The 71,652-nt window shown below is 38.7% G+C and overlaps 3 protein-coding genes across 6 annotated transcripts; all 3 read left to right on the top strand.

The window, feature by feature from the left end:
* Window positions 1–12,890: 12,890 nt before the first annotated feature.
* On the top strand, window positions 12,891–41,436 carry RGS17 (regulator of G protein signaling 17). Of its 2 annotated transcripts, XM_062488869.1 has the most exons (5): window positions 12,891–12,947; window positions 15,555–15,700; window positions 35,990–36,079; window positions 37,869–38,103; window positions 41,248–41,436. In XM_062488869.1, the coding sequence occupies exons 1-5, from the start codon at window positions 12,930–12,932 to the stop codon at window positions 41,434–41,436; spliced, it is 678 nt and encodes a 225-aa protein (XP_062344853.1). In that variant the 5' UTR covers window positions 12,891–12,929. The 2 variants fall into 2 exon arrangements, with proteins under 2 accessions (XP_062344853.1, XP_062344852.1); XM_062488868.1 differs by lacking the exon at window positions 12,891–12,947 and having other exon boundaries at window positions 15,582–15,700; window positions 36,002–36,079.
* A 6,237-nt stretch (window positions 41,437–47,673) lies between these two features.
* MTRF1L (mitochondrial translation release factor 1 like) lies at window positions 47,674–58,971 on the top strand. Of its 3 annotated transcripts, none has more exons than XM_062490040.1 (7): window positions 47,674–48,318; window positions 49,660–49,739; window positions 50,970–51,153; window positions 54,628–54,791; window positions 55,723–55,840; window positions 57,592–57,728; window positions 58,333–58,639. In XM_062490040.1, the coding sequence occupies exons 1-7, from the start codon at window positions 48,057–48,059 to the stop codon at window positions 58,546–58,548; spliced, it is 1,161 nt and encodes a 386-aa protein (XP_062346024.1). In that variant the 5' UTR covers window positions 47,674–48,056; the 3' UTR covers window positions 58,549–58,639. The 3 variants fall into 3 exon arrangements, with proteins under 3 accessions (XP_062346024.1, XP_062346025.1, XP_062346026.1); XM_062490041.1 differs by lacking the exon at window positions 47,674–48,318 and adding an exon at window positions 48,415–48,634 and having other exon boundaries at window positions 58,333–58,971; XM_062490042.1 differs by lacking the exon at window positions 47,674–48,318 and adding an exon at window positions 48,726–48,746 and having other exon boundaries at window positions 58,333–58,971.
* On the top strand, window positions 58,792–66,871 carry FBXO5 (F-box protein 5). Its single transcript, XM_062490039.1, has 5 exons — window positions 58,792–58,832; window positions 62,778–63,512; window positions 63,796–63,886; window positions 65,060–65,221; window positions 66,213–66,871. The coding sequence occupies exons 2-5, from the start codon at window positions 62,791–62,793 to the stop codon at window positions 66,462–66,464; spliced, it is 1,227 nt and encodes a 408-aa protein (XP_062346023.1). The 5' UTR covers window positions 58,792–58,832; window positions 62,778–62,790; the 3' UTR covers window positions 66,465–66,871.
* The last annotated feature ends 4,781 nt before the right edge of the window (window positions 66,872–71,652 follow it).

Genomic DNA, 71,652 nt, shown 5'->3' with positions numbered 1-71,652 from the left:
GAGCTGGAAGTCTGAAAATGGGAAAGGCTAATAGGGAAGTTTTAGATATTCTTTCTTTTGACAGGAGTCAAGTGCTATTTGAAAAGGAAGGTAGGGAGAAGCATTTTGTTTCCAGAAGTAGATCGTACCAAAAAATCTGTTGGGTTTTGTTATTTTTAACAACTCAAATAGAGGTGGCTAATACCAATGGTGGTATGCTCAAACTAGGAGCAACGCACAAAAACGAGCCCCAGAAACAACAAATTTTATAACAAAATATTACGTGCAAATACAAATAGAGTTAAAGACTGATGTAGATTTCAAATATATTTTGGGGAAGGTGAATTTAGATACAAAACCCCCCTAGGACTGCAATTTGAGACAAATCCCTTGGCTTACGGCAAGGTCTGTAACTAATTCTTATCAATATGTTTAACAGGCAGAGGAAGGACCATTGCCTGAAATTTTGAATGCTAAATAGGACTTTTATTTCTGCATGCCATTCTACTTTAGGTCTATTTCCAAATGCATTTTATTTATGTCCTCATTTTCCACAATGTCAAAGTCTACCATGAGCAGCACCCCACAAACAACATAAGTATGCCTCGCCAGTGTAGAAAAACCAGTGGAACTGTGTTGGATTTTGCCCTTAGGATGACTCTGCAAATTTTAGGCAATACAATGAGCAGAAGGCTTTGTTACAATCCAAGACAGCCCTGAAATAAAAGATGAATGGATTATTAAATGCAGATATATGGAGTGTCCAGTTATCCAATGTTGTATGCTGATGCACAGTTAGTGCTGACAGTATTTTAGAAAGAAAAGCAGTAGATACTAACAAGTAACCAGAAACAGAGCTGTCCAGGTGACTTTTCCCCCACAAGAGGACAGCTAGATAACAAACAGAAGACGTAACTAAAACCTGTAGTGCAGCTGGAGGAGATATTCCTGTTAGGGCTTATATCTGTTATATCTTTTCTTTTTGTCTGTGAATTGTTCTCCCTTCACAAGAGGCTTCAGGTGGCCTCCAGTGGAATGGAAGTCCAGAGACCTGTGCCCCCAGATGCTCTATGGGTGTCACGTGTGCCTGCCATATCAGCCCCATTTGTTCCACATCTCTGAGCTCCTCTCTACAGCACAGGGCAATTCTTCTCCATCAGTAGTCTCCAAGCATAACTGAGTAGTTCTACTGGGATTTTTTTGTTCTCCTTGCTGGTAATGTGGAATGAAGCCACTCCAAGAGATGTGTATTAGAACTAGCAAGGACTGTCAGAATGGCATTAGGTATTCTGACCTGTGTCAAGTGTGCTGGAAAGAAATGCTGTTTTGCTGTTTCAGTTGTGCATTCACTGAATGTACTAAAACTTTGCAAGAGGCATGAGTCAAATATAAAACATAACAGGGAAGAACAATTTCGTTTGAGAGCTCTTGAAACAAAGCAGTAGTCTCTTTATTGAGATATATTGTCCTTAATGCCCCTCTCTGATGCCTCTGTTCTTACTGGTCATTGCACTTAGTTGCACACCATTCAGATATCAACAAGGAAAGACATCAAGTAGAACTCTGAGGCTGCACAGTTGTGTTAAATATTCCTCTTTTGTCTCAAAGGATAAGGATTTATTTAGCTGTGGCAAATGTAATGTTCTTTGCTTTGTGAAAAACTATAGTGTCAGACGATTCTCTGCTCCACATCATGAAACAACCTTATGTCTAATACTTAAACCACAGATAGCTCTGCAGTAAATAAAATTAATTTCATTCAGCTTTCTGTGATTTATGTATTTTTCTAGGTTTTTTCTGAAATCTTTTATACCTAAGGTGTTTAGAATATCTTCAGAGATGTCACCTTCTTCAGAGTGAGAGCCTAATCTTCACTTCGCTTCAAATTAGAGAATTTTTTAAGATTCAGTACAGAAAGTACTACAATAATATGGATGTTTTTGTAAGTCCTATCATACAGAACATGTTATAATTTTCATAAGAGGGAAGATATCTCTTGGTCCATAAGCTCTGCTTACTACAGTGCCCTAATTTCCAATTTGCTCACTCAACTAAAGCTTCATTATTCTTTTATTGTAAAGGGGTTTAGAAGAAAAGATACTAGAAATTACTATGGTGGATATTTTAAAGCAACTGATTCCATATCACATATAAATATAGAATGTACTCTACCTTTTGACTCAAAAGAATCAGCTGAGGCAAGTTAAAACAGAACATAAGAATTTTGACCGGAAATGAGTGCTAGATAAGGCCCTTCAGATGGAAAATTTTGAATTTGAAAATTTTGAATTTTTATGTCTTATGTGACTAAAAAAAAAAAAAAAAAAAAGTCTAAAGATACATTTTTTTTCTAATTTTTGCCATTTTTAAGAAGACGTTTAGGTATTTTCTAATATTAAGCTTCCTCCTTAGCCTGCTGCAAAGCTTGGTAGCTTCAACCATATTTTCTAGTTTCTTTTTGTTTCTCCTCACCAAAGCATACGATGAAACTGCACAATTGACGGGACTGAATCTAGGCTAAATACTCCTGACGTGGGGAAGTAAAACCACAGCTCTGCTAAACATAATGTAGCTGGGCTAGAAAGCGAGCACTGTTCTCCTTCCACACCCTTTTCCAGCAACAGCCTTTCTTCTTTGCCTAAATGACGGAAGGTATCTCCTGGATTCAGATGTGGCTGGAAAAAGCAGAAATATATTATTTGGTGGTAGGCTATCCAGAGCTTAAAGCTCTTCACCATTCATCTAGTTTCTGACTTTTCATGTTGGTTTCCCAACAGATGATCCTTTGCTGTGTCTGCCTTTCTCTCTCCACTAATTTCTTATATGTCATTCAATTTCAACCAAATGACAGTCACGCTTTCAAAGACAATCTCAAAGGCAGAAAATTAAGCCAAGTGCCTGGAAAAAAAAAATTAACAACCAAGTAAAGGAAAGAGGTCCAGCTAAAGCTTTTGTGGAGAGAATCACAGCTGAGTATCTGGGAGAGGGCAAATTGTGGGGAAGGTGGAGTTGCAGATAGCTGGACGGGCCAGATCTGCTATGTCCACAGTTCCTTTTAATCCTCCTAATGCTGTTCTTAAACATACAGTCAACAGGCTTCCCAGAGCTCCTCTTGCAGTGTTGTTTTTTTTTTTTTTAATTAAAACATTACCTTATCCTCTTATCATTGTAGACATGATTTTTTTATAAAATTCAGCAAAATCCCCCTACCTAAGTATAGTTCACTGGCTAAAGGATATATTTCTCTTTCTACAAAGCTCTGTATTTTATGGGGTTTTTTTGTTCCTTAAGTTATGAAATATTGGGCAAAAGGATGCCTCTGAACTTCCCTCATGGAATCTGTCATCTGTGTAGCAGTAAACAAGGACATCAGGCTGTAATTCCAGTGAGCAGAGCTTTTATGGGAGGAGGGATGCTAGACCAGACATTCACGTTAAGCTCCACTCAGTCACATGACAGCAGTATTTTAAGAGGTCTCCTCTGCTGATCTTCAAAAATGTCTTATTTTAAGTTAAGTCAATTCACCTTATCTCACTGCATACTCTGGGGGAAGAGCTACTTTAACACCTTGCTGTGCAGCAACATAGGTAGTGATTGCAGTCTGTGCTAATTCTCAGCATAAGAGCACAGAGCCTGTAAATGTACAGATATGACTATAGAAATTAAAATTTCATACAAAATTTACATGTTTCCAGATATTTCAAAGGTTTTAAGTTTTCACAGCATGCTTTCAGTCCCTTGTGGTTTAACAGATTTTTTTTTCTACATTGGTATAATAAAAAGATTATGAAAAATCACAAACTTCATACTATGGGAGAGTAGTTTTAAGTTCCATCATTTAAATTTTATAAAAACAAAGTGTTAAAAGTAGACCTTTTATGTAAGACTCTTTTGTAATTCACTTGTAAGTGGTATTCAAAAGGTTTTCTGTGTTTGGATGTATTTTGCTCTTTTCTGGTCACCAAAGAATTTGCAATTCTTTTTCTCTTCTTAAGCTTTGAAAAAATGTAGTAGCACCACAGCCTTCCCTAGGCAAATATTGCTTCAAGTAAACATCATAGAAAGAAAAGAGGGAACAAATTAAATTCTGGAATATCACTTACTATTGTTGTTTGTCCTTCAAAATAAAATATCCTTTCTGAGAAGGGAAAATGATGGATTCATTCTATCAAATTTTTTATTTAGCATTTGTAGAAATTATAGATAAAATAAATCATATGCTTTGTAGGGTAAAAAATGAGGAAAAAAAATGAATAAAAACTCCTATATTGTTTTTGAACATTAAGTTTTCCATACAGCACTAACAGTCAGATTCTGCAGAAAGACATATTTTTTCTTTAGTGTTGGTAAATATGAAAATACATGCACAGCTCGCTATAAAAAAATTTGTTTAATAGGATGGTTGGTATTTTGTATTTTCAAACTGACACATTAAAAATGACCATAGGAAGAGAAAAGAGAGAAGTAATAATTGGTTTTGTTTTCTTTCTCTGAACCTCCATACATCCCCTCCAACACACAACATGCTAAATAGTTTTTCACATTGGTTTCAGAACATCTTAAGCTCTCTGCCTCAGTGTGGTACTTTGGAAATTTCCGTGAACTGAGAGGTACCACTGTAAGGTATTTTGCATATAATTTGGACTTTATGTCTTTTTACTTCACACTTGTGCCATACCTCTGTTTAGAGGAGGGAGACTGGGCTACAAGTGTTCATCGGTGAGTAGCTCTGAAAAAACCCAGGCAAGCTAACAAACAAGACACCAGTGAGGATTCAGACAGCTGAGGCAGATGCTCAAGTGATGAGGTACACAAAGGAAGCTGCAGCTTTCTGCACGGGAATCCTTACAGCAAGAGGAGGGATAAAATGAGGACAAGAGAAAGGAAACTTTCTTTCTTTCACTGAAAGACAGTAAGTTCTCGGATGCTCTTATAACGGCAAGGGGGTTTAACCTGGAAGTCTGATTTTGTTTTTTTTCTCCACAAATCTGTTTTTATTTCCTGTGCTGCCTAGTGAGTTTAGTGATTCTTGCTGCAGCAGCCATTAGATACACATCTGCCTGCTATATTGCTCTGCAGGTTATCTGTTTCACAGCAGAGATGGCAGACCCTTTAGCCAGGTAAAGAATGTGACCTCAGAAGAGGGGAGGAGGCCATGGAAAAGGAACTGAGCTAGGACACTGGTACAAATCAGGAGGAGGTAGATGGTCCCATGAAAGTCTGTCACTCTGCCATCAAGTGAGTGCATCCTGTACCACTGCCCTGGGTTGTTGCAGGTGAGTACAAATCAAAACTTGAGGAGCACAGTGTCAGAATTTTTAAAACCCTGTGGTGTTTTTTTTTTCTGCTGTCAGAGAACCTTAGATGTGAACAGCTTCAGTGCCTAGACCACTGACTTCCACCACAGAGAGATGTGTTGGACTTGGGGCATGGCTTGTCTTTTCCATGAGATCTAGACTTTTTATATATTTGACCACATAAATGTTGCTGAAATGTTCATTTTGTTAACATATAAATATAGTTCAAGACACACAGTAGGTGAAAGCTATGTGCCTGTTCTTCTAGGTAATAAAAAAGCCTCCCATTAGAAGTTTGGCTTTTCAAGCCATATAGATTGTGTTGTCTCAGATCCACTCTAATTTATTGCTCCAAAATGGTCCTTACCCAAGATTTATTCGGGTAAATTAATGTTTTTTGTCTTCCATCCCTATTTTTTCACTGTCTTCCTGTTTTCCCACTTTAGTCAACTGCCCTTTTTATTTCATGCCAGTTTTTCCTGGTAACTTGCAGAATAGCCGAAAGAGATAGAAGAGCCCTTGGTAACTCCTCCCAGTGACTGTCCTGTGCTGGTGGCTGTGATCAGTCTCCCAGCTCTCTCTGCACTGGTGAAGCCCCAGCCATGTCTCAAAACCAGCTGTAAGGGACGCAGAGCCTGGGGAAGGGAGAGAATCAATTACAGTGTGTAGCAAAGCCTTGAGGAAGTATGTGTCCACAGAGCTCACTCCAGCATATCCATACATCCACGAACCCTTCTGCTAGTAAAGACAAAGGGCCATATTCTTTTTATAAGTGGGAAACCCTCACATGTGATAGACCATGAAGGAAGGGCATGATGCTTACTATCAACAGATGGAAAAATGAGTGTTGCTATATGAAATATGCAGGTAAACAAAACAGCATTAAGCACAGAAGAAGCAAGTACAGTGAATGATTTGGACAGCAGAAATACAGAATTTCAAGGAAAGCAAAAAAACAAAAAAATCCCCAAAAAACCAAAACCAAAAAAAAAAAAAAAAAAACCAGAAAAAAAAACCCTTCTCCAAGCATGGTGATAGGTGGTTCTAATAGTGTGTGCCAGCATGGTGGAAAAGAACACATCCCTTGCACAGAGCAGAGGTGGTTTCTCAGTTCCTCAGACCAGCAAGCATCCGCACTGTCTATAAAAGCACAAGTACCAGAAGTTTGCTATGAGTTTAACAGAAGTAGCACAGCTTGTGGGAGAGAAGTGGAGATTCATTACAGGTGGGTATGCACCAGCCTGGCCATTCTCTGCCAAGGGCAAATATTTCATTAGTTCTATGGTCATGAAGTTCATAGAACCTGTAATGTGAGCAGAACATGGCACCTAGACAAGCCCTGCCCCTGCCTTTCATTCTGCCTTTCATTCAGCAGCCTGTCTGAATATAGTGCTGGCACCTTCTCCCACTGTTCCAAGCCATCAGAAAGACTTAAAGGCTGTTTCTACTTCATGTCACCTTCTGCTCCTCTCTCTCTATTATACTATATTAGCCAAATACCTTCTCTACACCATACTAATCTCTTATTTCTTTTTATACTTTTTATTGCATTTTATTTTTTTCCTTTTGAGGGTAGCTGAAGAAAGGAGGGCTGGATCACACAGAGATCATGTCAGAAGGTATCTCAGAAGTCAGTCAGTGTAACTAAAATCAGCAGGACTACCAAATATTGAGTTATTTCAAAAAGCCTATAGTCAGGAAGCCTTTATGAAGCTCCTTCTCTTCAAATTTGAGACTTTTAATTTTGAAAAAGAAATTGAAAAAGGGCCTTTGAAGTAGAGGATGCAAGTCTTCACCTTACAGTGAAAATTTCAAAGACTAAAACTATGTCTAGTGTGGTTTCAGAAAAGCTCTTCTCACATTTAAACAATTTTCCTAATATTTTCCTTTGTCTTTCAGCCCTTAGTGGCATGTACACCATAAATAAAATTTATGTACACTTATTTGATTAAAAGTTGCCACTTCTACAGATGAAAATTTTCCAGAATGGTCTTATCTGCAGAAAAAGTAGTTCACCAACAATAAAGCTTGTTTGACATTTGGATTGCACTTGCAAATCTGTTTAGCCTACGCTGGCTACAAATTCTTGTGTTGTGAATATGACTTTTTTCTTATATTGCTGCTGAAATTTGTACAGAATCTTTGTAGCTCACACAACCCCCAAATGACAGCTGGCTTTTTATACAGAGAAAAGGCTTTGAGTACAGGAAAACTTATTTAGAAATTACAATGCTAATGCATAAAATAAAGCTCTTTGGGTTCTCAAGTGTCTTCTTAGTGTCCTCTTTATGAGGAATGTCAGAGACTTAAACAAAACACTTCTTTTCAGCAATATGTCAAGGTCTGTATTTCCCCACTGTAAGGAAATTATCTTCTCAATCTAAAGAGTACTGGCTTCATGTGTGTAAGTCAGTGGAAGTCATGCTAGCTATAATGAATAGGTATATAGATGTCATGTAAACAGGATTCTTAGATGTTTTTCAAACACATATGAATAAAACCAATATACTTTAAAATAAATAAAAGGTTTCCTGATGAGTTTTACATTTTCCTTTTTACAAAATGTTCCTGAAGACTGTAAAGTGCTCTTAATCATAATTTTAATGCAGCTTCTTAAAAACCACATGCAGCCATCTCAAACTTTTAAATAATGCATTAATGTCAGGTTTAATATTGTGTTAGTGAACAGTAATGTCTGACTCAGAAGCACAAATGCATATCTACTTGATGATGCAAAAATTTAAGCAAGGCTTCTTCAGGATACCAACTTCACCATAACATAATAAAAAGAAATCCCAGACATCCTTTATGAGTATAGAAGGTGTCTGGTAAAGTCATAAAAAGAATATTACTGCACAAAATACAAGGATTTCAGAGTGTTCAGCCAAATTGCACAGTTTCAATTTAAATGAATATTTGCATCGGAGTGTTCTACCCTAAATAAAACATTTAATGTCTGAACCCTTTCTGCCAGTTTTTCACTAGATTTTATTTTCTTTTTTTATCCTATCAGTATAGTGGATGGTATGTTCACTTTATGACCTTCTCTGGGCTTGCTGTGAAAGACTTTAGAAAGAGTCCTACATCTCTAGGCCAAAAGACCTGACAGGAAAAAGATGTCTGTATGGCAGTAGTGGATCACTTGAATTTCTTTTTGCTTAGTTTCAGTAACAAATAGAAGAGCAAGATATTTTGCTGTAGATACGCAAGTCCTCAATTCTCCAGAAGCAAAAGTCAGTAGGTGCAACAACCTGTTCTCTGAGCCAACAGATATTCAAAACCTATGATGTCAAAAGCTCATGATAACTCAATTGCACTTCTTTTGAAAGATTTCTTCTTCTCCATTACTTTGTATGAATTTATTTGTGAAGTAATGAATGACTTTCGGGATTTAGTAACAAAAAGAGAATGTACCCATGTTGAGGTCTCTATTGTGCAGAGTGAGTAGCATGAATGCCATTGCTGTAAGTGGTCAGCAGCACTCAAGAGAGTGCCTACAGTTCTGCTGTATTGACTTTTCTGCTCACTAAGCATTGCAAGGGATGTATGGAAACCTTTGTAGCTCAGAGATATCTGGTAAAATCTTGTGGTCTGTCTTCATTTAGCTTATGGTACCTTTAAAACACTCCCCCTGATGAATGAAGACAGCACAAATAAAAAATTGATGTGGTGGGTTAGGGCTGTCTTTGCATTGCAAGTGCAGCACATGCATCAGTGGTACTATTTAACTGGCAGCTGTATCCAGACTGTGGTGCATGGTTCTGTTACTCTAGAATGTCTGATCTTAAAAAACCCTGTGGATTTTAAACAGATAGCATATCATGCTGATTTTAAAACAAATAGCACATCACAGATCATTAGATCTGCTGCACATTGCAGCATTCTCTGAGGGTTTTTGCTTAGTGTTTCAAGATAAAAAGTTGTCTATACATTAAAAATTGACTGTCTACTGAAAACTGATTTTTGAAAAAAAAGAAAAAAGAAACCAACAGTATTTCAGGGTTATCTTCATCACTCTCCTGCTGACTATTTTAGGAAACTACAACCCAAGCAACCAACCAAAATCTTGTAAAAGCCATCCAGTTATCCACAAACAACTCATTAAAGAAATCAAGGAAGTGTTAATGTAGCTCTGTTCTAATAAACTTTGAGATTTTCCAAATATATGGAATGTATTCTAAAATGGTAGTTTGAAGTCTTAAATCCACAGGATACAAAGCTTTCCTCAGTGTACATTTTGGTTCTTACAATGAAGCCTGGATGGGTCTTAAATGGATATTGCCTACCTTAACACTTAGGTTTTAAAGGCTTTCAAAACCCCTAAACTTAAAAACAATTCTTGCTAAGAATCAAGTGAATGCTGGTAAAGACAGTGAAAACAAGTATAAAGAGATTGATAGAGTCACATCTGGGTCTGAAATAAACTGTTATAAGGTATGAATTTATATAAACTACATGGTTGAAGTTTCGGCCCTTTATTTTTGAAGTCAAAAGAAGTAAAACAATGTGGGAGAACTGATGTGATAGATCACAAAAAAAGATATTTTAAGGGCCAAGCTTCTTGCCTGCAGAGTAAATCACCCTATATATCCTCAAGTCATTGACTGCACCTTTCTTTTGCAAGGTGATCTTACTTGCCTATTGCAAAGTTTGAAAAAGGACAGATTGTTCTAGCTGATTCTGCATCAATTCTGTCCTGAAATCTCAGCTATTATGTGTCCTGCCTGCAACAAAAGACAAAATGCCACTTCCTTGCTGTATAAAATTGTGTGTGTTTATCCTCACCCTTAGATGATCTCTCTCTTTCTAAACAGACATTAGATAATGGTTCCAGAAGATAGGATAGAAACTCTTCTCAATGCCCTGTGGAGTTTCAAGATTTTTCTCTGGTTTCGTAGTGAATGAGCTTCTCCAGGGAATGTCTTCTCAATGCTTAGAGTGGGACAGAAATAATTACAGGGAGATCATGTGCAAGGGGAGGCTCCAAAACAAGCAAAGAGGGCCAGATGGGACAGTGCCAAAGGTTTGGAAAATTGCAGTACTGTAATGACAGCTTTTTTAGGCCAGAGGAAGAAAAAAGAAAAAAAAAATCTCTTCATCAGAAGAGAGACATCAAATTAAATAATTTAAATTATGCAGCCTGTGTTTTTTGCCATGTCCAATACCTTGGAAATCTCTGGGGAAAATGCTTTAAAACCTATCTAAAACTTAGCACATATCCTACAGGAGGTGGAGAGTCAGGGAACTGCAACAATTCAGAAACTGCCTTATTTTCATTTTCTAGAGGTACTCTGTGGAATTTGAAAGGACTGTAGTCTGTATTCAATAGGCCTTCCTAGGTATAAATGTAATAAACCAAATAATTCTTCCGTCAGTTATTTCTTTTGAACAATCTTCCCAAGACAGTGCTCTGCGCACAAGGGGATTTCTGTAATAATTACTCCTGGGAACCCAGTGGAATTGCCTACCTTAATAGGTAATAGGTAATTACACTATCTAAACACAGAAATAGATCTTTGTGCCATTGGTTCCAGAACTAATAGAAAACCTTACTCCAAATTTCTAAGGGTGTTTTAGTATTCATAAACTTCCAGCACTACAAGATTGAAAATACACACAGGGTTGCATAGACCTTTTTGCTCTGCATCTTATAAGAGCCACCTGTCTCATAACTGGTATAATAAACAGTTGCTGTACCCTTGGGTTTCTTTCCTCAGCTACAGAGTAAGGCCAACAGATGTTCTGCAAAATGAAATCTTCCATGATTATGGGATCGCTCAAAGGCCATAATACCAACATGTCCCCAAGAGAATGAGTCAGTCAAGCAAGCTCAAATACTTTTTCCTATCAGTACAAATGGAAATCTTAATAATTTTACAGTTAGTGAACCATGCCACCAAATGGAGGCAAAGAACCAGATGCAAAACTAGCTGAAGAAATTGATACCTGTGACGTAATGGTCTGAGAGATCATATGTAGCATACCAAGGAGAAAAACCGTTCAGTTGGACAAAAGGCCCACCTTCACCACCTGGTACTTTTTCCAGTCTGGAGCGTCTCAGAAAGAATGAAAATGGTGAAAAAGCTAAAAGGCAAACTGAGATCTTGGAGACAGTGTGTACTATTTGTACTATTATTCTAGAAGTTGTACTCAGAATCAGTTCACAGCATTCTAGTCCTTCACAATTATGTACTAACTTTCACACGCCAGAAAAATTGTTCATCTCATCAGAGTGATTTGCTGAATCAAAGATTCTAAATTTCTTTTTCATGCCTTGGACCAAGGCACCAAATATAAACCTTCTGTCTACTAAGTCTCTACATATAGCCAAGAATTAAGATATTCCTGCTTCTGCATCCTAAATAATCTAATGGAATCAATTACTGTTTTGCGTAGATGACATCTGGTATTTGCAAATAAAACATGAAACATGAAATCAAACCAAAGCAAGCATGAAACTAAAGCTTCCAACCATCCAACTATATCCTCATTAAATGCAATAGTTTTGCATCACAGGGTGGGTTTTTCATATTTCTTAAAGACTTCAGCCTAAAGTTCTTTGAGAGAAAGTAAGACAAACAGAATAACAGGGCTGATGACTTTTACTTCAGCCACTGCTTAAGCTGGTGAACACTTCATGTATTCAATGAGAATACTGTCCCATTGCTTGAAATTTTGGCCTCATGCTTTTATTGAGCAGAACCCCAGTCATGCCAAGCAAAATCACTTTCTTTGTACCATGAGACACAGCAAGGTTCAGCGTGAGCACCAATGTCAGCTGTGGGAAGGAGAGAATCTGAAATGGATTTATTTCAACTTTTTCCCACTGTGCCAGAAAGATCTTACCCCATTATATTTGGAAGCCAAGGATAATCCTACTATATAATATCTGTTTTTACAACCATTTCAAAATATATTCCATTGCAGCACTTTGCTGGCATTGCAATTAATTCTTTATTGTGCTAGAGCCAGAATCCCCTTGGATGTACAGACAGGATTTGGGGATGTTGCTCACTCTTTCTTCCTTTCTTTCTTCCTTCCTTAGGAAAAAAATTCCTTACTGTGAGAGTCGTGAGGCACTGGAAAAGGTTGCCAAGAGAAATTGTGGATGCCCAATCCCTGGCAGTGTTCAAAGCCAGGTTGGACGGGGCATTGGACAGCCTGGTCTAGTAGAAGGTGACCCTGCTCCTGGCAGAGAGATTGTAATGAGACGACCTTTCAGGTCCCTTCCAACCCAGGCCATTCTATGATTCTGATTCTATGATTATTTTCTTTCTTTAATCAATTTGGTTTGGTTTTTTGGTGGTTTGTTTTGTTTTGTTTTGTTTTGTTTTTCTTTTCTTTTTGCTTTTTTTTTAAATATACAGCCTAAATAGATAAATATAACTTTACCTGCAATCAAGGACTGTCCTCTCCCTTCACCAAATAGTGAATAATACATGGCCAGAAAGGAGATGGGTTATGTGCCTCCCCATACTCCAAAGCTGTTAGAACATAGCAAAGCAAGCAGCTCTGCTCTGAAGACTGGCTAGGCTGGCTCAGAGCAACCTCCTTGGAGGAAGCCATTTCTCCTGAAATGCTCTACAATGGAGAGCCGTATTTCCTCACAATTCTGTGTCCTGCCAGACTTGCAAACTTCTGAAACAGTTGGACATGGTAGTTCATACCAAAAGATGAATGCTGGAAACTTTTCAGTGATTGAGGTTGCTGGGCAGGATTAAAGGTGTGAACCATCCCTGTGAAACCCCACTTCTGACTGTCCCTTTCTGCCATATTCTGTGTGTTGGGAACTGCAGTTTCAGATTTTACCTTTCTGCAGCTGCCTAATTCCCACCTATTTCACCATCACTTGCTGAAAGTGTGAGCAGGAATGGAAGAAAGTGGTCCCCACATTCTCCTTGCCTGCTTGATGTTCAGTTTTCTCCCCTGCTGTGTCCAAGTGCTCACATCTCATTCTCTTCCCAAGGTAAATTAGCAAGTCTCTTGAAGCAAGTTAAACCTATTTTTTTTCTTTTTCCTCTAGATTAAATTTCAATCATGCCTACTCTTTTATCAAATTCACCAGCTACCTGTAAAAAAGCTGCTGCCAACACAGAGAAGGGGGACAGCTCAGGCGAGGAAATAAATGACTGTGAGTTGTGCAGGAGAAAAGGGAGAAGGATTCTTATTTTAGTGGCTGCAGCATCTTGTGGTATGGTAAAGCTTTTGTGAAACTACAGCAAAGTCACTGACTGTCACATCATGTCTGAATGGAAAAGCTTTATCCTGTCCCCTTTATTTATAATGCTACATATTCTATCCATAGTAAAATTTTTATATATAGCTAAAACAGTTTAAAAAATGCTTGATTTCAGGTACACAGGTGGAAGAAATGGGATTACAGCTTTTGGTTTTGTTTTCTTTGGGGGGACTTTTTTGTGTGTTTTTTTGTTGTTGTTGTTTGTTTGGTTTTGTTTTGTTTTGTTGAACCAATATTTCTGGAATCACTATCTTACTTAAAAGAAACAAACGTTCCATTTGAAAATATCTGGCTTTAATTCCTTTAACCATAGTCATTGCATTTGCTGAAAAAGAACCCAATTCACAAGATGACACATCTATCTATGAAATAATTTAACTGCATCATGCACAGTCAGCAGAAGTTTTGCACTGTAATTTGGAGAAAAAAAGACTTCATACTGCCACTCTCTGAGCTACATATTATGCTTCAACAGTTTTCCTTCCTTCCTTCCTATCTATTGAAAAAATATGGGCAGTTATCCGATTACACCAGAACATCCCTTGTTAACACCAGAGGTTTGCATTTGACATGAAAAGGTGTGGGTTTTGTTTGCATGTCATTTTAATTTTCAAGAGCAGCTATAAACCATAAGTAATATCAATAGCATAAGCAGGTGCAGCTGCCACTGATAGTTAAATGGTTATTCCTTGTTTGACTTGACCAAACACTTCAGAAATTACTTGATTCTACTCAGTGACAGTATACATGGAAAACATAGCTATGAAAGAAGCCAAAATAACCACCAACCTTTAGAGCATGAGTTTGAGTTCTGAAGCTTAGTATGCTTGCTGTGTGTGGTTGTGTGTAAGCTGCCTGGAAGGACACTATTGCAGAATAAAAACCTCAGGAGTTTTAGCAACCATGTAAATGGCAGTTCTCACAGCGGCTGCTTGAGTGCATGTCTTATCTTTGTCTGTGCATGGTGTACCCAGGTGGCAAATCAATCAGATTTTGCCTTTCCCCAGCACTCTTGGTTGTAGCAGGATGCCCTGGGAGTGTGGAGCACAGTGCATGCTGCTCACACCAGGCCATCTCCATCCACTTCTGTTTTAAACCAAGCTCCTCCCCCCAGTAATCTGTTAGTACTTTTTCAAAGGAAAAAGTACTAAATTTTACTCTAATTTATATGTTTGCACTATTCATTACTCTGGGAAACCTACAGTTATTGTTTTACAAAGATGTGAGCTATTAGAAGGACCCTGACATCTAAACCTTTCTAATTTATGTAACTTAGCAGTAAATGTTTAACTTCTTTTGAATACTAGATAATGTATGGTATACTACTTCCAGCTGCGTATTTTAAGTCACTGGGAGGAAAAAATCAACAAGAAAAACTGGCAATGAGTAAAGATCTGTGACCAGAAAATAGTCTCAAAGGTGGAAAAGTATTTTATAAATACATATTTGTTATTCATTTTATTTACTAAGAATAACTCTTAAGTGGCAAACCTCTCAGTTATGATGTATAAAAATCTTGGCCTTTACCAGACAGCTGCCTTTGATATAATATCACTTACATCAATTTCATTGGTCCAGAATAGACTAAGGAAGTTGGAAAGTAAAAAAAAAATCTGTTTCCAACTCATGTTTAAGGTGAATAACCATCCTGCTGTATTTTTGGCTGTATATTTAGTACAACAGAAACAGCTGTGATAGTCCTGTGGTAAGGAACAAGGCAGTCTCTCCCAAGTGCTACAAAAGCTGTATGGCTTGCTGTTAAAAGCGCTGATAATAAACAGCTCTTTGAGCCCAGCCAAAGCAGTAAGAATGGGCATGATTCAGCGGCACAGGAGCGTAAGCATGTCACTGAGATTTGGTCTTCTGGAAACTGCTTTTAACACAATGGAACTGTTTCTCGGCTGGCTCAGTTGATTGCCACGTGCTTGTGTTGCCATGAGCTGTGAGAACCAGTTTCATCAGACATTGCTGTAGAAATGTGAATGTAATTTATGATGGTCTGTAATAATTCTGTGCCTCTCTTATGTCTGTGTTCTTATAGCCACTTGGGCACTGAAGTAGCTGAAATGAGAAAGAGGCAGCAGTCACAAAATGAAGGAACATCAGCTGTGTCTCAAGCACCTGGAAACCAAAGGCCCAACAATACATGTTGCTTTTGTTGGTGCTGTTGCTGCAGCTGTTCATGGTATGTCCTGTAGTATATTTGCTTTCATATCAATCACAGGTAAATTATGAGAATGGAAAGCACTGGGAGCATGTTAACTTCTGGGAGAAGAGACACAATTTAACTTTTCACTTAAAAAATTGATTTAAATATTCCATGATTTAGTTGGACATGTTGTGATGAAGAAGAGGAAAGAATAGTAAATTCAAGCTATATTTATCGTACTTAAGCCTTAACTAAATGAGGAAGTTTCAGCTGTAAAACTTGTATTTGTGTGAGACTCAGTAATGAATATTTTATAGCTTGCATTCAAAATATTTATTTTCTGCTTGTAATTTTGATAGTGTAATTCTCTACATTAAGGAGAATAAAAGGGAGATGGTCATAAATGTGAATATGTGATGTCCTGTTATGTTACTAATATAAATTCTGTAAATCTGAAAAGGTGAGCTTTAAATTACACTTTATCTTTTAAATGGAGTGGCATAATTTTTGGGACTGCTTATCCCTTCCTCAACAAAGAGTTCACTTGTAAAGCCAATGATTTAAAGTCAGTTTCAGAAATAGCTTCAAATTCTCAGTGTCTTGAGATGCAGCAGATCTTTATTTATTTTTTTTTTTTTCAAGAACACAGTATTGAAATAAAAGGTAAATAACATGCAGTACAGTTCAGAGCCTGTGCCTCATATTAACCAGACAGTTCAGCTTTTTTGGAGTGACCATTCCTCGGTGTATCTGCATTATTTTCACTTCCATCATCCATCTGTCCCCAGTGTAAAAAATCTGAGGCTATTTGCTTCAGTATATTTAAAAATACATACCAGCATCTATGCACTAGGTACCAAATGGGACAGGTTTTTTTTCCAAGATACTCCCACATCTTGGAGGCAGTAGCAGGGTGAACCTGCCTTGGCTGTTACTTCCAGTTTCACCTGAAGGCAGAGTATATTTGGAGCAAGGCTGAGCCAGAGCTCATGTATTACTAAGTTTCTCTGCAATATGTTCAATCCATATTGAGAAATAGGTGGAAGTGTATTCAACAGAATGTAAAGAGAGAGTGTTTTGTCACCTTTGTCTCTACTCTGGGACAAGGGCACAGTATCAGCTATAGTGTTGCAGGCCAGAGATTCATTTACCTCAGTATCCTATTTCAGGAAGTGACTTTTATCGGATACTGCAAGATAAGGATAAAACAAGTAGATATGCACCCCCTCAAACTACCCACAGTAAAACACCTCAAACTACTGTCAGTCTAAAACTTAGGGATTTTCTGGCCCAGAGTTCCTTTCTGTGTGGTTTGTAGACCTTGATGGAATTTTCTTTCCTTAATTTGTCAAACATTTTCTGAAGTGACTTCCTGAACTCATCTAAACTTTTGCCATCCAAGGTTTCCTCTAGCAATAAATTCTTCAATGTGTCTGTGCACACCATGAAGTATTACTCCCTGTTATTTGTGTTAACCTACTAGAAAATAATTTCATTTAATACTGCCTTGTTCTTATGTGAAGAATACTGACTAATCGTTCCCAGGACGGTCAGATTTACAGAGGTCTCACATATCTCCCTTCAGCTGGTTTTTTTCCCACAGTCTTCTCTGTTTTAATCTCTGTGATACAGAAATTGACCCAGACCATGATTTATCCTTACCTGTCCTATTTACCCACCTACCTTGGTGTCTCTATGTACCTTTCCTATTTTACTATTTCCTCTCTGAGATGTGTGACTAGATCTGCTTTTGTGGTTGAGACATGGGTGCACCATATTTTGTGTTTGCTCAAGTTTTGTTACTAATTCCTAGCACTCTGCTTATTTTTGAACAACCCCAGAGATGCTGTTTTCATGGAATTATCCACCCTGATTATAACATCTTTTTCCTGAATGAAAATAAAGGCCATCACTGTGCATGTACAGCTAGGGTTGGCTTTTGCCTTGCATACTAGAATAAGAATAGCAATAATATTCAGTAAAATATTAGTTTAATTTCTAAAACTTAATGACAACTGATTTCATTTTTTAAGCATGCTGCAACTCAGGAAATACTAAATTTGACAATGATACTCTATTTTGAAGCTCTTGTGACCCTTGGAGTGCCTCCAGTCCTTAGAAGGCAATACCATTATATATGTAAACAGCTTATGCATATTAAACCTAAATTAGAGTAATTATTTAGAACATAGGATATACCTTCATCTGCTCTAGTAGTTGTTTTTACTGTCTTTCAAGGTTTTTCAGGGTTTGAGTTTGGGATCTTTTGCAAAGTAGATTAGATGGAGCATGGAGAAATCCTGTTAGCTAGTTTTCAAGACTCAGTCAAATAAGTGATCAAAGCAATGCTTACATCACTCATGTTTGCTAAATCAAAAAGACAGAAAAGTTGATATAATAAGTATTTTCCATCTTTAACTTCTATGATTCTGTAGTGGAAACTCCATTAGAGGAAAGATGGGACAAAACTTTGAAAAATGCAGTATGAAATGTTTCAGAATCTCAGTTGAAGTAACTGATTGTGATGCCAAGTTTGTTTCATAAATCAGAACTGTCCAGGAATAGTTACTGATTGCTGTTCTTGCCTCAGTTGTCTACACTAAAAAATTTCAAAAATAATAATTTTTTTTCAAGTAACTAATTTTATTATTCTGTCATATATAGGGGATTCTCGGTAATTAATTCTCTAGGGTAGTCCTCTGTAATAGAAAATCCTAATCAACAATTTTTAACAGGTTCTCTGGACCAAATGCAATTACATGCTTTCCCTAGTTCCACAGGTCTTTGTATTTGAGTAACATGAATTTCTCAAGAGATACCTGTCTGGAAATGTTGCTGGATTCATTAATGGGGAAGGCAATGTTCTATCAAGATTAGAATTTTCTTCAGTTTTTCCACCTGTGTGTGACTGATGATAGCTCTTACATTACTAACTGCTTATTGCCTCGACTTCTTCACCATTCACAGAAATAGGAGGTGTATGTGCAGATTTTAGTAAAAAAAAATCCCTTTTTACTGTTCAAAGAGTTAGTTCAATAGTTCCTATATCAAAATAAATCAGTAGAATCCTGAAAGTATCATTTGTGAATCATGTGGTACTTGTTTTCTTCTGTTCTACCCCATGTTAAAATCAGAATAGGTTTTAAGTCTTCTGTTCGCATAACATCATAGGCAAATATTCACACTTTTATTTGTGGATATAGTATCTTGCCCAATAGAAACTTGTTAAGACCAAAAAACTAGAGAAATTATTTGGTACATCTTATTAATAACCTTTCACTTTATTGTTTTTGTCTAATATATCTTTCTTAAAGATAACAACTATTTGGAGGACTTCTCTATTGTTATGGGATATCCCTTGTAGGTAGCTCAACCCCAGGCAGATGCTTACTTACTCCTCACCAGCAGAATGGAGAAGAGAATCAGAGAAATGAAAGCAACAAAGCTCTCCCATTGAGATAAAGAGTTTAATTGATAAGGAAAAGCTGTGTGCACAAGTAAAGCGAAACAAAAAATTCATTCACATCTTCCCATCAATTCAGCCATGTTCTGGAAAGCCATGGTTCATCACATTTTACAGTGACTTGGGAAAACAGATGCTACAACTCTCAACCTCCATCCTTCCTTTTGCTTCTGCAGCTTTTATTGCTGATCACAATGTCATATGGTATGGAATATCCCTTTGGTCAGTTGTAGTCAGGTGTCCCAGCTGTGTCCCCTCACAGCTCCTTATGCACCCCTAGCCAGGCCACTGACAAGGCAGTGTGAGAAACAGAGAACTCCTTGATGCTGTGCAGTGATTGTTCAGCAGCAGCTCTAACATTCATGTGTTATCATCACCGTTTTGGTCAAAAATCCGAAATATAGCACCATAAAGATTCCTGTGAAGAAAATTAATTCCATCCAAGTCAGAATTAGTACATCTATTGTCATTGATAATCGTCAGGATACTAAATTGCTCAGTTTACAGGGACAAAGCAAGACTTGTTAATATAAGTTTTACTCAGATTGAAAAAGAATGGAGATTAAGAGGACTGTTAAGATGGCTGTTTTATTTTAATAGATATGATCATGATGTTGCCCAACTAGTTTAAGCTCTGAACTTGTTTCTGAGTACAAGTAGTGAAGGAAATACTAGTCCTCCTCAGTGGAAAAAAAAATAAAGTGCTTCTGAAGTTCCCAACAGGAAACACTTGTCCCCTTACAGCAGAAGCAGATGGTACATCGCTGTGAAGACCTTCTATAGGGCTTCCTCTCTTCACTGACCAGATATAGACCTTAGGCACTGCTTTCTGGAAGGCTGCCTAATTAAAGTAGCTAACAAAAAAGTACCAGTCATGTGCCTGTGGTCCTGAACTGAATCACCCCATGTCTTAATCTTCTGCAAAGCTCCATTTCAATAGAGGAGAGAAGAATGTGCTTCCTTACAAGGTATAATTTCAATGACTTGAATAGCCTGAGAACTGCAAAATTTGCAGTAAGTCTTCTAACATGACAGTCCATAATTTACTCAATTACACTTTCTCCACGGAGTTGCCCATTTAGTACTTAGAGCCCATTTAGTGCTTAGAACTTTATGGTTTTGGGCTCAGTTTGGCAAGGTTAGAGGAGTAAGCCTGCTATTTCACCTCCCCAACCTTATTTAGCAATCCATTACTCTAGCTTCCTGAGCAGACATGCAACTTGTTGTTTTCTTGCAAACACTTGTAAATTACATTCTTCAAAAAAACGCCTCTATTTTACTGAAATAGAAGGTAATATTTTAAAAAATATTTAGTGGGAAAAGATGTTCCAATCTGAGCCTTTTTATACTTTGAAATATCACAGAACACCTTTACATTTTTACCACTTGCTATTGAAGACGTCAAAGATGAAAACATTCCATATCTTTCCTGGAGAATAATTTATTCTGAGGGAGAAAAATCTTAGGAACTTGTGCTTTGTGCAACTATGGGACAGTATCATCTGATTATCAGAGTGCAATGGGCAGCACTGGTGTTTTCTTAGGAAAATAGTACCAGTTCTTTGATGGGTAGTATTTAAAGTTGGATAAAATCCATTATCTGGCTTGTCACACAAGCTACTGAACATGATATTGATGAAAATCAGTCTTAAATCACCTTGTCTTTAAATTCAAATAACCTCAGTGCTGAGCCCACGAGAGAAAGCTGGCAGACATTCCTGTTGTCGATGGAATGCACCATGGGATGAGTGTGGACTGAGGATTTAAATATCTAGTCCTCAGAAATGTGCCTCTCACGGTTCCCTGAGATACTTAAAATAAAAACATTAAATTCTCAGCATTTGGAAAAATAATCAGAATACGCACTAAAAATAAATAGCTTGTCAAGTTGTTTTTTTTCATACTTCTCTAAGTTAACAGTGCTTATTAAATACTACCCAAGTTAAGCATTTCTTTTCCCTTTAAAGCAAAATAAAAGGATAATCTCTAAACTGAAAAAAAAAAATCAGAGCAGGGAATAAGCACATCTTCCTAATAAGTATGAAATTTAATAAGCTCTTTCTCCTTTACAATTAAGACAGGGGAAGTGATTTTGATGAAAATTTATGGAAGTTTAGGTCCTCAGGGCAGGCTGAAGACAGGTGGCTCTGTGCACGCTTATTTACGCAAATCTCCTACAGCAACACAACCTGACTTGCCAACCTCTAGGCTTGCACCCTTCCGTGACACTGCGCCAGATTGTCAGTGTTAGCCTAATAATTTCTGCTCGCTCCTTGAGCCAGACCACAATTTACCTCAATATGGGATTCAATACACAACTTATCCCAAAAGTCCAGAGCTGGTAAGTAAAGGCAGCTTTGACCACTTCTTGCAAGTCCCTGCGAAGCAGATGTGAAATGCTGCCTTTTCAAAAGAGTGGGGCACATTTCTTTGCCACAAGGTATAAAGGTAGGTGGGCTCACAGGTATGTTAACTGCTCATAACTACTAGTCTATAATTTTTCCTGCATCTACTTCTAGAGTGTAAGATGTGAATGCAGGAAAAAAAGGTGTTACTGGCAAACCAGAAGGACTTCAGAAATAACATTTACAGAAAACAAAACTTTAATGTAAAAACAACTAAAGGAAGCTTATAGTTAACTTACTGAATCTCATGAGAACCTGCTTCAGTCACTATGGAGCCCTCTTCTGAATTAATTAAATATATCTCACCTCCCTTCATCATAAAAGCAGCGAAGAAATCTCTTAATCCAAGCACCTTTTGTCTTTTTCCTTTTTCCTTCTCAGCCTCTTGCCACCTACCTACAAATTCCTGTGGGAGTGCAAGCTCTTGCACAGCCTTGGAGTAGGGGCAAGGAAAATAAGCCACCAGCTCCCACAGCAGAAAGGGGTTTCCACAGGAAATTTGCCATGAAGTAGATTTGATTCATGCCGTTGCTTTCTGGGACATGTAAAGTAAATTAAAATCATGTCCTTCTCTGGGAGAAAGCTGTAAGCTACTGCATTTATTTTGGCAAGTGGTGCCAAGGGGTAATCACTAAGATGCTGCGAGTCTACCATGAAATCATGGTGGAAGCACAAAGAACACAGATGTTCAGCATATATAAATTATTCTAAATTAATTTCCAACCAAGAACCCTGTCTTGAAAAAACGTTTAACACTGTAAACTAAGTCCATGCAAACTGATAAATGTTTCTTTTTTCAAAGGTATAGGGAAAACTTGTTTCTCCTCATAATAAAATAATGAAAATAGAAGGCTAATGTGAAGAGTGGAGCAACAGCTTCTTCTGCAGCTGGTCTGTTAACTTTCATCACAAACCAGTGGTAGAATTCTCATTAACATCAAAACCAGCCCTGGGCTCTCTGTGCCAAGCTTTCCTAGTAACAAGATTTTATTCCTAATAATTTAAACTTTGAAAGTTCATTCCATTTTGAGGAACAGATGGAGGCTTATGTGTTTACTGATATTTTTCCCCATCTGTGATAACACAAGCAGGTTAGAGGATGAGTAGATTGTAAACATAATAAATTAGCAAATTTTAAATGAATGTTTCTGAAGATTCACAAATGAAATGCAGATTCCTTGGTATGTAGTACTACTAAAATACAAACCCCGATCAGTCTAACTGAAGAAAATAGTCCTATTTCAAGCAAACATTTCTGTAAAGAAAATTATAGTGAAAAAAAATCAGACCTGCAGTTCTTCTAAATTGAAAAATAAATACATGCTCAGAGGGGATTTGGGATTACACAAGGCTCATTCTAATTCAGTGGTGCAAAATATACCAACAGTAGCTCCTTAGCAGGAGAGAACAGAGTAAATCTAGGTAACTTCAGAAAATTATCTTGATTCTGTCCTGGCACAGCACACAAGAGTTGATTCAGGGACAGCTGCTCTTGAGGAGACTGGAGGGAGAGAAAGCAGTGGCAGAATCACTTCCACTGGTGAAAAGCAGCTTGATGCCTCCTCTGAGGCTGTTTAAGAGATGGATTGCTTCAGAGTGTCAGCACCTTGGCTCCCCCTCACCCCTCATACGCGTTTCCTACCTGCCTGTGCCAAAATGCTGTTCAGCTTGATGTCTGTGGAACACTGGCTGGAGGAAGATTCGTAATGTCATGACAGATTTTCTGTCACCAGAGCACAGCTTGACTGTTGCTGTGGAGAAAAGAAAAAATAATAAGGAGTGCTGAGAATGCCTGAGTCCAGCTTATGCTGTGATTTACAGATATTAGGAGTTTGGAGCCTTTGAAATCTCCCCTGAAAGGGTTTGGGCTGCTTTTGGTTTTCTTATGACAAATTTGCAATTAGGTATTTGCACAAAGGTGCATTAACTCAGAAGTCCATGGAAAACCCCATAAACAGAGAAACACGTGAAAGGTCACAATGGGTCAGAGATTAAAATAACACCTGAAGTAAGGAAGCATAATAGATGGTGACATTTTAAAGGTGCCAAAGTTCCCTTGAAAACCTTCTGTACTTTATTCATTGTGGAATAATAAAAACTTTGATATTCAACATGCAAAACCAATAACAAAACACCCTTATCCAAATTAAACATACTGACAGTGTCTATACCATTAAATAAACTAAGCAGGTCTGGGGTCTAATGGGCTACAGTCAGCCTGCAAATTGGTAGCAAGTGTTAACTTCCTGGCAGAGATTTGGCCGTGCCAAAGTCCAGTCTCAGCCAATGGCCTGTGGCTGGTGCAGAAACCACATTTTAGGTATGGTCTTTAGTGGACTGGGGCTGTGTTGCCAGTCAATCTCAGGACTCTCCCAGACCATTTTATCTTCAAGAATAAATGCAGCCTGTAGCCCCAAACCAAAAGGGAAAAAAAATTGGGCCACTAAAATCTGTCAGCAGCAGAATTTCTATCTTACATAGATTTATTTTTAAGTGCATAATTCCAAATCAGTTTAAAATGCCAGTTAAAACGGGAATAAATGTCTAGTGCTCTAAAAAAGAAAAAATGAGAATATTTCATGGAAATTAGTCCAGACCCCTAATAGGAAGCACTTATTAGATGGAGATTCTCTCACTACAAAAGTGGATCAGACATTCATTATGTGAGTTAGAAAGGCAAAGGAGATATGCATCTTGTCTAGTCACCCTTAATAATTCCATAATACATATATTTGTCTAGATGGCAGCATTGGTTCTTCTGAAACACCTGGTTGAGGGACAAATACTGGCAGATGCTGAGCACACATTGTGAAGGAATGGGTAATTTCAGTTCCTGATGACATTCATGCTGAAAGTGCTTCCCAGCTGAGGGCCTTGTCCAATAAAATTTGGAAACCAGCACCAACAAAACAGATGTCTGTAATGTACACAGGCTGGCATGGAGGGTCTCAATCCTGTTTGTTATGTAGAAGAATGTAAAGTGGGAGATCCCCCATTTTCCTTGACTGTGAAGTAGATAAGCATAAACTAGCTTAGTCCAGGCTAATTTCACAAAATACAGTGTTCATAAACATCATAGTAGGAAATATCCTTTGAAATTTCCTAAAGCTCTCTTTAACCGGATTACTTTGCAACACCTTATGAAAAGAAAAATGTGAATTTAGTTTGAATGTTTCCAGGCATCCCTTCCCATTTGGAAACTACATGTAAATCTATGGAATCTATCTACATTACCTAAGAAGTGATCTTATTCAAGCTTAATTCTTTGCTGTTGATCCTACTTTAATATCTGAAAACCAAGAATAATAAAGAAAAAGTCACTACAGAAACTGAGACTAGGCTTATTTATCAGAATTAGCTGAGACCATTAGGCTTGCTTGCTAGTGATTTTGAGGGCTTTTATTCATCTAGCTACCCTTTAAAGAGATATGATTTCCATTTTTTTTTTGAACAGTACAGAACTGTCACTTTTAATTGTCTCAAATATATGAAGGAATTGCTTGCAAAATAGCTGTAGCCAGGAGTAAGGACACTGAAGATTGTCTAGTAATTAAATATGTCCATCATACAAGATGGAATATGAATGGTAATAACATTCTGAAGGAAGGAATGAAGCTGACAGACAAGTGATCTGTTGAGTGATCTAACAAGAGAAATACATCCTTGAGTTAAATATTGCCTAAAGCAGCAACTCTAATTGCTGCCTAAAGCAGCAATCTCGAAAACAGTGAAAGAAATCATTCGTAAGCAAAGTTTGGCAAGCCTTGGGTTTCTTATCTGTACAGAAATTACATTCCAGATATGAGAACAAAAATCTCAAAAAAACATCCTGGAAAGGACTAACAGTTTACAAAAGTTGTAATTACTTCTGTTGTGGCCATCATTATGTAAAAGTAATATAATTTCTTGAAGGTAAAATCCAGCAGAAAGTATATTTTCTTATAGATTTTCAGAAGAACAAAATAATGTAAGTAAAAAACAGTAGGAAAGTCAGACTGCTGTAAATCACTAGTTCATTCCTCTCTTGCACAGTTACAAATTTTGCTCTATGCAAGTCTAAGTTTGAGGAAGATATTGTCCTTTATTTCAGAAGTTCAAGTACAGTGCACACTGGTAGTTTCCATCTGCCTTTGAGCTCCTGCTGAGCTGCAATACCTGCAGGTAGGAAGATAAATAAGTCACACAAGAGCAGAGGAAAAAAACAACACGTTCAGCAAGGCTGTCCATTAAAAGGGCCAGTCTTCTTTCATGTAACATTTAACCTGCATTGACCTTGAGAACAGTTCCCTCCTTCAATCTGAAGTCATCCTGAAATGTAAATACAATTGCATTTTTTAAGTAGCCCCCCAAAATATTCCTCAATTGCAGTCTCTTTTTAAATATGTTGTTTGTGGCATTACTGGCCACGCCTGGAGCACTGTATGCAGTTCTGGGCTCTTCATTGCAAGAGCCCTGGGTATACTGGAGATTGAAGCAATGGGCCTCTAAAATGCTTAGAGGACTTCAGCTACTCTTCTGTGAGGAAAGGCTGAGAGACCTGACATGGTTCCACTTGGAGAAGAGAAGGCTCAGAAGGATCTTATCAATATGTATAAATACCTGAAGTGAGTGAATAAAGGTGAAGCCAGGGTGTTTTCAGCGGTGCCCAGTGACAGGACACCAGAGGCAAGAAAAACAAGCTGTAACACAGGAGGTCTCCTTTCAATATCAAGAAACACAGAATTCAGTTTTAAGACTGAAACTCAGATCTTAAATGTTTACAGAACATCACTGGGTCTTTTTGTGAGTATTTTAGGAGAACAATCCTTTTATCCTTTACCCCTTAAGGGTTTTCCAACAGGTTAGTTTTTCCATTACCAGTGCACTTCTGAACATTTTCTAAAAGACAAAAGAATCAACATAAAAATTACATCAAATATCATATTGCAAATACCAGTCTATGATAAAGGATGTATTAATAAGTGGATTTTTAATTCTACAAGGCTTTGCTTTCAAATTTTTCATGGGATCCAAAAGGACCTAATACAAAAGGAAAATTTATTTTGGACAAATTTGACAATTTGTCTGCCAAACATACTTTCAACTTTGATGGAAAATACATAAGGACAGTATAACTCCTGTCTTTATAAAGAGACTGTTAATCTGACTGTCCCTTATGAAGAGAAAAGGTTATCAGATTTTATTCCATTTTAAAATATTAAATACACAGGAAAGGGAAGAGAGTGAAACACTGCAAATTTACTTAAAGCTTTTAAGTACTTGCTTTACTGAGCACATCCCTCTATCACTTACTTTAGTTTACCACTCATATTTCATTAAGGATGATCTACCTTCACAGTGCCATGTGGGATGCAATTTAATAACCTTATATAATGATCTTACATAAACTCCAAAATCTTGGCCAAGATTTTCCATTAACAAAGGGATGATTATACTCTTAAGCAGTAGATCATTTGGGTTCAATTCTGCTTCTACTCAAGATGAGGAATAGTACAACATAATACTATCAGGACAGAGCTAAATGTCTTAACTGAGTAGACCTTAAGAGCCTGAGGTGCTCCATATATCTAAAACTGTGATTTCCACCAATCTCCTTTTTGTTTTATGGTTTATAGTGGAATCTATATTGACTTTTGACCAATTAGGCTGAATGCTGCACAGCATTAAGAAAGCACAGCAATTAAAAACCAGTAAGAAATCAAACCCACTCTCTCCCACATTCAAAGTATGGCAGAAAGATACAATCTCAAATGAACTGAGAAGTTTCTTAATTTTCATGGGAAAGTTGAAAGCTCCGAACATAGATGATCTGATTTTATTTTATCATAAACCTTTGAACAGAAGAATTCACAGAACTTAGTTCAGGTCTGCACAATGAAGAAAGGTAGGACTCTATTCATCTGTAGCTATTTTAAAGTGTATTTCCTTCTTAACTCTTAAATATCTTACAGGGCTAAAAGCTACTCCTTCACACAGAAAAGCTGAAATAGCACTGCAAGAGCAGCACTAAAGAAAAAACACAGGAGAATAGGCAGTGATTCTTTCAGTCACACTGGATTGCTACAATGCTACAGCATCAGTGTCAGAAATAAGACAGTGGATGGGCCAAGATGTCCATCTGTAGGCACAAGGGGTTTTGACTACATCTCTATTCCTGCATCCACACACTCCACAGCCATATCATCAACGCTACTCTTCTAGAAATCTCAATAATGTTTTAGGGAAGCAAGGATACTTCAAATACAAAAGACAAATGCAGTTTTTGCTGTGCTTTGGGATTTTAATGCTGTAAGGCATTGTTCTTCACACTTCTCTCCATAGCTCTTAGTATAAACACAATTCTGAGTGAAAAATGGAGATGCTGTTTGCAGGGCTCTGAGACATGAAGCTTTAATAAATACTCCATGTATCATGAAGAGATATAGCTGCTGGATTTCCTGATGAGCTGTTTTCTTAATGGAAAATCCTTCTCTTGTAATCAAAAAACCTACTGGAAAAGAAATCTGCTATGACAGAATGTAATTTTTTCAAGACCTTCTTAAAACTAAGCACAATATTTCATATAAATCTATTCTTTTATTACATTAACTAGAATTACTCACAAAAAGCTAGGAAGAATAATGGTAACTAACAATTAATAAAATCAAGACAACTGATTATTTCATTTTAAATTGTAATGATAATTATTTTTAGAACTATCAAAAGCAGTTATGAATCGTCTTTAACTTTTCCACAAACACTATTTTGGTAGAATCCCAATTCAGAAATAAATTAATTTTAACTGTCAAATCTGTGCAAAACACAAACTCTGTTCCATTCAGCTGCATTCTCCATAAAACCCTGGTGGAATGGCCTGTGACACAGCTTCTGCATCCATCTTGGGTATGCAAAATCAGACCAGAAAATTTACACCTTATGCTCCTGCTTGGCCCACAGGATTTATGGTATGCAGAAATGTGCACGTGGGAGCCAGAAGTCTGCCTGTATTTAATTTTACTGGATCCTGAGCAGAGGATCCTAAGCTTTTTCATTGAAAGCACATTCACGGCACATAGAAGTGCCCAACCATCTGTTGCAGACTGTTTCTCAGCTCTGTGCTCTTCAAACAAAGATGAATAAAGCGGAAAAATATGAACTACAACACCACACATACTGCAACATAAACTGAATCAAGGGGGGAAGTACAACAAAGAAAAATTGGAGAGGAAAAAGTTGCAGGCTTTCTAGCCATTGGAAGAGACAAAGCGTTGGAAGACACAAACGACTTATTTCATCTTATCTTACTTTTTTGACCCGTGAAAAAAAAAGCCAGGCCAGGTAATACTGCAGCTCTTGTAGTTAAAGGCTAAAACAATGAGACCACACTGTAAGCTGAGCAAAGAGCTGGGAGGTTTGTGACTCCACATTCTATCCCTCACCTGATGCTTTGAAGTACTGGAGGAGTCTTAGCTGTAATACAAAATCTCTAGGATAGTTAACTTGCAAATTCTTGAATTATTAATAAATAAAAAAACTGTTTGGTGTTTTTAGTTACATGAGGTAAGACTCACAGAATCAGATGTCAAGTTTATAAATTCAACTTGCAAACACATATTTTTTTCCAATCTGAAACAGTTGAGTCCAAGTTGGAGTCTATACTTGTTTGTTTTTTTTCTTTTAAAAACAATTTGGATCATACATGCCTCTTGCACCATCTTATCACCTAAGGCAAATGTAACTCTGGCACTTAGAAAACTCAGCACCACAGGTACCTGGACTTTTTGAAAGGAGTTTATAGTTTCAGTGGAAACTGCCAAGTGGGCTGATTACAGCCTTATGGTAATTGTTGGCTCTCCCCCAACAGACTGCTTTCCTATGTCAGTCTGCTAAACACAATCTCCTCATTTAGTTTTAAACACAAGATAATTGATTTTTGCTCAGAGTAGGATGTAGCTATTTTTCATTACATTTCTAACTTGTTTTCAATATAAAATTTTACAGCCTACATTTCTTCATTGAATTCAGTGAAGAGCTGTAAATCATTATCTTGTTAAAGAACTAGGGTTTACATTAATGACAAAAAAATCTCACATTTTTTGATCTGTTTCTTATTTGTAAAAAAAAATTATGTTCTACTGACTGAGTTAAGACCATATTCTGATCAGTTTAAGCAAATGATTCCATAGGCTTTTGACCACCATTTCCCTTCAAAGTGTCTCACAGACTACTAAGGCAGACAAGTTTACTACATATCACGTACATTTGCCTTGCAGACCTCCAGGCATCCATGCAAGCCTCCACTCTATAATTCATTTATTGCCACAGATTTGGCTGATGTTTTGAATACACTGGTGTTATCAGAAGAGTTGTAGAGCTTTAGTCTGTCTTGCTATCCTTACAAGGACATAAACTCAGGGTCAGATAAGAAATGGATCCCATTTCTCTCTAATACAGCCAGGGACTTGGAGGATGTACTGCAAGTTTATCCGAGCCTATGAAAATGCCTAGTACAAGGCATTCATAAAAATAATGATTGTAGGTCTAGTTTTTCTCAGAATAATCATTCTGGATATTATTCCCTAACTGTAGCCAAAAAGTGAATTATTTTCTTAACTTTAGTAAAAGCAAGTTTTTACCCTTTACTCAACTTACAAAAAACAGAGCTATCCTTGGATATTGTTCATGTAACACTTCATTCTCAATAATACCTATTTTTGTGACATTAAAAGGGAGATAGAGATCCCTTCAGTGATTTGGGATTAACATAGCTGTATTGTTCTTTATGAGTGGATCACAATAATATTGCAGTTATTTTTCATTGTTAGTGCTTTGCACAATGTAGCAAAATCATAATTCTCCTCTATGCATAAACAAGCACAGTTCTGACTAATATTCAGTGACATCAAACTTAAATATTCCAGCTGTCAGAAAAAAACAACAAAATTATTTTGAGTCATAACTTAAATCAGGTTCCATAAAAGAAATTAAAGAATCCCACTATAGTTGTGTTTTCCATTATCATAGAGCATATGGGATATTGGGACCATATTTATCTCTGACATCTAACAGAGCATGCTTCAGCATTTAGGAGTGAGCTTCTGAATAGAATTGTGCGAACAATTGATTTTTCAGTCTGTTGAACCACAGTATTGAAGACAGTTTGATCAGACTGAACTACAATCAGAAATGAAAAAGATACTAGCATGCAGGTTTTTTGCATCTGAAATAAAACCAGAAAAAAATGTTTTTGTTCATATAGAATATTTTAAGCCAAACACTTGTAATAAAAGCAAAGGAATCAGAGAGCATGGAGGTCAGCAGGGGCACACCCATTTTGAACTGAAGAGTGAAGGTATTTACCCCTCTGGCAAAAGACTGAGACAAAGATGAGCACCAACACTGAGTTTCCAAAACCACCTTCCCCTCATTTCAGGAAAATGCACTAAACATATGTTCATGTTTTCATGTGCAGTAATTTGTTTGTTAAAAGACTTTTCCTCTTCCAATCAGAAGAGAAAAGATATTTGCTATCTGAATGTATTTGGTAAATTTGCTAAATTGTTTTCCAAGACTTTTGGGGAATTTTACATCATCTACCACCGTAATTTTAAATCATAATTAAATCTTGATGTCATGAGGTCTTTTGTGGGGAGAGAGCTGTGGTGTCCTTTTAAAGAAAACTAAAAATACTAGGTCTCTTGATCTGAGGATAATAAAAATTTCTGGAAGTAGGATAGGGTGAAGTGCAATGCCAGTGAGATATGTTCTTTCAAAGGGTCAATCAGTGAAGGAAATCTGTCAGAACATCTGTTATCCAGAGAATTTTTTCTGAATATTGATTTTCATGTGAAAACAAAATTCTGCCTTCAGGTTATGTATGAACAATTGACTTAATGTGACCTTTGGCCTAGAATAAGAAAGATTTTTCTGTTACATTTGTGGCTTGAGTGCTCATGGCCCAACTGAGTGACATAAACAGGTCCAGCCTAAAGTGCAGTCACTGCCCAGCAGACTACAAATTTCAGCCAAAAAAGTAGAAATTGAGCACAGATCTCCCAAATGGCCAACCCAATTCCCTATGAAACTAGTTCACAGTGCCCCAGTTTGATTTCTACTCCTTATCAGCATGGCAGTGCAAAAAAATACCATTAAGGTTTAAGGTTTTAATAGCCACATTATCTTCAGTGCCAGACATAATCGCAAAATACTGTGATGATATACTGCATATAAGGCACATAACAGAGAAAATACCTGAATGAATAGTACCTGGTGTCAACCATGCATGGGCAGAATATTAATCTTGGCACCTCTCACAATGGCATGGTTTTCTTGCCTTAATGAAAACAGCAATTTCACTGATTCATCAGGTTTAGGTTACTGGTACTTGAGAACATGATTCTTGGGTACCAATTAAATACCATTTGTTTACTGGATATACAGAGAATGAGAGATCAGGTCCAAACTCTAAATTACCTTCAGTTCCTTAATGGCAGTAGAGCATAAGTGCAGCAGTATGGATGCAACTTACAAGAAGGCTAAAACCATCAGCTGGAAACACCTGGACGAAGAGTCTGCGAGATATTTTCTCTTAAATTACTTCAACTCTTGATGATTCTGTACACAGTTAGCTGGGCTTTTTTATCTTCTCCTCCAACAGGGTGCTTCAATACTGATTTAGCTACGTAATTACTCAACAGAACAATTACTTAATTGCTTAACTTGAATATTAACAGTAAAATAATAGCAGCTAAATAAAGATCAGTTTTCTAAATCCCAGGAGTACCAAAAACACATCAGCTAGAAACCTGGACACACTTAGCCTTATTGGTGGTCATTTGTTCAATATGTATGCTTCTTCAAGTAGTCCCTGATCATAAACTTTTTTACTTAGAAAGTGTGTGAAGTTGCAAAAGAGAAATACCTTCACTCCAAGTAGAAATTACTCATAATAATACTGTTGCAGTAGTTTGAGAAGGAGTTGTAGCAGTTGTAGCAGTCAGGAACACAAGATATATTTGAAATATATATTGAGCTCAACCACTGAAGCATTTTTTAATGTACTCTCCAGAGCAATAAAATCAGCATAGAAGTGGGCAGAACAAACCTTCCATAGGAACAGAGAACAAACTTATGCTAGTGCTTTCCATTTAAACTCTGCCTCTAAACATCCCAAACTCTCCCTTTTTATGTCATCAGTAGTTTTGTTATGCTTTTATCATGGGTAATTTTCATCTCTAAATTTTAAAGACATCTGCTGGGTGTATTCCAACTAATAAATAATAATAGCACCAAAGATGTTTGCATCAGATGTCTCTCTAGTGCATCACGCTTTCATTTAACTGCTTTTTGATAAGGTATATCCCCTTAACTAATAATGTTGTTAATCTTTAGATTGTTACTTTTAGTCTGTTTAGTATTACACTATACATCACAATCCTTCTGACACAATCAGCTAGCTTCAATAATGGATTAATGTATCAAGGACATCAGCTCCAGGTATGCGGAACACCTTTGCTGGCTGCAGACTGCTTGAATTCCACAGAGCAACGGTCACTGGAAAAGTTGTTTCCAGCTGAATGTAATAACATAAGAAAGAGAAGTGCAGTGTTGTAATTTCAAGTTAAAAGGTAGCAATCTGTTATTGTAATCAGTTACTTTAAGGCTGCTTTCAAGCTAGTTTTGCAGTCAAAAATGCTTAAATATTTAATTATTTTTCTAAGAGATCATGAACCTGTTACTTGAGTGAAATGTACTTCAGTATAAAAAGATTGTTTCATTTCCAGGAAAAAATTTCAAAAGTAACTTATCTGATGGAACTCTAGCCTTGACAGATGTAGATAAATAAAAGTTGAAATGTAGTGCTAGCTTTGTCACAGGAAACATAATGCAGAATTTAGGCCAAGATGCATTACAAAAGTATCAGAGTTTAAATGCAACACCCAAACATTTTCCAACTCAGGGTGACAGTTCCATCGTTGGAGTTTGCTCTGTTTTGCAGCCTTGACTAACTTCAGCCATTAAACTCCAGTTACGAATGGTGAGATCAAGGAATCATGGCCAACTGTGTACCTTGCATTGTCACTATGGCATAGATATCAGAAAACTGTATATTATGTTCCAGGCCCACAATCTGAACTTTTTATTGTTTGTTTTGTGCTTTGGGTTGTTTTTTTTTTTTAAGAAAATAAAAGTACATACTGTCTAATTGTTATTCCTTTGATAAAAAAATTGCGATAAAGTCAACAAGGCCTTATTGCTCCTATTCCTATTTCTCTTATTCACCACTCACTACTTCACTATCCATTTTTTCCCCTTCATCAACCCATGATGGTTTTCCCAAGCCTAGGAGAGATTTTGCATGAGCAAAGCAAACAATATTTGATCCCAGACAACAAATTAAATTAACAGTGCATACTGAGTGCTCTCAGATGAGTCACTTTCTACTTCCAGCAAGACTCTGCATCCAAACCTTGAAAGTCTAGTGCCTGACAAGTAAATTATCTTGGTACAGCTTAGTTGCTGCTCATGTGATGGAGGAAGGAAAACAGGCAGCTTCCTTATCTTTAAGGCAGACTCAAATGAACATCCTGTTGTATTTGCAACCTACACAAGCTATTTCCTCTTTCCATGGCGTTAATCCATGGAACCAAAGGACTCTCTGCTCTCTGCACCCAGCAGAGAAGACAAATGCTGCTCGACCTATTGACTTCAAAGGAGGGAAGGAGGGAGGGAGGGAGAGAGAGCTATGTGCCTTCCTTGCTTCTCCCTCACTCCAACTTTGTGCTCTGGCCAGATGCAAGGTGACCCTAAGCAGTTACATGTGTAGACTTAAAGATTACAAGACAGAAAGAAAGTGGATGGTCCTTTTTTTTTCCTCCTCCTGTATATGGAACTCCTTTCTGTCTTTCCTGGGTGCTCCCTCTGTAGACCGACGAACAACAGGTCAGAGGAGACGGAAAGGCTTTTTACCTGCCAACCCCAGAGTTCAGGATGTGTTGTTTCTCCTGCAGCAGTTGATGACACCCTAACAACCTTAGCAGCACTGGAGCTGCATTCCTACGCTGTAACAGGGGAAGCAGGACCAAGGGCCTGAACTAAGGTCTTGGCAGGTAAGTGAAGGAGCAACCACTATCAAAAAGCCTCGTTTGCAAGTGTATGTCTTTGTAATGTTTAAGTCTTAATATGTGCTCTGCTTTCTCTGGGAGCTTAAACTTCCAGTTTTGAGAAGATATTTGAGAATACCTACTAGCTCTGCCAAGTGCTTGAAAAAATGTTGAAGAAACTCATAAATGCAGAGAACCTCTAAAGAAAAATTATTTGTGATGAAGATGTCTCAGAGCTGAGATTTCTTTTTAGAGCTGAGCAGGAGTTATTTAGATTAGTGGGGGAGGGAGATGCTTTATGCTATAAACATATTTTTGTAGCAACACTTAGACTGAGAGCATCACTGTATTGTGAATACTTAATATTCAAAATATGAGCTCTTGAGATTGGAAGGGGGATTTTTCACTTGATTGCTTGTTTTCTCTCAACCAGACACATAGGCAACAGCCGATGAAAAGAAATTTCCATCTCCTTATTACATTCCACTTCTTGAGCTTAATTATCAGAACCAGGTTTTCCATATGAATATCTATGTCACTCAAAACATACTTTATTTCAGTAGTTATCAAGAATTGTGGGTTTGCTGACAATACCATGTCCCAGAACATTCACAGAGAACACACACAGCGGAAGTCTTTACCACTACAGCAAATCTGATTAAAAAGATACTTGCAGAAAAAGGAAAAAGTTATTCTAATTAGCAGTTCAAAGAAGAAGAAAAAAAACAAAACAACATTAAAAACATCCTTGCATAAAGGAAGTCTTTCTTTTCCTTGCTTGTAGTATTACGAGGGTAATGGATACCTTACTAGTCAGATGCTTGTGTGTTTTACTTTTTTGGAATGGAAAACAAATTTAGGTCAGAAGAGGAAATCATAAGGAGCTGCCACATGCTAAGTTCTGTATCTGAGCCATTTACTGGACAGTATCTTGGAGAGAGAAAAGGGAACATTAATGAAGACTGAAAAACTATCCAGAACTAGTGGGGTATCAATGCCCCATCAATATCCAGTTCAGATATTCATACTGTTTTTCATACTGTTATGTATATACATTTCATACTGTTGTTTAGTATTCTCAGTTAACTAAATGAAATCACTCCAAAAATAACCTCTAAGTATTTGCCCATCTTTCAGTGGATGAACTGTGAGCTTCCTGTAAAAAAAACCTGTATGTGCTAATAGTAACTGTAAATTTATATTCACCATAGTTCAGGGAAAAAGTCATTATAAAAAATTTTCTCCAAAATTTCAGACACAAGAGTGAAAAATTATACCCTATATAAGTCTATATATTTTTAAAGTTTGAATTAGTATAGTCATTGTTCTAAATTAACTTTCTCTAGACAAAATAAAGTGTTGTACTACATTGCAGCCTCACTGTTAGGAATGAAGATAGAGGAGACAATGCAGGAAGGCCAACACATACGACCAAACTGGAGAGTATCCAGGTCATAGAAGAATGGTAAGTTGGTTATCTAATATTGAGACTTGCCTTGGGTTTAATTCTTTGGGAATGTCCTTTTAATTGCTTTTCGTCCAAAAAATTCTATACAAAAGGAAGCAAAATCTGTGCTGACAATGAAATTACACCAGTGACATTCACAAGTCAGGCTTATTTACAGTTTCTTATCTATGGGGAAGAACCATGGGGAGAAATGGATGATGCATGGACAGTTTCATATGTGAGTCTCTATAAGAAGCCTCTGCAACCTCTGAGAGCATGTTTTTCTGTCTATGCAGACAAGAAAAAAATTTATACTCACAAGTGTACTTCATGTCCAAATTTTTAACATAGCTGCCTTTCATAAAACAGCTTAAACTATGTTTCTGCTGGAATTAACAAAAAACCACATACCTCACAAACTAGGTTAAACACACTGAAAGTCTGAGCTTCTACTTCTGTCTAAAGCTTTGGCCCATGTTTATTGTGTGGGGAAAATTGTAATCTGTCAGGGGCCCTGAGTTCTCTAAACCCATAAGAAGGAAATTAAAACTTTAAAGGATATATATGATAGTAAAAACAACCCAAACAACTCATAATGGTCTTTTTTGAGAAGACAATATCACTAATTTCTACAGAGTATGATTGTTAAGAGACCTTCCCAACAGACAGTAAGGGAGGCCATGATGTTTATCAGCCCCATCCACCTCAGCAGGTTTTTTGCACTCTACTCAAGTGGAGAGTCCAAAGTCCTGAGGGAGTGCTCACCTTAAAATCTGTGTTTAAACTTTTTTATTCAGTTTACAATTACTTCACAGTTAAACAATTTGTGATCTATCACAAATAGCTTCCCATCATCCAGTCTGCCTTGCATACAGAGTAGAATTGATAAACTGACTTCAACAGAAATTATATAGACAAATGTCACTTATTGTGCATCATGGTAACACAGAAGCTAATGACAACAGCTAGTAAAGCTCTTGTGTTGGATCAGGAAGGAGAGGGCAAGTGCTCAAAATTAAGTTTGAAACTATATTTAATTGTTGTTAAGTAGCCTGAGAATTGCTTTCTTAAGGTATTCATTGGTACTTTAATGGATTAGTGATGCCAGTAAGTCTTCTGACCACTTACCAGTGCATCTACTGGTAAAAGCCACAAATGGTTTCCTTCAGGAAGTGGAAATAAGGACTTTTCCCCACTTCTTCTCTTCCCAGTTTTTCCAGCAAAATCCATCACATCTCAGGCCAAAAGATCATCATTCAGGTCAATAGCATGAAACAGAGGGAAGCTTAGCAACCCTTAGGTACAAGCACAGAGAAATACGCTAATTTAAAATCTCTCTGAATTACTACTTTGTTTGGCCTCATTAGTATGCTTTTGGCTGCCAAGAGCTTTTTGTTTTTCTTGTTCTTACTAAACCAAATCATGTACAGTCACCATCAGAGGGAGGCAGGGACATAAGGTGTCATCTAATCTCCTCAGGAAAGGGAGTCTATTTCCAGCTTCCTGGAATCTCCTTTAACTGCAGAGGCAGAAATTCAGTGCTTTTGAGCCACTTGGCTAAGAATACCAGCAGAAAACTCATAAAAAGTGAAGTGCATGTCTCATAACATTAGACATTTAGTGGGCTATTGGGATAATGAATGCACAAGTGAAGAGCAAACAAAATCCCCTGTTACTGCTGAACCTTTGTTGCTTCCAGTTTTTACTTTGGACTAAAGTGCATTTGAAAGGAGAATTTTTTTGATGAATGTATGAAAACACTGTTACAAAAATAGAAGCATATTTGTAATGATATTTACTTTTGCAGCCAAAACCCTACTGCAGATGAAATTTTGTCTTGGGCTCAGAATTTTGACAAGATGATGAAAACACCAGCTGGGAGGAACCTTTTCAGAGAGTTTCTCAGAACAGAGTATAGTGAGGAGAACCTGCTTTTCTGGCTCGCATGTGAAGATCTAAAGAAGGAACAGAACAAGAAAGTTATTGAAGAAAAAGCAAGACTTATATATGAAGATTACATTTCAATACTATCACCAAAAGAGGTAAAGCTGTAAATGTTACATTTGCATTTTCTGTTATCCCAGAGAAGAAATGTTATACACTGGACTGCCAGGTGAGGGTCTGAAAGTCTGCCAGATGTCTTAGTATGAACATTAAATCAGGAAAGGAAGGGACAGAAACAGCAGGCTCTGGTCCATTTAGCATTACCAGCCACACCACATCCAAGTAAGGCTCAAGAAACTCAGTAAGAGAAGGCTGAGAAATAGGTTCGCTTCTTTAGTAATGCTACATGTCTGACAGAGAGAGGAAGTATGTAATGCAAATGGATTTCGGGAGAAAAAGCACCAAAATTAAGGGATTTAAATCAGAATCTTTATAGATTTATCTGCTGCTATAATTGTCTGGGAGAAAATCTGAATTTCTGTTGGTTATTTCCATGTAAGAGTCCAATGAAGCTGATGTGTTTTATCTAATGAAATGCATAATATCTAGGGAATTACATAGGATTTTATTCAATCCTTTAACTGAAATAGACGAATTTTGTAATTATCTTCACCTATAGTAAAGAAAAAGCATCCCTAGCAAACCATGTTTTGTAATACAAAGAGATATATAAATATATAATCACTAAAAGAGTTTTTCTTAGGCCACATCATGTACCTTTATCTTCTTTGCCTTGTCTTTGTGCATTGCATTTGAATTTCTACTCAATGGTGTTATGCTAATTTATGCTCACTGTGGACCTTGCTTCCTACATTTTACTTCTTCACTGCATACAGTAATAATTTGCAACTTCATTCATATGAATGAAGTCAAAAGTGATTTATAGCTCCATTATCTTCTCTTGTGCCATAGTATCTGCTTTTGCTTTGGAGTGAAATACAATTGCCAGTACAGGAGGCTAATTATAAGTTTTTCTTTTAATACTGTATACTTACAAGATAGGTATGTGATGAAAGTTCAATTGTCTTTTTACGATAAGACCAATCAGCATTCAGAATTCAAACACCAACTAAGCATTGTTTGACTTAGAGTTTAACAAAGCTACTCATGAACTTGGTGTACTGGATGCATACAGATCTCATCAATCCAGTTGCTCCTGCCCATACTGGAAATCTTAGGAGGCAAACAAGAACTGTTTGCAATGCATTAGAACAGCATGGGAATGGAGAAATTCTTGTTCATCCAGGCATCTCTTTCCAGATGTTACCTTTTGGCATAAGACTGAAATATTTAGTATGACTTGTTCAGTAGTTATTGGGGCAGAAGGTCTTAGTGTTCTAAACAGATACTTCGGATTCATCTGTTTAGCAAGAAAATACCTTTAGATATGCCATCTGGATTTAGTGAGTCATTGAAAAAATACAAAGCAAATTAACAGTTCCATAATTAATTTTGATTTCTGCATTCTCTAAATGCAATTAACTTTTATTATGCTCAGTGGCTCAAAACCCCACTATCCTGCCAAATTTGAGGGTCTTCTGATCCCAGCTATTATGTTTGATATTGAAGAACCAATTAGCTGCACAAACCAGTTTTGTTGATATAAATGTGTGTGCCTGCATGTCAGGGGGACAATTGCTTAAATCTTACTTAGAGTGTCCTTTCTGTGCTGTAGAAATGTAATGCTCTGGGCTTGAAGTCTATTCAAACACATTTGAAGACACATGGCTTCAACACTGCCACTCAAAACTAGCATAGCACTGTAATCCTGCCCGCACTCACTGGCTGAGCAGCACCATTGGTCTCTTATATTTGTGCCTTGTGACTGATAACCAAGTGACAGCAAATATTGGAGGAGAAAGAGCTTGTCCGCTCTGTCAGTAGCATACTCCAATATGCCAACAAACCAACAGTGCCAGATTCTACAGATGGTACTGAAGATAGAATGAAAATGTATATTTACTTCTCAGTACTGTACCACACCACACCACACCATACCTCACCACGCCACACCACACCATACCTCACCACGCCACACACCACACACCACACCACACCACACACCACACACCACACCACACCACCCCACACCACACCACACCAGCATAATTTGAAGACTTTGCTTTACCATGTATGAAATCACAGGCTCACACATCCAAACATATTCTGAGTTTTCATCATGGTTAACATCCTTCATGTAGCAAGGTATCTTAATACATGGAGCTTTCCAGGGTTGAAGACAATCCTTCAGACTGTATTCCATCTTTGTATGGTTGCAGAACAGTAGGGTCAGGTTGCAACTTGGTAAATCATCTTAACTGATCTCTTCCTTAATCTACGCAGGATTTTAGCCCTTTTCTTCTTAGCTGAGTAAATCCTTGCTGGTGTCAGTGGGCTTTGCCACTGCTGCCATTTCATTTAATACAGAACGCATTAACTTACTAGGTTTTAGAGCATTTTGTGGGTAAATTGTATATTCAGTCAAATTTCTAAAGGATATTCTAAAATCATCTGGGTATTCATCCAAGCATAATACGTCCTTTTCTGCCTAGGCACAGGAGTTCATCACAAATGGTAAGTAAATGACAACCTAAAACTGAAACTTGCTAACAACTTCAGTGTGGATATATGATCTCCTGAAAGTATGAATTACCAGATATTAAAGAGTCCTGACAAGAAGAACATGAAATAGTTAATATTAATGGGGAGATTAAAACAATAAAAATTATAAAAATCCCAGGGTAATTTGTAAAGAACAAGTGTAGTGCCTAAAAAATACCAGAAAATAAAAAACTCTAGAGCAGCCAGATAAGAATGAAGAATAGAAATCTTCCAAAAGTTTAACCACAAATGCGCAGAAAAAAAACCAAAAAAAAAATTACCCTGCAGCTCTCTGAATGAAGGCAATTCAATATTCATTTCAGAGAAATACTTTTAAATACATACAAATTATTTTTTAAGGTAAAACAGTATATTTTGGAAAACTTCAATTGCACTGCATCTAATCTGCTATACAGCTGCATTTCACTGTACAGATCTTAAGATGGATGCAAAGACCAAGTCAAAACTGAAATGGTCTCAGTGCATTACACAGTACTCGTGTGATGGTTCTGAAAGAAACACAGAGGATTACTTGAATAACTGATAAACTCAGCATGTTTAATGGAGCCCTGAGAAATAAAGATACATATTACATCTTTTCAAATGTCATTGTTTTATTATTCTGTGCTCATCTTCTTCAGGTTAGTCTTGATTCCCGGGTGAGAGAAGTGATCAACAGAAACTTATTGGATCCCAGCCCTCACATGTATGAAGATGCCCAGCTCCAGATATACACTTTAATGCACAGAGACTCTTTTCCAAGGTTCTTGAACTCTCAGATTTATAAGTCTCTTGTTGAAAGTATTACAGGCTCTACTTCTGAAACTTAATTATAATTTAAAAAAAAAACTTGATTTTTTTTTTTTGGGGGGGGTTGTGGGTGGGATGGAAGAAAAGTAGTTTAATAACATCTGGAGCTGGGTTCCTGGAGAACTGCAGTTTAGCACTACTCAGGCTACTGTGAAGAAAAAAAAATACATATTATGGTCTCTGTCTACATTTTTACCAAGGTCCTCCTTGCTCAAGATGGTGTGGGAGGGGATCAATGGATTTGCCAAAATACATTTTTTTCACACTCCTTTCACCCTACTGCAGTCAAGATTGCAATGATGTATTTGTAGTTTTATGAACAGTCTCCTTGTGTATCCTCACACTGCATGTGCAAGGTAAAACTGCTTCACTTACCACTTAGTTGTTGCAATATTTAATCCAATAACAAATTATAGCTGTATTTAAAAACCTTTTTTTGTGCAATACAGTCCTATGGTACATAGAAACAATTGCAGCAAACCAGAAAGAGGCTTGTATTTTTTAACATCACTAACTAAAAAGCCAATTTTTAAGGTGTAGCATTACTCTATACGCTCTACTGAGTACAATACACTGACTTTTTGAAGCCAATATTTCTGTACAGAGAAAAAGAGCTATTTATCACTGTTTATTTAAAATAAATGAAGCAGAGGATTCCTCTGGTTGTTCACTGCCAAAACTGTGGCATTTTCATTACAGAGTTTGCAATGTCAAAGAAAAAGAAAAATAAAAGAAGGGAAAAAAAGCACAAATCAATTAAAGGGATCCGTTTCTGGGTGACACAATCTATGCGCTGATATTGTTTAATTGTTAAAAGAACAAAGATTTTCAATGTACATTTCAGATGTCAGATACTGTAATTGATTTATTAAAGACTGGCTATCCAGTTCTAACACTGTTGTATAATGTTATGTACTTCAGAAAAAAAAAAGAAACAAGAAACAACACAAAAAGCTTGATAATTTAGTTTTTTGAATAAAGAAATTTAATAAAAGATTGCCTACATGTAGCATTTTAGAGCATTTTAGAACATTTTGATGAACTGCATCTGTTCTGTAAGATATTTTTTTTGAAAGCTAAATCTGGTAAAAAATGTTTTTAAATGAAGTAATGTTTTACAAGGTGGCGGGTTAAAGAAGATTTAGCTTCTAGCCTCATTGATTTTGAACAACTCCTTGAAAACAAGGGGTTTGGAGAGTAATATTAAACCAAACTTCAAGGGCTTCTAAACCCACAGATCTTACCCAAGCAAAATGCCTACAGAAACACAATGGGTATTTTCCCTGGGTAAAGATTCCTGTACTGAGCCCTTAATCTGAGCTAAGGCAGCACAGTACTCCCATCACTAGGCTGCCATGGTGTTTTTAATAGGTATTTGCTTGGCCTTTTTATCAAAGAATGTCCAATTTCAGGACACATTTTGATGTTTAAAGAGACAGTGACTTGGAACTTAAAAAAAAAAAACCACCATCTTCATACCTACCATATACAAGTAAAATGAGTGTTAGCATCCCTCATAAACTGTTAAAGATATACCAAGAAATTGCTCTGAATACTTGTTAAATATATATATATGTGTGTGTGTGTATATATATATATATATATATATATATATATATATATATTTAATACTGACCACCATACTAAGACTTGAGGCAAGGTTCTTCTCACTTACATAGGACTAAACGTGGCACAAGCCCATCGCTTTCAATTGGCCTGCAAGGTCTGGCAGTTGTGTCCTGGAGTGGAATCTGGCCTGAACACAGTTGGCTCCAACCCCTCAGTTACTTCCTGCGGGCAGCCTCCAGTGCTGGCTTTGGCAGGAGCTGCTGCTGCCGAGGCACGTCTGCTGTGACACCCTAACTGGGAGGGTACAGGTCTTAGTTTATCTTCTGGGGCTTATTTTTTTCCCTTTGTTTTACTACCTCTCATTTTCTTAATTTATTGAACATGCTTCAAATAGCAGGTTTGGGGAATTTTTTAGTCATTCTTTTTACTTGAAACCTGTGTGCTTTTTTTGGATATATATATATATATATGAACAATTTAACAAACTGTTTCTTAAACTCATTTGGTTTTGTAATTTATATAGAATTCAGGAAATGATTAAAAGGGCTATTCTCTATTCCCTATGCAAATATTTTAACTGTTGTAGTGTTTGACAAAATGGGATCTAAAACAAAAAATCTGCAAAGTGGAAAAACAAATCTGTTTACAGTGGCATTGCTGACTATCCTACCATATTCAGCACTTTTAAATATTGTTATTTATGAAAATGTAGTTTAAAATGCAAGACAAAAATATTTATAAATGCTTCTTTTAATAAATACCTGTTTTGTCTGAAAGTGCTACCGTGTTATGACAACTTTATTCATGTTGGTTAGCTACTTACCATTATGAATAAAATATTCAATTATTATACTGATAGAATACGAGCTATGATGTTTACAAATCCTGAGGGGGGGGAAATTCAGTGAGAAAGGACTGCCTCCTTCTACTGTGAAATGCTGTTAGGAAAAAAAAATTCTCACTTTTTTCTTAATTGGAATTTAACTATGGTCCTACATATGTCTAGTATCATTTGACTAGTTAAATTTACTTGGTACTAAACATATACAGCATCATATATGTATATATTTATATAGTGTAATTTCAAGTTGTTGGTGTTTGAGGCACAACACATTTAGTACACACATCTAAGCAATGTGTAAGAGACAAAACTGCATGCATAAGTCTTGACAAATGTAGACTTGAATTCATAATGTTACTATTTGATGGTGACCTACTAGTCATAAGCTATCTTTATAAGATATTTCACACAGGTAGAAGTTCTTGTCAACACAGACAAGTCATCCTTTCAAGACAGTTTTAAAGCTAGATGTGCAGGCCCTAAAATATTACCTTGATTTCTAGCATAAGATTCCAAAATCTGTACTTGGAAACTGTGACATCATTTTGAAAAATATTACACCAATCATCAGTGTAATACCGCAATGAAATCACGTTCAAAATTTATTGTCTAAAATCCTCTATTGGGAGGGACTGAAAAATTGAACATAACACGTAAAGTTTCATTCTTGGAGCAAATGCTCATATTAAAATATTTAATATACATTTCATTTACTGGTTTGGGTTTCCCAAATTTTTTTATTACAAATATGGATGTGGTCCAAATGGACAATAAGTAACATGATCTCATTGCCTATCATTCAGCTCTTTGAACACAAATTGTAATAAAGTCAAGCTATTAAACTGATTTATTGTGCATGCAGTGTACAATACACTTTGAAAAACTGCCTAAATGCACTTATTCTATAGCTTGGAATAAAATAAGTATGTATTTAACTTGTACTTCAGTTTTTCATGACAATGTATATAGCAAGTGCACTACAGAAAGTGAGTTATGTTTTTGCCACTTCTGCCTGGTGTTTTAAATTCCTTTCAAATAGAGCCTAATGCCAAAGAGACAAAAATAAGCAGAGCATTTCTGCACCCTCCTGTCTTTCAGGTTGCAAAGAAACTGAATCTATATAGTGTTCCACATGTTCAACTCAGCTGTTTATAGCCAGCTTTCATATAACTGAGCTTAAAGTAGTTGGCGATACCCAGGATGAAGCAGAACACACAGATGGTGTCACGAGCATTCAGATTAACCTAAAGGCACACGTGGTATGAAGGAGACTAGAGCTTTGATGGAGAAAAGACAGGTCGGTGACACAGGTGGCTGGGCTGCAGGTTAAACAGCTACATCACGGCACTGTGGAAGTGTGATCATAGCACGTCCAGGTCCACAGCCAGTCCATAACTCACTTGAGTACTTGTAGAGTCCATACAGTGCATTTGCAGGCCAACAGAAAGTGGACACAAACCAGACTTCAGCTAGAAATAGCAATTTTTAAAATTAAAAGCATGCTGAAGTGCTGCTAGGCTGTGGTCTAAACTGAGCAAATAAAGGAGACCTATACTCCAGCTTCAACATCCAGGGTTTAAGATGTCATCTCATGCCAAACTTGATTCCCTAGGCAGCAAACTCAATTACAAGGAGCATATGTCTGTGGAGCCAGTATCTAAAATCAGGCGGGGGGCTTTTTCCGTAAGAGCAGCTTGCTGGACTGACCATGCTGTGAGCCCACTCAGGAACCCACAACTTCCATATGCAGGAAGTGGTTGCAAAAGCCATTTAGCAGAAGTATTCCGCAAGACCAATTCAAAAGCAATCAAAGCCGATACAAGAGAGTCTCTAACTTCAGCAATTCTCTGCACCACAAGGAATAAAGTCTATATTCCCACAATGTCTGTGAGCCTGCTCCTGGCATTGTTGACCCAGCCAGCAGAGCCTGAGCCCTTATCAAATTCAACAAAGCAAAAAATTAAAGTTGCACATAGACATAGAGCTGCAATGTCTCCTTCAAACTGATCTGAATCATGCCTAACTACCAACTTCCAAATAGGGTTTTTCTCATCCTATAATGCTGGGTTTTTTTAAGAGATCCAAGAGTAGCACTGTAGCACATCCTGGGACTTGGATTCAGTGTCAAAAGTCCCATCCTGTTCACCAATACACTGAGTGAGTACATTTGCAGTGACAAAAGCATCAGCCCTGTTCAAACATGTACTGAATACTTTTGCCAGCAGTACCACTGATGTTGGTGGGATGAAAGAACAATGGAGTAATAGTGCTAAAATCAGTTGGATGAAGACTAGACAGAAACAGTGTCTGCATATTATTTTAACTTTATACCAAGAGCCTGATTTTGCCCCTTCCTTCATACATGAATTCATCCTGTGGAAATCCACTCTTCTCATTTAAAACAGGGCTATGATTTAGGTAATTCAAAGGCTGACCATTGACTCAGATTATTACCCCCCCCCCCCCCAAAAAAAACCCAAAAAACAAAGCTTTATCTTAATTTACCCCTTACTCTAAGTTTCCTAAGTTTTCCATAGGTCTCTTCACAAGCTGGGATCACACAGCAGTTAGACTCTCATCCCTTGTTATGGAACATCAAAACATTTTGTCTCTTAAAGCATAAACTGGGTCAATCTTCCTTTATGCTTCTGGAAGAAGATTTCAGTGAGCTCCATGGGCAGGCAGTAGTGGCTGCAAAGGAAGCTTTTGGTCGGTGAGATTTTCTAAGTGATGGCCTGGGGTTTTTATCAGTGCCAGACAACTCACACAGGCTGTACATTCTCCACAAAGATCTTCCAGTGTGACTTTTACTTATAAATTATTGCTACACTGTATTTTGCCAATACACCTTATCCAAAACTGTGCACTTAAAATCATAGCAAAACATTTTTATCTAACCATTAATTTTAATGTTTAATATTTAAAATAGAAAATTCATACTGGCCTTTAGATTTCCATCATGGAACAAAAACTTCCAAGTTTTCTTTTCCAACTACCAAAATTACTTAGGTTTTCAATAATTACTCTTGCTTTTGATATTACATTCGTGAAAATAACAATTTACCATTAGAAAGTAACTGTTATTCCAACAGTGTAAATTTGGTTGTAAGATATGATTGCCTAGTTCTGGTAAGACATGAACGAGGACAGAAGGAAGGCAAGGACACAACTCTGACTCCTCCAATAATTATAATATTAAAAACTGCCTAATACAATTTTATGGATATTTGCACATTTTTTGTAATAAAATATTTTCTTGAAACTGTTTTGAGTTTAGCCAAGAATCTCGTTAATGATATTGTCTAAAACAATGCAATATGCACTTGGTCTGCGTTTGAGGAGGGATTTCCCCAGATCATCCCACAACACACAATTCCTAAATGGCTACATCCTCACTGCCTTCCCACTTGAAACTTACATGTAAAACACTGTTCTCAGATCTGTATTTTGTGAATGGGTTGTCTTTTAGTCTCACCACTAATCTCTGATGTGAAGGCACTTTGAATTGCCCTTTTTTGCTCGTCTGACAACTCATTTATTTTCCTCTAAACGCTTAATTTTGTACCTGCTTTCAGTGTGGTACCATCCTTCCACAATATTTGCATGTTCCTTCCCAGCGTACTATAATTCCCAAGATTTCTTCCGGAGAAAGAAGGTCTGTAAGAGTAACCTGGATGTCCAAAACCCCAGCTCACATTTCCCACCAGCCTCACTTTTACCTCTGCACACTTTAAACCACCCCGGCAGAAACCTCAGTACCCCCGGGGCTCTTGCTCAGAAGTCCTGCTATAAGCTCCGAGGTACGGAGGATTCCCTGGGGTTTGAGGCTTTCTTTATTTCTATTTTTTTTCTTCTTCTTCCTTTTTTTTTGTTTTTTTTTTTTTCTTTTTGTTCAGAATGACTTTAAACCGCCCTCCTTTCGGGGCCTGCAGAGGGCGCTCAGAGCGCCCGGCCGGGTCCATGAGGAGGAGCCCCGCCCCGTCAGCGCTGGCCAATCAGAAGCCGCCCGCTCCACAGCCCGAGAGAGCTGCACGAGGAAAGCCGAATCTCTTCGGCCATTTCCGCCACCGGAGCCCCGATGATTTCCGACTGCGCCCAAAGCCAGAGCGGAGCCTCTTCGGCAACTTCCGGAAACCCGGAAGGGAGGCTGCCAAGCGCGTTCGGGCGTCTCCGGCACGGCAGTGACGTCCGGGAGACCGGAGGGCGGCCGCGCTCCTGCCCCAGCCAGATATGCGGCTGCTCTCCCGAGCCCTCCGCGCGGCGCAAGGCTACCGAGCCACCGCACTGGCCCCTCGGAGCCTCCGGGCAGCGCCGGTGGCATGGCTGAGCGGGCGGCCCGGCCTGAAGGAGCTGTTCGCCGAGCCCTCCCTGCGCCGCCTGCTGGAGGCGCGCGAGCGGGGCGAGGGCGGGGCGGCGCCGCAGCTGGCGGCGCGCGTGCGGCGGCTGCGCGACAAGGAGCGGGAGCTGCGCGACACGCGGGAGCTGGCCCAAGGTGCGGGACGGGGCGCGCGGCCAAGGTGTGCCGCGTACGTGACGTCACCGGGGAGAGGCCGCGAGGGGGCGGGTCATTTGCATACGCTGACGCGATTGGGCGAACGGCCCCGGGGGGCGGGGCGGGGCCGGCGCGTGGCGCCGCGCACCTGCCGGGGTGGCGTCTGCGCGTGCGGGGGGCGCGCCCCGGTGGCGGGAGAGCGGCGCGCGTGTCACCGGGCGGGGGCTGGCGGGGACACACGTGTCACCTGCGGGAGCCCGGGCCGGCCTCCTCGGGCCTTCCACAGGCGAAGAAACAGCCCGAGCAGAGGTCGAGGGTACGAGTGAGTGGGGGAAGTGCTTCCGCCGGAGTGGGAAGTGCTGATACTCGAACCTATTTCGTATAAAACAAAGATAACTAGTCGGGGACAGAAAATTGTTTAAGGTTTGGTGGGTTTTTTTATTTTTTTTTTAATCCATCTTTCTCTTGTTGCCAAGACAGCCCAGTCCGCCTGCGTGTCTCCGTTTTGGCAGTCATAGAAGTCAGCACCTGAATCTGTTGTCTCCACACTGTGATTTGATCTTGTTGTGTGCCAGTAGCTGCACACTTTTAGTGCTGCCAAATAATGGATTTTTTTTTTTTCACCCGGAATCAGACTTTGTTTTGATAGCAGTTAAAAAACTAAAATGTAGCAAAGGGGTACTTCAGAATCAGTAAACATTCATTAGATGATTAAGTAATCACTAGAACTGTAGTATTCAGATTTTTCAATACAGTGATAGGGGTGTAAGTCCTTTTAACAAGGCATGCCAATTTTGGAGCTGCTGTGCTCTTTAAATCCTTTATGTTCTTGACATACTGAAATACAGAAGATAGTGTTTTAGAGCCACAGAATGGCTGGCATGGGAAAGACCTTTGGATATCAGCCAGTCTACCCTCCTGCGCAAGCAGGGTCACTCAGAAGTTGCTCAGTGTTTTGCCCAGTTGAGTTTTGACTATCTCCAAGGATGGAAATTCACAACTACCGGCACAGTAATCATTGCTTTTTATGGTTGGCGTGGATTTTAATTTTTGATGTTTTAGCAGTAATTCTTTTATTTCAGATTTTTCTCATATCTTGTACCTGCACAGGATTAGAAAACACTGAATATGTACTTAGAATCATCTTTACAGACCATATTAGTAATTTGATTTTCTGACAGGTTTAGTGTTTTGGGGGAGGGAGGGGTTCTGTGGTAATTTTGTTGTTGTTTGGGGTTTTTTTTGGGTAGAGTAAGTTCTTCATGTGGTTATTTCTTCAGAAGATTTTCACAGAATGGCACTGATATGAGTCTGAGGATTAACAATACTTGAATATTTCAGATGAGAATGAAGATTTCCGGAAGCTTGCAGAAACAGAAATTGCTTCCTGTGAAGAAGAGATAGCTGAACTGAAACAACAGGTCAGATCCCATAATAAAGCACCTGTTTCCTTGCCATGCTTAAATTAACAAAGCTAAATTGTCTTCTTGGGGGTGTTGGAACTAGGTGATATTTAAGGCCCCTTCCCACCCAAGCTATTATGTGATTCTCCTCAAGATGTACATGATAAGTTCTTGTTTTCCTCCCCTCAGTGCTAGTTATAGTCCTCAAAAACTATAGTTAGTAGTAATAATAATATAGTCTGTTAGCTAAGGAAAATTAAAAAAATCAGGTGCTGTAAAGACGTTCTGTATGCAAGTGCCTGTTTGTACCTGAAAATGTTTCAATCAAAGTGTATTTTTAAGTAGGTGCTATAGTTTGTGTTGTCTGGGTGTACCTTTATGGATGTGTAACTCTTTAGCCATTGGAAACATTAAACCTAGATAGTAACACTCACCTGTGGTTTTGAAAAAAAAATTAATACTATGTAACTACTCTAGGCTGCTAGTTTATGTAAATTCTACAGAGTATCTGTTATTTAAAAAAAAAAAAAAAGTCCGTAAGCAGACTTTTAATTTAAGATTACTTTAGAAGCCGCTGTGGTCACATTCTTTATGCCTCCAACAACAATACAACAGTCACTTTATAAATATTTTTTGTAAATATTATTCTGCCAAAAGAAGTCATCATCTATGGTGAGAAACATCACCTAATGCTAGTAAATGAAGAGGGTTTTAAAGCATTTGCAAATCATCCAGAATTTTGATCCAGCATGCAAAATTGTGATAGTTGTGTTTTGGTTTTGCTATATCTTTCTTCTGCAAATCAGGCTTGGTTTTTTACAATAAACAAATAATACATTTGTGCTGTTGTTGAAGGACTCTGCTCCTGAACATCCATACATTCCTAGCTCTGCAGTTGAGATGGAATTAAAGGGGAATCTGGTTAGAAGGGAGATACTCCGTTGTCTTGCAAGAACAGGCGTATATTTTGTGGTTTATCCTCACAGTGCTCCTGATAGATTAAAAACTTCTGTGAAGTTCTGTGGCTCTCAAGAGAGGCCTGTATAGCTCCTGTGACTGTGAACAGACTGAGGGAGCCTTCCTGCAATGCAGCATCACCCTTACACACCTTTGCAGGGCTGCAGCCTGTCCTCGAGGCAGGAGGACACAGTCTGGATTAGTTACAGACTTGTTTGGCATTTTACACTGTCTCAGGTATGGATAGCAATGTCAGAGAGGAGTCTTAGCTGGGTGCTTTTGTATTCACAGATAGTGTTGCTTTTGATTCCTTCAGAAGAAACAGATGAGAGTGATCTTGTCATGGAAGTAACTGCTGGAGTTGGAGGGCAGGAAGCCATGCTGTTCACCTCGGAGATATTTGATATGTATCAACGATATGCTGCTTATAAAAAGTGGAAATTTGAAGTATTAGAATACTTTCCCAGTGAACTAGGTCAGTAATTAAAATACTTCTTAACTCAAGTTGAAACACTCATTCATATGACATTTTAATTTCCTGAGTAAAGGGAGCTTATTTGCACTATCTTAATTTTAGAAGTGAAAAATTGTTTGAATGTCTGAGTATGGTTCTCCTCAGCTACTGTATTTGGCCGTGAAACTCCATTTCAGAAAAACTATTAAAATACTAAAGTGCTATGAAGAGAATTTGTAATTTTAGTAATTTCATTTCTGCATTTTAAAATAATAATTTTTAAGACAAGTGCTTAGCAGAAGGAAGTTTAGAAAGTGATACAGATAATGTTGGTTTAGCTTTAAAATTAAAATAGTGTAAAATTTATTTGGCTACACAGTTCTACTTAGTTATCTAATGTTTTATTTATTGTTTGTAGATTAGGTTGGTGGAAGATTGAAAAATCTGGTTTTTATTACGGATCTGTTGGAGTATAGGAATCAGTTTTATTAAAACAATTCATGGAGTTTAAAACATCTTAAATGTATTTGTAATAGTATCTCATCTATAATATAAGGGAATAGGATATTTGGATATAGTTAATCTGTAACAGCTGTAAAAATCTTTATTAGAATTTGATTTTTAAAAGTATTATATTTATAAACTGTTCTAATAACTTTCTTTAGAGTTCTTAGCAAATATCATTTCAAGTTGATGAACATGAACTCGGGCTTCCTTCTGGAGTGGCTCATTCCCCTCAGGATTGGCTGCTAATGATTCAATTAATATACTTTTTAAAAATATTTATGACACTTGATTTCCCTGTCTTCTATTATCTGTTTTTTTATATTAATAAACTTCTTTTATGGTTAAGAGCTCGTGCCAAGTAAACTGCTTTTGCAGTTCAAGGGGAGATAGGGATGAGAAGCTTCATATTATAGTGCATCTCGTTGCTGAAGGAGCAAAGTCATGTTCATCCCCATTCATGACCAGGCAAATGCTTTGCCAGTAGCTGAACCAGTTCAGTCTTCAAAACCAACAGAAATCTGTTTACTTTCTTTTTTTTTTTTTTTAAGTAAATGGAATAAACATTGTATGGGTTAGGTGGGTGTAAACAGAAAAGAGGAAGGGTCTGGGTCTTCTTTTTTCCACATACTAGGGGGAGAGTTGCCTTTTCCACTGGTGCAAGACTTGGATTGGGTTAAACCCCAGCATTTTCATAGACTTCACCTGCAGAGCACAGTTTCAGTCAGCTTAAGCAAGGCCTGTCTCATGTTCCAGACAGCTGTATGTTTCTTCTTTCTCAGTTCTAGCAGTTTTGAGGCCATCATCCACCATTGGATCAGTCCACTGATTGGGCTTAAAAGCCCTGTTGTGGAATAGTTATGGAATATTGTATGGAATATAAGTCAGGTCTGACTCAGCTTAATCAGTCCTATGATTAGAAGAAAAAGAGAGTTGGGCTTGGCTAGCCTTTTGGTGAAAGTTCAGTCCTTGGACAAGGAGCCCACACACTCACAGATATTCTCATTAATGCCTTAAATGGGAAATTGAACTAATATATTAACTGAGTATACACCTATCCATATGTTTTCTTTGAAAGGGCTAGGTTTTTTTAATGGCTGTATGTTTATTTTAAAGTCTGTTTTGCTGAGGGTTTGCTCTATGCACTGAAATTAACATTTAGTATGTAAATCTTTGGAAAAATAAAGGCAGCCCTATTTTTTTAGCCTCTTGCGAGTTATCTTTTGATTTTTCATAACCACATATTATCAAAACAGATGCTGAAAATAAATTGGGAGGTAGGAGCACTGTACATGGCACAGCCAATGAAATGGATGTTTGAGTCCTCAGGTTCAAAGTGTGCTGTGATGAGTAAGAGTGGTGCTAAGGATGCTACCCATATCCATTGTTACTGATCAGATGAGTTGAAGCAAGGTCCTATGTTAAAATGTCAGACTCCCTTATTGCAGAGAACTCCTGAATTTGAAATCTGAAGTTGAGCATGTGTGAACAAGGTGAATGTTAAATAAAGCTGCAATAAAATACAGGTTACAATCCACTCTTAATTGACTTTATTGACCTACCCCATTTGATGCCACTGTGCAAGAATAGCATGTTGAAGATTCAGTGCACATGTTGAAGCACAAACTCACGTGTCATTATTTATCCACTGCTTCTCACCCTGTAGTGGTATGCGGATGTGGGACTTTTCTCTGATCTAAGATGCCACATAAAAAAATGAGTGCAAACTCAATACCCTTGTTCTGAGTAAATCCAATATCAGGATAGATTGGGACATTTTATATGAAAGGGGCCAACACATAGTTATCAAGAGTTAACTGTATTTGACAAGCATACGAGATTTCTGCCAGGGTAAAATGTCTTTCAAAATTTCATTAGGTTTGGCTGCAGTTCATAATAAATCTGTGTTGGTAATAGTTTGAAGCAGTATGGTCTAAATACCTGTCATGTGAACAAGTTTCTTGGTCATCTTAGTCTAAGCACTATAGGCACACATATCACTACAAACTTGAAAAGCAGAAGGACAAAAATTATTTGAAAGAGAAAGCCAAACTGCCTCTTCCTATCTTTCACAAACATGACTGTAAAGCAGTATATATTTTAATAAACTTATGAGTGAATGAACATGTCCATGGAGGTGAACAACTGGGCCTGTATTCTGGCGGATGATTTTTTTCCTGCTGTGCAGGGCATTTTCAGATTCCATGTTGTCTTCGCTTTCCTTTTTCAAAAAGCTGCTGTCTTGACCCTATGGTTGAGTTCCTTAGTCTGAGAGATTGCCTAAAGCAGTATTTCTGAGAGGCTTGTGCCTTTTCTTTTCCTTGGCTGTGGTTTCATATTGCAAGGCTTGAAGAGTAATACTCTTTCAAGGCCACATGTGTCTTCTTCAATCTTTCCCTTGGCACAGCATCCACTGTGCTGAGAATGGGATTTGGAAATTGAGCTGCATTAAAAACAAAAATGGGTGAAAAGTTGCACTCATTTATAATGCCAACTCTTCTCTAATCCTTCACTTATACTGCACACCAGCAAACAGGGAAGATCAAGAATGTCATAAACTAGTAGAGTAACAAACTGTTGTCCCAAAGCTGTGATTGCCATGGGCTTGACTTCCAAGGTCCAAGTGATGTTGCTGTCAAGTGTTTTGCTGGAGGTATTGGTAAGATGTGCAGGAACCTGTGTTCTGTTTGCTCCTGGGGGGAAAGAAATGTATATAAGTGTATATAAAATGTCTAAAAATATATATAAAATTAAATTTGACTCCATAAAAGGGAATTTAACAGTCCTTTCCTTTTTGAAGTAGTGTGTGAGTAAATAGGTGTGGCTTTAAGATTTTTCTTGCATTTTTGGTGTAATTTTGCCCAAGTGTTTAAATGGTAAATTAGTCATTTTAAGTAACAAATGCCAGTGCTGTGTAAGTACAACAGCAGTATAACAGCATAGTACCAGCAGTTCTTAAAGGTTTACAGCTGTTTTTCTTCTCTGTTTAAGGTGGCCTAAGACATGCAGTAGCCAGTATAGCAGGTGTTGAGGCGTACAAATACATGAAGTTTGAAGGAGGAGTGCATCGTGTTCAGCGGGTACCAAAGACAGAAAAACAAGGACGCATTCACACCAGCACAATGACTGTTGCGATATTACCCCAACCCACTGAGGTAATATTTATCTTTTAGTGTAATAGACACTACCAGGAGCAATGTTTGATACCAAGTGTTTTCTGCCTCTCTTGGTATTCTCATGCAATGACTTTTTTATTCTTAATTTTAAACTAGGTCACATTAGTTGGTTTGTTTTGTTTTTTTTTTAATCACAGGGATGAAATAAAGAATTTCTGTCTTTTCTCATAATCCTCATAATCTCAATAAAGTCACTGACAGTTTACTTGACTATGATTTGAAAACTCGCAGGGAATGTCTTGCATGTTTTGTGGAAAACTACATTTTCTGCGGAGTAACAAAAGACTGAGTCATTTTACCAGGATCATAGATTACTTCTTTTAGCACTTCCTTTTCCCATTTTTGTAGTGTCCTTACTTGCCTTTTCTGAAGTGTACAATAATGCAGTTTTGCTATATTTGCTTGCTTAAAAGCAGTGGGCTAAGAAAGCTTTGTTTTGATCTTAGTTTCATGTTGACCTAGCAGATTGTCAAAGATGTTACTCCTTCCTGAACTTTCTTGAAATTGTCTTGCTCCTTCCTCACAGAGACTATTGCTCCACTCCAAAGCCAAAACAGGGAATGTCTGCCATTTCATTTAAAAACTATCTAATCAAGCTCAAATATTGGTTAGATCTGCTGGAAGATGACGCAGAGCTCTCAGAAGAGATGAAAATCAGTGCTAAGCAATGATTATGCATTAGGTTACTATTTGGCTGATATCTGGGGTTGCATTGTGATGCATTCCAATCTAATTAACAAGATTTCTTAATATGTTTATAAGAGGATTGGATCTAGTACCCATAACTGTTCAGAAGTTTGATCTTGCATGAATGTGCCTTCTGAAATAAATTGATTGCGTATTTGATATCTATTGAGAAAAGAACTACATAAAATGCGCTTTTTTTCTCTTCTTCTGTCTCCCATGACAGATGAGGCTGCAAATTAGTCCAAAAGATCTACGGATAGAAACAAAGCGAGCTAGTGGAGCTGGAGGCCAGCATGTCAATACCACAGATAGTGCTGTACGGATAGTTCACATTCCAACAGGTGTGCTGCTTCATTCTTTCCTCAGTACAAGATCTACATTCCAAAACTGCTGTCAGAATTTATTTTGAAACAGTAATTTTATTTTCAAAGCTGGGCAACAGTAGAGCAGAGGTTTTATGTAGTTCTCGTGTCTATTCATACTACTCTAAATGCATCATCTTGTGCCCACTCCAGTTTTTAACAGTGAAGACTACTGTCTTCAGTAGGTAAGCTATTAGTTATGCTATTAAACATGACATTCTAAAAGCATTCAGATCAAATTCTATCAAGAAATTATATTTAAGCTTTCAAATAATGAAAACTACATCGAAAAATGGAGTAGGTTGAAATCTGATTTGAACTTTCTTGACAAGTCTCCAAAAAGAGAGATTGTGCTATTTTCATATTAAAATATTACTTTTAATTGCGGAGTCTACTCAGGATGCCAGCTTCCATTTGTCTGCTGGCTTCTTTCCCATAGATGACACACATAATTAGGAGGCCCATCCCTCTGGCTGAGGTTAGGAAACATAGCAGGGATAAAATACATTCTCAAACACTACCTGATTTTAGCTATTGTATGGGGGCTTTTCATTGCTATTCCTAAGCCTATTACTTCCCTTTGAGCAGTTCACAACAACCTTCTTGACTTTCATTGCCTTTTAACTTTTCCTTTACCACAAACGTTAGTCATGATTTACAGGGTTTCAGGATAATCCCAAGCACTCTTCATCTTCATGTATCCAGATTTTTGCCACCCATTGCTTTGTATCTGTTTAAAACATCAATCCATTCTGCACTTGTTGCATCAGCATAGTAAAGCAGAAGACAAGCAGTGGAGAGGTTAAAATTCACTATATGGTGACAAAAAGATGCCTCTAATTAAAAATGTTTTGGATAAAAACACAACAGACTAAATCCAGCATTTAATCTTAATTTTTGCTGATGGCACTTATTAGGGCATCTTATAGAAATCTTAAAGTGTATTGCAATTTTTTTTGCAGTTTTACATGGTTAACAGAGGAGTTCATACCTCACATTAGCTCCTGACTTTTTCCTGTTCCACTTTTCCCTTCTTAATTTCTCTGATCTCTCTTCCCTTTAAATTCCCTTTAAATTGTCCTGTTACTTCTATTTCTCTCATCCTAAATCTTTTTATAAACCATCACCACAGTCCAAAATGTTTATAAATAAGTCTTACAGAAAGTTCCTCTAATATTACCACAGCTACTTAATAAATCCAAATAACAACTTAGCTTGTACTGTATTACTTCTCCCTGCTCCATTTTTGGGCTTTTCATTTCTTACATTTAATTGTGTGTTTTGGGATGAGAAAGCACACCCCTTTATTTTTTTAAATAAAATAGTGTCCATTTCTTATATTCTGATCATATTGTAAGCACTCATTATCTTATGTATTTTAGTGTTCCTTAAATCCTACGTTTCCTAGAACTGTGGCCAAAATTTACAAGTAGGTGTCTTTTGTAAGACAGGTCACATCACATATCTTTTTATTTCATTATCTATCTATTGTCCAGATGAAATGAATTTCCACTGAATCAAATTTCTTGTTTTATGACTTAAAACACCTGTACAACTCAGCTTATACTACTCTCCCAGAATGTATCATTACTCATTAATAAACCTGGAGTTCTACATTCCCAGTCCAAATGTAACAGCCTAATGTAACATATAAAAAATCTTCCAGAAATTGCAGAGCTCTTTTAGCATGTGTTAATCCTAAATGCTAAATGTCATGATATTTTTGACAGGGATTGTGTCTGAATGTCAGCAAGAAAGATCCCAAATTAGAAACAAAGAGAAGGCTATGCAAATGCTATGTGCTAAACTATACAATGCCAAACTAGATGAAGAAACCAAGAAGAGAAACAGTGCTCGAAAGATTCAAGTAAGTTTCATTTAGTTGTGATATAATTCTGTACAAGCATATGTTTTTATGCTTTATGCTTTTGTGCTTTGTTGAACAGTAAGTAGTAAATGGAAATATAGAGCAGCAGGAGCCCAGGAAGACTTACACAAGGGAAAAAAAAGAAGTCATAGAATGGTTTGGGTTGGCAGGGACCTTAAAATAATCTAGCTCCAACCCTCCTATCATGGGGAGGGATGCCTTCCACTAGGCCACGCTGGAGAACAAAATTTGTGGAGTCCCCAAGCTCTCTATACCACAACATTACATATTACTTCAGCAATAAAGGTCACATATTAGCCAGATTAAAAATTTCAGTAGTATGTAAATCCTATAAGATCCAGTGAAACAAACTGGATTGCAACATGAAGAACCAGAACAGTATTAGAAAAAGATGCAATAAAATTCTTTTACATGTTTGAGAAAAATTGCTGCAGCTGTTGAGGTGATCTGAGTACTATGTAACTATAATAAATTCTGTATAGTCATGTGAGGAAGAGAAACCTTTTGTTTTATGTGCCTAATCAATATTTCATCGTTTTTGTAAGATGATGATTGTGATAAACTCTTTCTTCTTGTTCAATAGATTGGGACTAAAGGAAGATCAGAGAAGATCAGAACATACAACTTTCCACAGGACCGGATTACAGACCACAGAATAAGCAGATCAGTGCACCATGTTGAGTCTTTTATGCTAGGGGAAGAAATGCTAGACGAAATGATACAAACTCTGAGAGAATATGCTGATTATGAATCTCTAATGGAAATTATTTCAGAAAACGAAAAAAATAATTCCTCCTGAACATTGTTCTTTCTCAGCCCATTACAACAGATCTAGACCTTGGTCTGCAAAGAAGCTTCTTGGAGCACCACCCAGAAAATGGAACTTCTTCTTTAGATCATGAGAAACATCACAACTTGTTTCTTCATGAATATTAAACAGTTTTCTTACTTGCTGAGTAAAAGACTTTATTATCTTAACATAATACATTTTTGCTGCAGCAGTCCTTTTGAAAAGTTTATTTGACTGCACCAGAAGTAACAGCAATTTTTTTCTACTGAGAACTGATACACCGCTCTCAAAAGGTATGCCTGCATTAAAAAAGGAGTTATTTCTAGTTCCAGCTTTCATTTAAACTGTGGCTTAACCATCACACAACAGTATGAAATACCTTGCTTGAGTGACCAAAAAAATATCCTATTTTGCTTGAGTGTTTGGAAAAAAGCCATAAATAAATGACCCCACTCTACCTATCCACATATTTATTAATATGTTTATATGTGTCGTGGGAAAGGGAGTCAAAGTGTATCTGTGTCATGTTTCCAGGGCCTAGTGGGCTACACAAAACAATATTTATAGACACAACAGGAATATCACTTGTTTGAGGAAAAACAAAAAAGCCATGGAAGCCGAGTGATGAATCATATGAATACGTTTTGGAACAAATATTTCTGTTCTTGATTGGAAAACAATTGTTACAATATTGCTCAGCTGATATTTTAGTATCCACTTGGCTTCAGTTTCTCCTTTATGGTTTTAATTGACTGTCCAAGTTACTGATCAAAAAGTTATGTGCTGTGACCAGCAGGTATTGGTTTTGTCTGTTCATTTAACAGCATTTTAAAACATTTGATACATTTATCAGCTTTTTTTTTTTTCCTAGTAAACACTGCATGGTAACTATGATTAAGTTCTAAGTCTTTTAATTTAAAGATGCATGCATTAACTTCAGATAGAGGAATGTCTGTGTGCATAAGATGAGGCATACATATTTCCTCTTGGTAAGCATGAGACCTCGGTCTGTATTTACTAGCAGTTTCATAATTCAAGACTGAAGTCTTCAATCTTACCAGATCAGTATTGTAAATGGAACAGTAGAGAGCACTTGTGACAGTGCCGGCAACGTGGCTTAAAGCCAGGCCAAGTAGATGGAGTTTGCTGTTCAGCTTCATTTTATTCCAGATAAATAAGGGCCATTGACCAAGTCTATGCACTGGACTTCTGCATGAAACTTAGATAATTGTTTAGCTCTTTGTCACCCTAGACCTTCCCTGATATTCCAGCTTGTAGCCTGTCTGGCCAGATCCTGCCTCCCTGTTCTCATCTGGTTCTTGAACAAACAGTGTTGTTGCCTTGCAAGCGACCAGGTTCTGATCATGTGAGAAAAAACAGACATCATATTGTGGCAGGAGGCTGACAGAGGTTTTCCAAACCTGGCCTCTGACATTGCTGTACATAGGGGGACCTTGGCCTGTCATGGCAAGCTTTACTGTGTAAAGACTTGAATTCCCCTGCTTGCTCTGCATTAATTTTAATGCAAGGGATGTTGTCGCTGCAAATGCAACCTCCTTGAGCTTTGAGTAAGTTGCCTTTCCAGCAGCGGTGGGGATCCCTGCGCTAGTGTGCAGTCAGCCCAGTAGTGCTCCTGCTCAATCTGCAGCCACTCGTAGCGTTGGTCATATAAAATAAATACAATTCTTCTATGGGGAGGAGCTCAGATCCACCACCAGACTTGAATCACAGAATGAGTCCTGTTGGCCATAGTGGGTCATCCGGTCCAACATCCCTGCTTAAGCCAGGCCATCCTAGAGCACATGGCACAGGCTTGCATCCGAGCTGTTCTTGAATATTCTCCACTGCGGGAAAAAATCCTTGCCCGGTAGAAGAGGCTCGCAAATTCGGAGCGTGCCAGGGTGATGGGAAGATCCCAGGCGCGTCCATTTAAACAAGCAGACGCCGCGCTCAGGAGCGTGTCAGTGCCGGGACGCGGCGGCCGCCGGTTCCTTGGGGACCGAGAGCGGAGCGGTGCCGGCGGGCGGGAGGGAGGGAGGGAGGGAGGAAGGGGCGGGAGGGAGCGGCCGGCGCGCGGGAGCTGCGGCCGCGCCACTCGCGTCCCTCCCTGGCGGCCGAGGAGGGAAAGCGAGGGACGGGCCCGGCCCCGCCCGCCGCGGCCCGGATTGGCCCCCGCCGCCTGCCCATTGGCCGCGTCCGGCGCCCCGGCGCCACGCCATTGGCTGCCGCGGTTTTGGATACCAAATTTAAAGTTTTTAAAAAACGCCCGGCGAGAGCGGGACGCATTCACTGCCTGCGGCGGCGCCGGCGCGGCACTGCAGGTGAGCGCGGGGTGAGCAGCGAGCTCCGCCGAGAGCCGCTCCGGATCTGCTGGGCTCCAGGGCTCCGCTGTGGGGTCGGCTCCGCTGTGGGGTCGGCTCCGCTGTGGGGTCGGCTCCGCTGTGGGGCCGGCTCCGCTGTGGGGCCGGCTCCGCTGTGGGGCCGGCTCCGGGGCACCGCGGCTCCGGGGCTCCGCTGTTAAAACTCTTTGGCTGGGATGGCGGGACTGTGCGGGCGCTAGCGGCGCTGCGGGGGGACCAGATGGATTGGGAACGGGGATTCCTGGCGGCCGCCCTGTCCCACGGCTCTCCTAGCCTAGCCCCGCAGGTATCCCGCCGGCGGGATGGGACGGGACGGGACGGTGGCGCATTGGCGGCTGGGGATCGCCCCGATCCCGCCAACCAGCCGCGTGCGGGGTGGTCCCGGCTGCTCGCCGCGCTAGCGGGGCCTTAGCCGGGCCGGGGTGGGGATCGCAGTTCGGATCCCGCCGGCGGGCAGCGGCGGGCGGGGAGGAGCCGCGCTGCGCTGCGCTGTCTCCCGCCCGCCGGCCACGCCGTCGGAGGGGCATCCCTCCGGCGCGCTCCTGCCCGCCCCGCCACCGCCGTTTTAGGGGGAATCCTCCGTGGCGGGGGAAAGGGGAGGCCCCCGAAGGCGCGGGATGCAGCTCCTGGGGCCGTGGGGCACGGCGGAGCCGGGACCCGCTCTACTTGCTCCGACCCGGGCCCTCTTGAGCGCTGGGCGGGAGCAGCCTGACAGCGCCGCGGGGTCCCGCGGCTGAGCCCGCTCCTCCGGGGGTCGGGCAGGCCTTGGTGCACCGAAACGTGATTTGCGGACATTTTCCACATCATGGGGATTTCAGCCCAAAAGCTGCTCTGGTCGCTCTCAAGGAAGGGGGGATGGGGAGGAAGAGGTTTAAGAAGGGCTTGCATCTCTTCCCCCAACTCACACGATACAAAGCCATTAGCCTATTTGCTCCTTTATCCCACCAAACGTAGGTGGAAAGAAGGAACTTTTTCTCTGAAGTCATTCATGGAACACGATTTTCTCGTGCTTCTTTCCACAACTGCTGGAAGTGCTTAAATCGTTTAAAATGCTTACTAAAATCGGGGATCTTCTATTTCCTACGGATTGCAAAGCATATTGAAATTTATTTTCCCTTTAAATTTAACTGGGGAGAGATGACCTCTCCTCCAGGCCTCGCCCATCCCCCCGCAATTGTTAATATAGATAGCACCACATTTCATGGGGGAGGGGAATGGAACATGGCAAGAAAAGCTCAATTCCCCTACGATATTTATCGACCTCCCACCCTCTTTAAATCATGCTTGAACCTTTATTTCCCTCTGACTATTGTTTAAGGATGGCCACTTTTCTTTGTATTATACTCACACATGTAAGCACTCAAGCCTTTCCTGTGCCACCCACCCTCCTCCCTTCTCAAAAATGCCAGGTATCTGGCTGCAGCGGCAGCGTTGCCTCTGGTCTTGGATGCAAACTTCAGGCTTCTCTGGCCTGCACAGGCCTGGGATCACTCATGGAGCCTCTGCCCCTGGTGTCCCTTGAAGGGACCTCGTGTGTCTTGAATATGTTGCTACCTTTATGGAAGGAAGTAGAAGCACTGGTGTGTCTCATCTGTCTATGCTGGTGAAATGGTGACCAAGTAAATCACCCAGTCTAGCTTTCTTGCTCTAGCTATGTGCAGCATAAAACTATTTTTGGGAAGATCTTGCATAGATTTAAACAGTGGCTGTTCAAATCCTTAGTGTTCCACTAGTTGTATTTTAGACATTAGAGGGTGTGTCAGATAAAAGCATAAAGTTCATAATGCAGAAGGGAAGCATGGTAGTGTCTTTATAAGAAAAAGCATTTCTGATCTAGTTTATGCTATGTTTTCACACCGCCCTTGTTGTTTCTTGCAGAATACGAACAACAATGAAATCAAACATTAACCGCTCTTGCAAAATGAAATGCAATTTTGTTTGTCCATCTCTTTGTGCTGGGTTTGTACCACTGAAATGTGCTACAGAGAAAACAAGACTGGAAAAGTCCTGCCGCTTGAATTACAAGGAAGGCTTTTGTAAAAGCTGTGCAGAAGAACATCAGAAAATACTCCTTAGTGACTCCTACCATGCAGCCACCAGAAATCTAGATCTTGAAGATGGAGAAAGACCCATACATAACAAAGAAAACAACCAAGTAACCCGGAGACTTCATGAAGGTATCTGTGAAATGGAGGCAATGGAAAGCAGTAAACTTAATGAGGACAGCGGCTATTCCTCTATGTTAAGTACTCACTATGCTGATGCAGTAGAGCATGAGGATAGTTTACCTTTGGCTGGGAATCTCTGTGGCACACCAGAGCATTGTCTCGTGAAGAACCAAAACCAAGAACAGTTTTCAAAGAAGACACTGTTACCAGTAATCCATTATGAAGAAGTGATTTGCTCAACCTTGAAAAAAAGTGGTAAAAGAAATCTCAAGTCTTGGGCTGCTGTAGACAGGATTGTTTCTAGGGGAAAATTTGAACTTTGTAACTTAATTGGAAAAAAAATGGGGCTGGACAGAATAGACATTCTTGCTGAGCTCTTTGAAAAGAACCTGAAGCATATATTAGCAAACATTTTAAGGCATCTCGGCGAGATGGATTTGGTAAAGTAAGTATTTTGATGTAATTGTATTTCACTGAGACAGGAAAAAAACCTAACCAGATGCCTTAAAGTTTTAGATATGGGGCTTGTGATGTTTAGTATTATGTATTAATATATTAAAACATGAACTGACAATGTAAGCCATGATACATATGGAGAATGTGTCTTTTCCGTAACTACAACTGTGAACATATTCTATCTTTACGTAAAGGAAAAAGAGTAGTTATTCTTGCTATTTAATAAATTTCTTTCCTAGGAGGCAACTGATATGTTTGTATTGTTGTTGCAGTTTTGCCAAAGTCAGCACAACATGGCAGAAGATTCTACAACAAGATAAATGGATTTCCCAAATATATAGCAGAGCTGTGAAAAACCTTTCTGTAAGTTTCTGCATTGAACCATCAGTATTTCTCTACTATTTCAGGTCTTCTATGCTTAAGAGATCGAAGAAAAGTTTCTTAGATTGAAAACTGTCACTGGAGTGTCTGAGTTTGTCCTGTTAGGATGCCTCATCTCAAGTGTTGCTAGTTACATCAGTGACTTGGGGAACCCCAAGGAAGGGTGACTGAGAAGGTGACCTAAGGAGAGATGCAGATGTTTTTAAGAGCTTCCCCAAGTCCTGTATTACAGAGAAAGGCAGGAAGGAGAGAGTCATTGCCAGCACAGCCCACTGGGCAAGACCTAGAGCCTCCCAGCAGAGGCTTGCTTGCCTCAGCATCCCCACTGATCCAGAAGGGAGGAAGACTGAGATAAACCACTCAGCTGTCTCTGTGAATTAGGGTCTCTGTTTATAGCAGTAGTCTCTGAAGTCCATCATACCTGCTATGGAAAACTGAAAAGCTTTTTGCACTACGAGCTATTCCTAATGTCTCTGTCCTATGAAACAAAAATACTAGATGCATCCACACTAGTCTAGAGTTTTATCATGTCAGGACTGTTAAAATGCTAGCAGTATTTTTCCTTCTTGAGAGATGGACAGAACAAACAAAGGCTTAGGATCTGCCACAGGATGAGATTGTTAATCAGTTTGAGTTTTATGTAGTAATTTACACTGCTGTCAGGACGAAACACTTGTACTGAATGTTCATCCCATAAAGTTTGATTTCTTCCATGCTGTTGTATGTTTTTTTTGTTTAATCAGTTTTGATCCAGAAACTTAGTGGGTGGAGTTTATTTTTCACAAGGAAAGCTTCAAGCATTCCTGTTCATCATAAAGAATTGGGAATACTGATTTTTGCTTTAAAAATTATGTTGAATAGGTTACATGCTCTGCCTAAATAACTATTAGTACAAAAGTAGGATTGCATAATAGAAGATGGTTGGTTTTTGAACCAGGAAACTAGGGAGCTGTTCTATGCATTTATAACAAGTGACAGTGAAAGTTATGGTAAAATCAGTAGCACTCCTTTACGTGATGCTTTATTATTGGAAACCAGGAGGAAGGATCTAAAATTACTTATTGACTTCTAGTAAACAAAAAAAAAAGAAAAAAAAAAAAGCCTGTATCAGGTAAGTTCTCTTCCTAAATATAAGTCTGTTTTTCTTTTTGTTAGAATGTCACTAAGGCACCAGAGCATTCTGCAACAAGAGAGTACGTTCTCTACAGAGTGTCCTTAGCTTCCATTCAGAAAGCAACCCCACCAAAAAACTTCAACAAAAAATGCACCAGATCCAAAGTATCTAGGATTCACAGCAGGCTCACAGAGTTTTCCGAGGTAAGAACTGGAGAATATTGATATACTGAGATGTCATACATCCTTTTTTTACCTTCTTAAGAATTTCACTTAATGTATTTTTTTTGCTTAAATTTTTCTTGTTACATATGAAAAAATTAGTAATTTTCTGTTATTTTCCATGGGTTTATAATGAATCTCATGTTTTCTAGATAAGCATTATCACAAAAACTCTCAACCTTGGTTCAAACTGTTGGACAATTAGGAAAAGAAAAGCTCAAAGGCTTAATAGTTTTTAGTTTCAAGTTTTTAAGAAATTAGCAATGTTTATTTCTTTTAATCATTCTATGAGTTTTTTTGCCAACTGATTACCTGGCATTAAAATTACTTTTTAACTACATATTTATGGTGTGTCATACATTTGGAGTTGTCACTAACTGCTAACAGCCTGTTTCCCCTTCACCTTGTTATTTTTTCTTGTTATTTTTCCCCTACATACTCGCAATGTAGACCTGCACCTGTATCTTATAAGACTTTAAAAAATGCTTATTGAAAGTTATTGCTTATTCGCAAACAAAAGATTTCCCTAACTAGAAACAGGTTTTATGCTCCAGCCTTATTCTGCAAATTAATGCAATAAGAGAAGATGAAATGTCACAGGAAAGTATAATCAAGATGCTGTAATACTACTGGATAGGACTTTGTAGCATTAGGATTGTAAAAGTACAACTGTTCCACAGCTGTCTTAAAATTTAATTCCTGATACATGTCTATACACAACTACATCACCATTCTTGATTGAGATTTGGAAGTTTCAGAAAGGCTGTTATCCTCACTGCTCTTGATTTAGCCTGGCGTTTAACTTTTAAATTTTGAGAATTTAAAATTTGGTACCTCTATTCCAGTACAAAATACCTGCAACTATTGACTGATTATTTCTGTTGAGTCCCAATCAGAATTTGATGCAACAAGTATTATTATTATTTACCCTCTACTCATGATTTTCTGTGTGTGCTTTTTCTTTTTCCAACAGGCTGCCAGGAACCTGAAAAACACTGAAAGCCTTAAAGCCTGCCATCGCTGTGGCTCCCCTGCCAAGTATGACTCCTACCTCCAAAGAGCAACGTGCAATCGTGAAAGCTGTGGCTTTGACTTCTGCACTAAGTGCATGTGCAGCTACCACAGCTCCAGTGACTGTGTGAGCAGCAGACCAGTGAAACACAATTCTGCACCAGGGCCCCTTCCTGGGACTAAGAAAAGCAAACAGAATCTAAAGAGATTGTGATCTACAGTGATCCATCCCCCCAAATACAAATTGACAAATGTCCCAGAAAAGATTTTTTTAGTTATCCACAAAGAGGATGCTTTCTGCTATTCTGTATTTGTCAATTCTGTTATTCCTCTGTACTATTTAATCATCCTGCTCAGAAAGGTTTTAAAAGCATTTCTAGTGCTGTTGAGTGAGATGAGTGAAGTCCCTTTTAATATGAAAATATGAAGGAGACTGGATTTTATGGGTTTTGACTCTTTGCCTTTGATTTTAAAATGTGGACATCCATTTCCTCTGATGGCTTATGTGAATCTTAAATTGCTCTTCCTTCATTTCTTCTTTCATTTCTTGAATCTTTTCCAAGTTAAAAAAAAAGTACTGTATGTTGACTATACTGCTAAAAATACTTGGAGTTTTTTGAAATCAAGCTAATTTTAATATTTGTATATATGTGTAAATATTAATATTTGTCTTGTAAATGTGAAAATAAATGATTATTCTCAACAAACTTGGTGGCAAATGCGGCCTTCCTATTTATCATCCTAAAATATTGCTTCTCATGTTCTTTTTGAAGGCTTTCTAGTATGTGCTTCTGTAAATTGTTGATTTAACAAAGGCAAGTCCTCCTTCCTGGGTTTGTGTAAAACCTAGGGAATCCATTGTCATGCTGTATTCCTGCATCTTACCTAAAGGCTCTTATCAGTAATTGCCTACAGTGTCAAACGTGCCAACAATTCCTTTTCATTTCAATTGAAATTTTTCTTTTGGCTGGATTTATGCTGCTGTTACTGAACTAGCTCACTGTCAGCAAAATATACCTGATCCCACAGTAAAGAAAGGTAAGCTTTCAAAAACCACCAATAATTTTGTGGAAATATCTGGGGTGCCTTTATTTTTTTTTTTTTTTTTTTTTCCTTTAGTGACTAAATAACAGACTGGGAGGACCACACTGTAGGTTCTGCTTCTTGAACTATAGTGCATGTAGTGACAGGACAAGTGGGAATTGCTTCAAAGTTAGGAGAAAGTAGGTTTAGACTAGATATTAGGAAAACTTTACTGTGAGGGCAGTGAGATGCTGAGACAGGTTTCTTGGAGAAACTGGAAAGTGTTTATGGAGCTCTGAACAACCTGGTCTAATGAAAGGTGTCCCTGTCTGCAGCAGGGGAATTGGAACTAGATGATCTTTAAGGTCCCTTCCAACCCACAATATTCTATGAATCTGTGATCCTATTATACTTTATTCTGGAATTTAAACAGTACCATCTTGATATATATATATATACATATAAAAATCACAGCAAGTGTTAAGCTGAACAGAGAGATAAATGTTACAAGCAAAATTTGTTACAAAATTTTTATTTTTGTCTACTGAAATTCCTGAAGAGTGTAGATAATGTGATTTGAACAGATCTTTTATTTCCTATAATAGTTTAAAGAAATACAGAGCAAGCACTTCACTCTTAGACAGGTGTTGCACTGTAAAATACATCTTGAATTAAAATTGTGGTAAGTCTAGTTTACCTTTTCATATTTTTGAACTTAGTAAAGGAACAATGCACTTTCTAGTAGTCACAACAATTTGTACACGAAATAAAGAACAGCTGCTCTTTTTCTTCCTCCTTTTTTTCATTATAGCTGTAGAAATTTATTTGCTCATGAAGTATTTTGAGGAAAAATTCCTTGTTACCTCCAGATAAGAGAGAAGAAATGGACATTTTTTTACTAACTTCTCAGTGATAAGGAGCAACTACCTTTTCTCTACCTTAAACCTTGTTGGAAAGGTCAAATTATTTGATTTAATGACGCTTTGCTCAAGTTGTAATGGATCTGCTGCAAACCATTGTGGCTGTTTTAACTTGCTCAACCATTTTTATTCATATGATCCTCAGATCCTGGCATACCAGATTTAGTTTTAATCTGAATAGACATTCAAGATTGCAGGCTTCAACCGGTGGGCAATATCTTCTTAAGGACCTTGATGTGTTATCAACACTTATAATTTTCTTATGTATATAATCTGTTAGGGTGGCACAGATATTTCTTTATCATAATCCTGCTCAGCATTTGAAACCTTGCCCAATTAACACTGAGCAGGGAGCCTGAATAAAACCATACATCTTTCTGGAGGTGGTAGGATGTTTGGTTTCCTCATAAATAGTTTCAGTGAATAGTGAGCTCCAGAATAAAAGGTTGGACAATCAGTCCCCACCCAGGCATGCTAGCATCTACTGAGGGAGAAAGCAGGTCCTCAGACAGTGAGGATGATGGGTCCTACTACTGGTAGGTTCCCCAACCAGCGCTGAGGAGAGTGATTTGTGTGCCGAAGGTGTGAAAGTCGTAGATGCAGATTGTTGATGTCTCCGCTGAGACAATCTTGGCCCTGCCTTTGATATGCAATCGGTGTGAGTCATACCTAGGGCAAGGGCGCAGCCCTTGGCATGTGGAGATCAGTACTCCTCAGGTACTGCAGCTGTTGTCAAAAGCCACTTCCAAACTCAGCAGTTGGCAGCCCCAGTGATTTTGCAGGAATGTGATAAGCTGCTTACCCACGCTGCACAGCCTTTCAGATCGACAGACGGTGATAAATACCTGCAGGCTGCCAGAGTCTCCAGCCTGCCTGGTGCAAGTACAGATTTCTTGCAGTTACTTATCTCTAGCAATGGCTCTGCACGGTGAGGAAGGGTGGGACGTTTCTCTGCTCTGTAAATTGCTGTGTCTAGCAGCTGTTCTCCCCAGTTTAAACAGCTGTAAAGACAGATTATTCCTTCATCCTAACCCTATCTGGGAGACAGACATAGATAGGCATTTAGAACTTTCTTTTTTTTAGAAATCGGCATTGAGTATGCATTTTTCAGGTCTTCTTTCTTGCTCTTAGATGAAGTCCTGAAAAAATCCGAGGAGCTGCTCGAGGTACTTGCAGGTTTCTGCAAGTCATTAAAGGCAATTTCAGCTCTCACCACAGCAAGGAGAGAAGCTGAAGGAAAGTGCCTGATAGCGATGATAGTCACTCTTATAAACAGGGAAAAGTTGGGATGAATTTAGCAGCTCAATATATCCTCCAGAAGCCTGTGCGCTCTGAGGACTGTGGGACATGTTAGAACCAAAACAAGAAAAAAACAACCCTCAACTCTGCAACTACTGGCACCTTAACCCAGCTGGTCACCTCGGAGCCTCATTTTTAGCATGTGGCAAAACTCCAGCATGTGCCAGATATGCTCTCCCTAGCCAAAGGTTCCACTGCAAGGAAGCAAAATTTTAACAAGTTGAATGTTTGTTTGTTTGTATGTTTGCTTGCTTGTTTGTTAAAGTATAAAAGTCATAGTTTTGGCAGTGACTACTCTCAAAAAATTCTATATATTTAGCCCTAAAAGATAAAGTCTGCCATGACTTAGAGACTTTAAAAAGAAGGAATCTAGATTCAGATTCTAAATAAGAATTACCTTCCCACCTCCCAAAGCCAAGGACTAAACAGCCCTTTTGAGGAAATTATGCTGCAGTATAGAGATTTTTTAAAATGAAATCTGTTCTGGAGATGGAAGACCACGAGGTGGTGCTCTTGACTCACTTCACTGCGTGAAGCCGGATTCATCGAGTTCCTTTTGCTGTGTTAACAAAGAGTGTATTCCGTCCCCCTTTAATAACTGTAGCTATAGACATAGTTACTACAGGCCCTGGGAATCAGATTAAATCTGCAACTAAAACAGCAAAACCCAAGCCTTGAATTTGATTACCGATTTTAACGTTTGTTTCAAACACTTTTATATAGGATATGTATACATTTGCTAAACTTAAAAATACACAGGTGCCTTTCATAAAAGCCTTGTTGTGCTGCAAAATGCATGTGCCTACTTCAAGGAGTCTTTAACCACCCTAGACATGACATTCACTTTGCTTTCCAGTTGTCACCATGAGGGCACAAAGCAGGCCAAGTCACCACTCCTAAGCAGTGGGTGCAAGCTGTCCTGTGAAGCCATCAGTGCAGGTCGGGAGAAAGCAGCAAGCAGAGTTTTGCCTGGGATTGGATGCAGTGTTCCTGCCTGATGGAGGTTTGGTGAACACCTCAACAGCCGTGGTGCCATCTTGATATCTCTTCTGGCAGGAGCTAGTGGTGCTGACTTGCAAAATATCTAACAGGCACAGCATGCATGCATCACTTCTTGTAGAGTGCCTCCACTGTGCTTAGGAGGGGCTGGCATCTTGAGCTGAAATGCCATTACCTGAATGCAAGAATGGACCAGTCCATTACTGTGGTAGCTGTTTGATTTTTTAAGACACTTGCCACGATGAAAAGATCCCACTTCTAATATATTTAAAACATGGAGTAGAGGATCAGGAGTGACAGAGATGGACAGCTCCTTGATTGTGAGTCTTTACCTAAGGATGTACAAATTGTCAGGTCCACTCAAACGTAGTGTAACCTTGTCAGAGTGGCTTGTCCTTTGAAGTAGTCTATAGGAACTTAAGGATAAAGGTCAAACCATAGTGCTGATATTCCTAACACAAAATAAAACCATTTTTTTCTGGCACAGGCAGAAATAGTTGCAAGACTCAGATGATGGAACAGACATTGTTGTAGGGGCCACTGAGACAGTTCGGCTTCAGCGGAGGTTTTGTCCCTTAAGGTTTTCTATTGTTCTGCTTCTTGTATTCAGAGCTGCCCTCACAATACCTCAGTGCAGCATTCAAACAAGCCATCTGCAGCCCTCAGCCAGCTGCAGTGTCAGGGCCAGGCCATGGCCTGAAGAGCAGCCCCGAGGATGTCTCACGCAAGGGCATGTCTGGGAAGAGGGAGGGAACCCTGTGGAACCCTGCCCCTCCACTGCTCTATTTCCCACCTCACAAGTTCTTGGCTAGCTTTTGGGATGTGCCAGCAGTACTGCTGCCCTTGGCTCGTGTAACTGTGCCAGGCCAGGGCTCAAAAACAAAGGTCTCTGGGCATTTGATGTTTCCTTGTATCCAGTCCAAGGCACTAATGGTTCATGCTGGTTTGGGGTTAAAAAGTCTCTCTGGCTTTATCAGGCTCTCAAGTCAGACTCCCACTGAGAGGGTCGGGGGTGTCTCTAACTTGAAGTATTTGCTGTGGGCATGTAAAGGTGGGGGAACCCGCAGCTGCTGTGCAGAGAGACTGGGCTCAGGAGACACTGCTGTGTGTTTTGGGAGAGGGTACGGCTCTTCCAGGGCTAACACATGGCAGCTACGGCTT

This window comes from Cinclus cinclus, chromosome 3 (assembly GCF_963662255.1).
Source record: "Cinclus cinclus chromosome 3, bCinCin1.1, whole genome shotgun sequence".
Classification (NCBI taxonomy): domain Eukaryota; kingdom Metazoa; phylum Chordata; class Aves; order Passeriformes; family Cinclidae; genus Cinclus; species Cinclus cinclus.
The sequence above is the reverse complement of the archived record's forward strand: the minus strand, read 5'-3'. Positions and strand labels throughout refer to the sequence as shown.

Bases quoted from the DNA above. Each gene is read 5' to 3' on its own strand.
- RGS17 (XM_062488869.1), top strand. The intron at 15,701-35,989 runs GTATGTCCTGTA...ACTACATTGCAG, and splicing joins TGTTGCTGCAGCTGTTCATG to CCTCACTGTTAGGAATGAAG. The intron at 38,104-41,247 runs GTAAAGCTGTAA...CATCTTCTTCAG, and splicing joins CAATACTATCACCAAAAGAG to GTTAGTCTTGATTCCCGGGT.
- MTRF1L (XM_062490040.1), top strand. From the start codon at position 48,057: ATGCGGCTGCTCTCCCGAGCCCTCCGCGCGGCGCAAGGCTACCGAGCC. The intron at 49,740-50,969 runs GTCAGATCCCAT...TTGTATTCACAG, and splicing joins TAGCTGAACTGAAACAACAG to ATAGTGTTGCTTTTGATTCC. The intron at 55,841-57,591 runs GTGTGCTGCTTC...TATTTTTGACAG, and splicing joins GATAGTTCACATTCCAACAG to GGATTGTGTCTGAATGTCAG.
- FBXO5 (XM_062490039.1), top strand. From the start codon at position 62,791: ATGAAATCAAACATTAACCGCTCTTGCAAAATGAAATGCAATTTTGTT. The intron at 63,887-65,059 runs GTAAGTTTCTGC...TCTTTTTGTTAG, and splicing joins GAGCTGTGAAAAACCTTTCT to AATGTCACTAAGGCACCAGA. The intron at 65,222-66,212 runs GTAAGAACTGGA...TTTTTCCAACAG, and splicing joins GGCTCACAGAGTTTTCCGAG to GCTGCCAGGAACCTGAAAAA.